This window comes from Callorhinus ursinus, unplaced genomic scaffold, assembly GCF_003265705.2.
Source record: "Callorhinus ursinus isolate GAN/ISIS: 27379988/994484 unplaced genomic scaffold, GSC_fseal_2.0 scaffold44, whole genome shotgun sequence".
Taxonomy (NCBI): Eukaryota; Metazoa; Chordata; class Mammalia; order Carnivora; family Otariidae; genus Callorhinus; species Callorhinus ursinus.
In genome coordinates, this window is record NW_027397106.1 from 12,577,489 (window position 1) to 12,649,577 (window position 72,089).

Genomic DNA, 72,089 nt, shown 5'->3' on the forward strand with positions numbered 1-72,089 from the left:
TGCCATCTCCCGCTGCCCCTGCATGTCAGGCAAAGCTCAGGAGTGGAAAGCGTTTGTCTTCCCTTCCCTCCACAGACCTCAGGGCTCAGCAAAGGGGAAGGTGCATATCTCTCTTGCTCCCCAATGCTGCTTCCAAACTATCTGCATCCTTCTCATTTAAATACATCAAGCCCTTTGAAGTTTATGCCAACAGACTTCATCAATTGCTGCCCATCCTTCTGAGGGTCCTGTGCTGACCTCTGGCTGCTCCGCTCCCCTTCCATTCAGGACTTTAGTAGTTGCTCCCTTTTTTCTTCACCACAGTTACTCTGGGACCGTTCTTGCTGACTCAGTATCTGTTGGTATTCTCTCCCTTACCTTGGCTTCTTAATTCTTTGTCTTCACTTATTTTTTTTCCCCTCTCTCTCCTCATCTTGTTTACCAACACCCATGGTCTTACCTTTGACATTTATAATCATCAAAAACTCAAATGCTGCCACGATTTCTATATCAATCTTCAGACTCTAACTACCACCTCTTACCCATTTAGCTTACTTACTCTAGTTCTCTTACTCCAGTAATTCTTTGCCCTCTTTGAGACCTCTAATTCTTTACTGTTTTCTTTCTATATCAACCATATCCCTCTAATTCTCATTGCTAATGGTTATACAGCTTAGATTTCATAGCCAGTAATTAAAATCACTTTCTTCGGGCGCCTGGGTGGCTCAGTTGGTTAAGCGACTGCCTTCGGCTCAGGTCATGATCCTGGAGTCCCGGGATCGAGTCCCGCATCGGGCTCCCTGCTCAGCGGAGCTGAGCGGAGAAGCTCCCTGCTTCTCCCTCTGACCCTCTTCCCTCTCATGCTCTCTATCTCTCATTCTCTCTCTCTCTCAAGTAAATAAATAAAATCTTAAAATAAAATAAAATAAAATCACTTTCTTAAAACAAAACAAAACAAAAGCACCTCCTCAACAATTATGTATCTCCCTCCTTCCTTCAATTCCCGCTCAGGAGGGCTCCAAGTCTGGTAAATCCCAGCTATTTTCCTATCAATACTTGAGCAAATAAATGTTGCTGGAAAAACCACAACTGTACCAACTGGTCTCACCTTATGCTCATGACCACAAGTCTTAAGCGAGGACTCATCTTGGCCAGGAATCCTACAAACTACCTAGAATGTTTGCTCTCCTGTTCTCTGAAACAGTGATTTTAAACTGCCTCCCTTTCTTGGAGCTCCAACACTCCACCTTCTTTCCTTACTCTGAGCTAATATCCTCAAGGAGAAACTGGGATCAGGCAGGAACTCCCATACTTTCTTATCCCCAAATCTACCACTCTCCTGGCATCTATCCCAGCACCCTGTGCTGATTGTCCTGCTACAATAGATGAGCTGCCCCCACTCAACCCGGAATCACGCTCTCCCTCCTTCCCTCCATGCTCCCATCTCCTAGCCCTGTCTCAGGAACCCAACTCCTACTCTACACTTGCATCTGTCTCCTCTCTCTCTCCGGCTGCATTGGTCTCACTGTCTGTAGAGTTTCATTCTTTCATTCTCCCTGGCACAGGGTCACATTGTAGGAATTTTCTTCCTCAGGTCCCCCAGCCTGTTTCTGGTCTCCTTAACAACAGAATCCTGAAAGAATTGTACCAATATAATTCATTCACCAAATCATTTCTTATTCTTGCTTCAACTTGCCCCAGTAGGGTTTCTGTCTCTATCACCATCCTGGCACTGATACTGACAATGTATCAAAGTCTCCCTCCTCACCAAACCCAGTGGCTTTACCTGTGTCCTCATCTTGCTCAACTTCCTAAACTATGCAACATTGTTACATACTCCCTCCTCCTTGAAACCCTTACTTCTGGTGGCTTCTGAAATGTCACACTCTAGTGTTTTCCTTCTACCATACTGTCACTCAGTTTGTTTGTTTTTTTTCTGACTTTTCTCCTTCTCCTAATTTTTAACTACCCAGAGCTTCTCCTTCTATCTATACTTTTTGTCTAGGTAGTATCTTGCAGCTCAAAATGTAACACTACCCACACCAAAAATTTCTATCTTCACCCAAGATTGCTCTCCTGGACTGCAAACTCAAATATCTAACGGCCCATGTGATATATCCACCTGGATGTCCAATAGGCATCTCAGGTTGAGAACAGTCAAAACAGAAGCTCTGAATTCACCCCACTGAACCCCACACTTGTTTTTCTAACAGTCATACCCATCTCAGAAAACTGCATCTTCATCTACTTAATTACTTACTCCCCAAACCTAGAAATCATTCTTGCTTTCTTTTTTCCCCTCTATCATCTATTTCCAATTTTTAGCAAGTCTTTTCTCTCTCTCCAAATGTCTTATTTCTTACATCAACATCATTACCTGCCTGGCAGTAAAAGTTTTTCTTCTCTTCTTTGAGTTATTTCAGGTTATCAGTGTCCTGGTTTCCTTGCTTCCCTCTTTTCTCACTACAATCTATTTTGCACGTGAAAGTTGTTTTTCAACACGTAAATCAGAGAATATCATTGGCTTACTTAATAATCTTTAGTGGCTTATGATTGAATTTAAAATAAAATCCCAGGGGCGCCTGGGTGGCTCAGTTGTTTAAGCGACTGCCTTCAGCTCGGGTCATGATCCCAGGGTCCTGGGATCGAGCCCCGCATTGGGCTCTCTGTTCAGCGGGGAGGCTGCTTCTCCCTCTCCCTCTGCCTGCTGCTTTCCCTGCTTGGCTCTCTCCCAATCTCTCTGTCAAATAAATAAAATCTTAAAAAATAAAATAAAATAAAATCCCAAATCCTTAACCTGGCAAAAAGGTCCTCCTTGATCTGGCCCCTGCTTCCCTCTCTGTCACCCCTTACTATTCTTGCCTTCTCTCACGGAGCTCCAATCCCCTGACCTTTCTGTGCCTTTGACATGCTAAATGTTATGTTTTCCCTCCTTCAAGTTCAGCTTGAAACTTTCCTCCCCATATCTCCACCAGTTTTTCTTGTAACTAAGATCTTAGCTTAGTTGCTATTTCCTTATAGAGGTCTTCTCTGAACCCCAATCCAAATTAGCCCCCAAGATGTCCTTTACCACATCCCTTTGATTTATTGCACTGTAGTTTAATCACTATTTGATGTCTTGTTTATTTGTGTTGTCTATCCTTTGCATTAGGCTGTTGGCTTCATGAAAATAGCGTTCAGCTCTCCGAACCTTCACAATGCCTTCCGTGGTGTAATCCTGTAATGCATTTTGATATACCAGTGAATGGGTTGGGGTTCCCTCTGTTCAGCCTGTTCCATTGTTCTCTCCTTCCACACAGCAGGTGCACTAGAGAAACTCCCAAGTCCAAATCCAGTGGCTAGAAATTTCTTGTCCTATTCTCTCTTTCTCTTCAAATTCTAAACTGGTGGATGGGATGCTTGTTCATTCAGCTTGGATCAGGTAAGCACTCTGGTCTACTGAGCCATAATCAGGAGTGCAATTATGGACATACTGCATAAATATGGCGTCTGGGCGACCAACTACTATGGATAGAACCGTCAAGGGAAGGAGATGTTGTTAAAGGGTCCACTGTGAACCGGGTAGGCATTTCAAAATTATCTTTGTGACCCAAGCTAAATTCTTTCATGCCTCATGTCTTTACACCTCTTGTTTTATCTGTCTGGCTTGCCTCTGTTTGACACCACTGCTTCCTCTCCAGCTATGTCTCAACAGCCCTTGTCTATCCTTGATGACTGACTTCTAACATTCTCACTGAGTCTTATTTGTGTTAGTTGCTCCTATATCTGGGCCCCCTTTGTAAGCTGTATATACCTATATCATAAGACTAATGGCTTTGCTACAGAATTTTGTCAACATGCCTGTCTTGCCAACTAAACATATTGCTCTTTAAGGCTATAGGTCATGTCATAATTTTTGCACATCCATGGCTGGGCAGGGTACAAGGCCCTAGTTAGTACAATTTCTTCACGTGTGGCAGAGCAAGTAGGCAGGCAGAAAATTAAATTCCAAGTAAGTTTGGTAGCAGTGAATGGAACAGTAGAACCAAGGAGGAAATGTAAAAGAGGGTGAGGGAAAGGAAGTTTTTTGATTTATGCATGAAAAGATTTGGGGAGCATGACATTGGAACAGAAACTTCGTGAGTCAGAGAGAGAAATAATAAGCTGGATTTATTGAGAGAAGAAAGGGGCACGTTGGGGACACAGAAGCCTTTTGTTGCCAAGCAATTCTCTTTCAACATCTCCCCAAAACATCTGAGAAAAATATATCAGAAATGGGATCAATTTATAAAACTACATGAAGTCAGTAATATAAATTGAGAATTATAAATCACTGTTTTATGTGTTCTTTTCAGTGGCAATAGTTCTAAATTATCAAGTTATATACGCAACAATGACCTCATAGCTCACCAGAAAAGAGCTGAAGGTGAGTTTTTGCTACTGACAAGGGACGAACTTCCATTTGAAATTTAATGAAAGGTATATTAGAATAAAAAGAAATAAAGATATGTTAATTAAAATAATCGAATGAATAAAAAATTAAGAAAAAAAACAAAGAAAAAGGAAAAAGAGTATGATCTGCATGGATACCAGCCCCCATGGTCCAGTCTTTTAATGGCTTTGGCATCGTGCTTAAGGGAACCCCAGTCAGACTGTGTGGATCTGAATCTGGCTGTGATGCTTCCTACATGTGAACGGGGATAATTTGCTCAACCTCCCTAAGCCTCTCATTTGTAACATTAGGTTTTTGAGAGGATTAATTGAGAAAAAGTCATCTAAAGGTTGTATTAGTCAAATCTTTTGGGTTGAAAGAAATTCAACAAAAATTAGTCCAATTAAAAAATAAAAGAAAACATACTGACTCATGTAACTGTGAAGACCAAGCAGAGTTAGGAACAGGGACTCACACAGTATTTAACGTAGGTTTTTCTGTGGGCTTAAATCTCAAGCAACCTTTTACTGTGTACACAAAGGGAGGGAGGCCGGGAGCCCCCACCGTGTATTCTTATATCTTATAACCCAAAGGGAGCTGAGATCCTCTCGTACAGTTTCCAGAAAGACTCTGATTACCCCAGCCTAGGTCACGCGCCTGTCCCTACCCTAAGCACTGTCTCCTGAGGAGCGGCGAACTGCAGGGGAAGGCTGGTCTTACATGCATCTCTAGGAATGGGTGGAGCAGAAAAGATGGTTCCCTGAAGAAAGGAATAAGGGTAGACAAAAGCGCAGCATTCACCACTGAGTAAACTGCCTCATCTGTGAGAAAAGGGTTTGTAAAGAAAACGTGTATAGTAAGCAGACAGAAAATGTTACCAGTTTTCTCTCTCCCTTCTCCCCGCTCTCCCCTTTCCTTTCTTCCTTCTATTTACTCTCCAAATTTTCTCTTGATGATTTGAATCAAACTGCATTTTTACTTAGAAACCATTTTAATTCTGCGTCTCTCTCTCTCTGGGGCTGAAACCTTACAGTGATTCTCATTACGAAGTTATGTGGTGTGATAACTTTCTGGGGTGCATTATCATCTTTGTGTTGGGCAAACAGAAATTAAGTTGTAGAAGCCAAAGGAGTCAAGTTTAATAAATATAATTCTTCCTCACAGGAGTCATGGTGTCAACATTTACAAATATTCCTGCTCCGATGCTGTTAGGTGGGTGGCAAAATATTGGAATAATTTGTTTCATCTAAAATATTTAGAGATTATTTTGTCTAAAAGACAAAAATAAGCAAAGTCGAAGCGGGAACTGGTTCTCTTCTCACTGGTCTAACAGCATGCTGTCTGAGTTAAGCTAGGCACCTTCAGTGTGGACCCCAACTGGTAGAGTATTAATTGGGAACTTTTTAAACCAAGCAGTAAATTTCCATTGCACACCCTTCAACCTGTAATTTTAAATCTTTGTAATATGAGCATATATGATAATATTAAAACATTTTGCTCACGGCGTTCCTTTCAAGACAGATTCCCATCATGTTTTATAAACACTAGCTCATTAACTTTCACAAAAGCCCTTTGAGGTATGCTTTCACATTTTTTTTCTTGTTGCTCCAACTTTAAGGAAGTCTACATTTCCCCCCAAACTTGAAGAACATTGTTTTCATTTTTTGTAGGGATTTTCTGAATGAAATATCCCTAAAATCGACCTTTTAATACAATAAGATATTAGATGTAGAATTATTTCCTCTGTTAACTGTAGGCATGTTTTGGGTATTTTGAAAAATCAGCAAGGAGTTTCTTCTGATATTTAAAGAGAAAATACTGGCAGCTAATGAGAAGAAGGAATTCTAATCTTCAATTTATGTGTGTAGCTGGATGAGACTGGAGTTGGTAGGGGTACAAATGTGTTGTATGTGACCAGGTGTACACGTTGATTTCTTTCTCTGAACCTCCTCCTTAAAAAGACAGATACTGGCAGCCACAAGAAAGAGCCTTAAAATGGAAGCTATGCCAGTGAGAAAATGTCATATTATAGATTTTATTTTTATTTGCAAATTCTTCCCCGTTGTCTTGGTTCAGTTGGGGAACCAGAAAAAAAAAAAAAAAAAAACAACAGGATCACCTCACTTTCTTACCTGGGCAATCTTCACAGAACGTCAGTCGGGGTTTGTGCAAATAAAACCTCCCTAGGACAAGGTTATGAGGTGCAATGTTTTAATACAGGAATATTACCACAAAATTACAAAAACGTAGCACAAAGATACATGAAAAATTCTGACATTTTAAAAGCACTGGATATTTAAAAAAAATTAAAGCACATGATATAGACAATGATAAAGAAACAATTTGATTTAATTAGAAATGCATGTGACTGGAAGCTCCGAGCTGGGTAAATCTGACTAGCAGGTCTTTAACTCATAGCTAGTCATGGCAAACACCTGGAGCTGTCTTTTTCTGCAAAGTAACTAGGTAGCTGCCATGATCCAAGGACCTACTCTAGCTCCAACATGGACTGGAAAGTACTAGTGGGCAAATGACTTAGTCTATCCTCTGCTTCCTCATTTGTAAAATGGAAGCCTGACCTGCCTTAAGTTTCTCACCTACTGACTGTACAATGAAATAGAGTTATGCATATGAACGCCCTTCACAAAATAGAAATCCATTCAAATTTATCATTATTATTAAAGATGAGTGAAATAGATAATTACTCACAGGATCACATGCTAGTCTTAGAATGTCTAAGAAATCCACCATTGGGAGTCATCATTTGGAAGTTCATCATATGGAGTATCAGCCACATTCTGTCGTTATTGCTTTATCTCTTTGTTCTTAAATTTATCCTCAGTACCTTCTCTACCTTGTACTCTACTGCCCATTCCTTCACTTTTTATTCAGTTACCTATTAAATATTCATCCATTCATTTTTTTTAAAGCCAATACATCCTGAGCTCTTTCTGTGTGCCGGGTAGTATATCCTTTTGTATATTTTTGCGTTCATATAAAGTTTTAAGTGTGATTACTTAATCCCTGCAAACTGTCATATTCACACATTCAAATTTCCATTCTTCTAATTTTCCATAGCTAATGATTTTGTGCTCAAGCTATTCTCAAGTGAGGCTACCATTTTTCCTTTTTCATGTGCTTTCTCTCCATTTCTTTCTCTACTTTAATTCCTTATGTCTCTTTCTTGTAATCCACTAGACAGATTCAAAAAATATTTACTGAACAACCTACTAAAAGGCTAGGTGTTAACTGCTGGGATGAGAATCCTTGGAGAGCTTACCCTTTACTCCCTTTAAAGAGCTTACTGGGGATGAGTAAGACAATTCTGATCTATAGCAAAACATAATCAGGCTTTGATAAAGGTATACGTTAGGAGTAATAGAAACACAGTGGAGAGTCAACTCAATCAGACCGACAGATGAAGAGAAGAGTCCTGAAGACAGATACATAAGCTAAGGTTTGAAGGATGACTAGCATTTGACGAAACAAATATGATGGTAAAGGCATTCTAGGGAATATCAGGTAAAGGCAAAGAAGGGTATAGGTCCTTTTAAGGATATACGAGTAGATTGATTAATATGGCTGGAGAAAAAATAGGCCCTGTTTAGGGGATATATGGGGTATAAGTTTCTGGGGGCAAAAAACAGCTGGCTTCTTGTGTCCTCACCTAGTCTGTCTCTGGCACGTGCAGACAGAGAGAGAGAGAGAGAGAGAGAGAGAGAGAGAGCTCTGGTGTCTCTTCCCCTTATAAGAATTCCAGTCCAACGAGATTAGGGCTCCATCCCTATGACCCAATTTCACCTCAATTACTCCTTTAAAGACCTTTTTTCCAAATACAAACACTTTGGGGTTTAGGGCTTCCATATGTAAATTACAGATACACAATTCAGTGATTAATGCACAAGATGAAATTAATAGCTCCAAATAAATTAAAATGATGTAGTTATAGTAATTTTTTTATTCATTATAACTGTAGCTGTCCTCTGCTCTGCCACATTCAAAAGGGAAGGAAATTCCAAAGGCAAAGCTTTATATTGGAAAATCTTTTGGATCACATTGGGGTCCTGGTATCAACTGGAGGCCCTTGGCTGAGTGTTAGAAGTCTGATAGCCATTCCCTTGCCATACCTCTACTTCATGAGTTCTTTCCTATCTCAGTAACTTTTTTTGCCACCCCTAAGGGAGATGTTTCCCTGATCATGAAACTCACAAGAGCAGTGATTCTTATTTCGTCTGTTCTGATGAGGGGTAAGCATGACAATCACCAAACTATAAACCACACTAAAACACTAAGACTCTCCAATTGAGACAAACAAGAGGTCTCCACCTCAAACTTCTTCACACACTGGAAGCTCAGGCTCACTCCTTCTCTGGTACTTGCAAAACTCACAAAGTACTTTCACGGACATTACCATTTGAAGCTCATATTATTTTTGTGAGATACATAGAAAAAAATATCCCAAATTTTACAAAAGAATAAAGAGCTTTCCTAATTAGTGGAGGCAGAATCTGAACCCAGTTCTTCTAATTACAAACCCAGTATTTCTTAGAATTCACTGATGAATATTCTACTGATGCCTTTTCATTCAGAAGCTTGTTGCTTTTTCAATTTCTTTTAACTTTCTACCCAACTCTAAAGGAAGAAATATGATCAAAGGAAAAAACAAATGCCAGAGAGTTTTTAATTATAATCATTTTAAAAATAATTATTATTTCTTTTCTAGAAGGAAAGGCAGTTACCAAAATTGAGGTCCAGAATTCAACCAGTCTTCAAGGAGGCTTAATATTCTCTGATATACTTTATAGTAACCTTGATAAAAATTCAGGCTTATAGAAATTCTCCGCTTGAAATATTCCTGTGTTTACCCTATATCTACATCTGGAGTATAATCCATTCTTATTAGAATGCTAAGCAAAATGTGACTTTGTCTACCCCTCCAGCTTTGCCACTTTTGTACTCCAACTTTGATGTTCTTCTTCAAAGCCAACCTGATTTTTTTATATCCCAATACCTATTTATCCTTCAGGAATCAATTCTAACATTACCATCATTTGAGAAATTTATCCTTGGGTACTTCAAAAGAATTGAATTGTGTTTTCCTCCCTACCCATTTAACAATTTTTTCCCTCTCTCACCATGAAGAAGGGCCCAAGAGGCTGGACATTCTGTTCCATGCATTTTTATATTCCAACACCTTACTTTAGATACTGAATAATGTTGTTTAAAACCAGGAATGAATGAACTTAACACAGTGATGCAGGTTGGGTGCACAGAGGCAACATATTGTCAAGATGTAAAAGAACAAGCTTTAGAACCAGATCTAGATTTGAATCCCACTTTTGACACTGATTAGCTAATATTAACCATGGAAAAATGACCTTACCTCTCTCTGTTTCAACATCTGTGTCATAGGGATAAGTTAGGGAGTCTAAAATGCTGAGCACTGTGCTGAACATATTAAGGATCTAACATATGTCAGGCATTGTTTTAATTTTAATAACTGTATTTATTGAGAGAATAGCTAATAGAGTACAGGTGGTTTACAGCAGCTGTAAGCAAGGAGGATGGACCAAAGAGTGCAGAGAAAGAAGTTTCACATGGTGTGCCATACTACAACCCTTTGGGAAACTGCTATCCCAGCAGGCAACCCAGGCTTTGTGATGGATGAGGTGGCAGCAGAAAGACCTGAAGTGAAACCAAGCGGCAAATGAAACTGGATTTGCTTAAAAAAATGCTATTAATCACCTCTAATCCAAATCTAGGGGAGATCTGTATGGGATAGCCTTGTAGCTACTGGTCACCTAATGAGTTTTGTAGTTACAACTGCCCACAAAGCTACTGATTACAGCTAGTTTAATTCTTTTAAACACAAAGTATACAGAATATTTATTAAGTTCTCCCCACCCATTCTTTATCATCACCCTCTTATCCACAAAAACCAGTCATTTAAGCCTTTATGGGGGGGGCTCCGCAGAAGATTGTGCCCTTTATTAAAGAATAAGATTATTTGGAAAGAAAATTAAACACTTCTGAAAGCATATGTAGACATTCCTTTGTGTTTGTCTTTTCTCACTTCTGTTTTACAGAATTAAAATTTTTGCTATCAATGCTAAATAATGTCTTTCGTAGCATTTAAATCTTAGCAATGTAAATACAACAAAACTGCCATACAATTTGTAGCAATTTATCTTATGATTGTAGCTGGACTAGTTTTTAACAAACCTTAGCATTTTACTCTTTAAAGTATTTGCTAGCAAATTAATATTATAAATCAAGTATCAGGCTGGAAATTGGACATATTTAAGAGGAGACTGTTCACTAGAGGAGATTTAAAATATTCACTTATATATGGTATGTAGTCAGGGACAATAAACCCCATCACCATCTTCTCAATATCAGTCTTTGATGACTCTCTGTTCTACTTGAAAATACTATTAGACAAACACATTAAGTTAATATCCAATCTTGGGAAAATAAAATACACAATTGTACACCCAAAACATGTGAAATAATTTTTGTACATTTAGAGATTATCAGAAAAACAAAAGTGAGTATTTTTATTTTTATTTAGCTCTTCATTTTTATTGCTGTCTAGTTGACACACAAGTTTACATTAGTTTCAGGTGTACAAAATGGTGATTCTACAACTCTATACATTGTCGTATGCTCACCAGAAATAATTTTAAATTATTTGTGCATTTGTGCACCAGAGGGCAAATGGTGTGGAAAAAGAGAAAAGAAAAGAAAGAAAAAAATTCACTTTCTTGACCTGCTTTAAATAAACTTCCACCTTACTGACACTGCAAAATGGCTGTTTATTCATGATTAGAGGCAACATCTAAGCTTTTCCTGCCCTCCCTGTCAGGGAAAGGGTTCCTAACTGCACTCTCACATGTAATTATTTTCCAAGGGGGCAGAATCCCTGATCTGAGGGGACTCTCTCTCATTCAGTAGTCCGTGCTGGGGAGTGGCCTGGCTGGGGGCCCTTAGTATCTTGCTTGGGTAACCTAAGGCCCTGGAAATCACTTTGCCCCAAGACCTCCCCTCACCTTGTCCGGAAGTGGCTCCCGGACTGTCTCGCCTGTGTGGGTGCGTGTGTGCGTGTGCGTGCAAGTGCGTGTGCGTGCGTGCAAGTGCGTGTGCGTGCGTGCGTGCGTATAGCTGATCTCCTGTCCTAACTTCTCTGGTGCGCTAAGACCAGAGCCCCTGAAGCTCCAGCATATTCCCTGCAGGACCTCTTACACAGCCAGGCCACATGATACTGGGGCATGGGGGACGGGTGGGGTGGAAGGAAAGAGACGGATGTACAGTACAGTGAGAATCAACCCAGGTTACCGTGTCCGCCTGATTGCTGGTCACATTTTAAAGGTAAGTGAGAAGGCAGCGATGAGTTTTGAGATAAGGCTTTCATAATTGGAATAAATTAGAAATCACTGGTTCTTTAAAAAGGCAAATGACAGTAATAAATCAAGCTTAGAGTGAGAGAAGGGGGAAGAAAGAGAAAATTAATTCTGATTTGAAGCTCATCTGAAGCTTCTCAAAATTGTCAGTTTAAATGCTTCTTTGCTTTTTAAATCTCCTTTAAGGAGAGGTTACTATACAAGAAACTAGCCTTTACCACATTTCTTTCAAAATGCATATCTTCTGCAGAGTCCTCCCTGTGTGTTGGAGGGCTGGTTGTGGGGGCCGGGGGGCTGGGGAAGCTGGACTCCGCAGGACTCCATCTTCCCAGTAGATTTCTGAAGAAAGGATTGCCTGAACAAAATTAAAAAAAAGATGGGTACAAAACTGCTATAGGTGTCAGAGAGATGACCTAGATTCGATTAAAAGGTAAATCCCACTACACATTTAAAAAACCTATGAAGCTAAAGAAAGGACTAAGACAAAATTCATAAAATTCGCAATCCAGGGGCCTTATTAACACTATAAGAGGATCTGTATTTGTGGTACTTGGATAGCATACCATGTCATGGTCAAACATTTTTTAAATAAGCAATTCAGAGCTATCTCTGTAGGTAGAAGATTCAGTATTCGAAGATTTTAGGGGAAAATGGGATTACAAATTATTACTCCTTTTATATATCCAAGTGTATTTTTCTACACTCTATCTTTTCCCACAGTGGTGTCCTTAAAGAGAGGACTTTATTTACAACCTAAAATGTTCACATCTAAGCCATACTCGAATTCCAATTATTATTTGTAATAAGAGTGTTATTAAAAGTATAAGAAAAATGAAGAATAAGAAGAGGAGAAGAAATGCAACTTAGAGAAAAGAACTGTTTACTAAAAAAATCATCTGTGGCATCAGAAGCGGTTCTGTTGGAAGTCTTATTTTCCCACCTAATGTGTGGTAGGACTTCTTTGAAACTCAGTTTCTTCATCTGTGAACTGAGGTTAATGATAACCTTTAACATGAATGCCAGGTACTTTTCTAAGCACATAGTATTTATTTATTCACCTCTCACACAACCCCATGAGCGGGTTGTTATTATTACCTCCAGTATTACTAGAGGCCCTGGCAATTAAGTATTTCATTCAAAGTCACACAGCTAATGAATGGGAAAGCTGGGGTCCGAACCAAGTGTCCTGACTCCAAGACCAAACATTTGACAGCTACTTTCTCTTGTCTCTCTGGGATGCTGAGCCCAGACGTTAGGATGACAGAGTCTTGGCTCTTTACCCTGAAGTCAGTCACTTATCTAATCATTCATTCTACAGATATTTATTTGCATCTGTTGTGTGTCAGCTACTCTCCTAAGCAATGAAGATAGTGCTGGAAAGAAAAAAAAAAAGCAAAATGGTTACTCTCATGATGCTTCTCCTATAGCAGGGGGAACAAAATAATCAAACAAAATCTCTGTAATAGGATTGGTGATAATAAGTGCCAAGAAGAAAAATAACTTAGGAAAAGGGGATTGGGATGATAGAAGCAGTTACTATTTAGACAAGTTTATGTAGATAAAAGGCCTTGACCTAGAAGGCTTACTTGACACAGTGATGTTGGAACAGAAAAAGGACTAAAATGAGTACATTTTCTGGGGCGGTTATGTGGATTGCATGAGACAAACAGGCAAAATCCTTAAGGCAGTGCCAGTCACATAATAAGGACAGGCTAAATCATACTTTTTTCTCCCCCTAGAGTTAAAAGAGATTGAGAGAGGGAAACGGCCCGGTAGGGAAGGCAAAGTGTTGAGGAGGAACTTGTTTATTCAAACATTTTTACCAAAAAAAAAAAAAAAAAGTAAACATGGATCACAGGTTTGCCAAACTTTCTTGAGCATTCAAATTTATATATTGCAAAAGGAGACAAGAAGTATCAACCCTGTGTAGTACGTGTGAGAGAAAGAAGAAAGACACAGAGAAACAGTGTAAAAGGAAGAAAAGTTGATAGGGACATTCGAAGGTTTCAGTCGAAAGTGCTGACAGACTTTTGAGTATTTCAGAGCATGAAGCATCTAATGTGCTAATAGATAATGTTTCTGGCAGGTCGAAATTCAGAACTTCTGTGCAGAGATGGGAAGATGAGTATTTGACTACTCTGGATTCCATCCAGCTCAATTAATGCCATATATATCATATGGCTTACCCAGATCCATAAATCACAGGTACAACTACCATTTTTTTTTTAATGGTGCCATGCTTATCACAATGCCATGCAGAGAAACTGATTCCTTTGGGAATGTTATGTGAACACTAAATTTTATAATGACTAACTGGAGAATAAACATGGAAATAGAATAGCTCTAAGCTTCTTTTGATAATATATAACTATATCATATCAAAGCATCTAACTTACTTGAGTCCACATAGTACTTTCAGGGGGACTTCATTTCACGGTTTTGGTATTCAATTAAAGTGAAATTTATATAAAGGCTCACCTGAAATGTAATACAGAGTCCAGGTGCAGGGATTGTAAAATGGTCTTCATTTTGGAGTTCTTGGCATGGACAGGTGGAGGGGATCAAGTTAGTGTTCCCTTATGTTACATCACTGCTGTTAGTTACACTTTGCAGCCACTTACTGATATTCACACCCATCATATTTAATCTGTAAATATGTAGTCAACAGATACAGTGCAGGGAGGTTTGAGTAATAGAAGTTGATGGATATAAATGTGCTTTTGTTCCTCAAAGGGTAACAAAAGTTCTTTGTAGGAGGCAACAACTAGGAAACTCTAATCCTGTAGACCGCTGGATGGTCCATTTACTTCAGATCTTGATGAAGCTCCCAGCTTCCCCAGCGGAGCTTCTTGCCAGGAAATGCGGAGCTGCAGGGAAACCACAACCTCTGAGGCCCTCCTGTCTCACCTCTGCCGTCTTGTCCTTTCCTTCACACAATACCTTCAGCCTCGCTTTCGCAAACCTTCACGTGTCATGTGCTCCAGCACAAGCTGATGCACGGCTCCAGATTGCTGCTAAGATTATTTTATCTAGGAAAGGAATTCCCCAAGTTTAAAGGCACATGGCCTGTGACATTTCAGTTGCATGCTAAATCATTTTAGTCTGACTTCATGCCACGGTCCTTTAAAATAGATCAGATTAGGGTTGTAACACTGGAAACTGTCAGGAGCGGTGTGACACTCCTTTCAGTGATAAAGCCCCTATTCTTCATCTCCTCTCTAGAATTCTCCATAGAAACCAGGCCTACATTTGTCTTTGAAAGAGGTGGTATCGGGTGCCTGAGTGGCTCAGTTGTTAAGCATCATGATCCCAGGGTCCTGGGATCGAGCCCCGCATTGGGCTCCCTGCTCAGCGGGAAGTCTGCTTCTCCCTCTCCCACTCCCCCTGCTTGTGTCCCCTCTCTCGCTGTCTCTCTCTCTCTCTGTCAAATAAATAAAATCTTAGAAAAAAAAAGAAAGAGGTGGTAAACACAACGTCATACATAGTATTCTGCATATTACAGAATGGGTTCAGTTTTTTGAAGCACAGTGTCATTTCACTTAATAGGTTAGTAGCGAAATAAAATACAAATAATAAACATAGTCCCTCAAATCAAGCTCTTTAGAATGGATAATTTCTCTGAGAATAGATCCAGCCATAACTATCTATTTTCAAAAGACTAGATTACAGGAGACTTGAGAGCAACATGTCTTTCTCATTAACAGAAAAAGCATAGTAGATGTGGCTGCTTTATTTTTAAAGATATTATTTAGCTTCACATGAATTTCATATTTCAGTAACCAAGTAACATAAAAAATATAGTGGCTTAGTCCACCGTGCATGATAAGGGTGATAGTATTGTAACCATAGAAACAACTTTAGATCAAAAATATTGTAGAGATGCAGACCTTTCCACAAGCATTGCATTCTGTGTTCACACCCTTTCTAGGTGTGGTATGACTTTTTTCAGTCCTGAAAAATCTAAATACTAAATATGAATAATGTATACTATGCACATACCACATAGATTACACTGAAACAGATGGATAGTTTGAATTTCAGAAAGCCACACTTCTGGTTTTAGAGCTACACTTAATCTATGGATCACTAATATATTTAAATCATATCTTAACCCTCAAAGGAAACTTATTAAACATCTTATCATAAAACTCAACAGGGACAATTTATTATTCTAAATAATTCTTTCCTTTACAGTAGTGGCTTAAGCCTACCAATTTGATTCAAGTAAAGTTTATCTCCACTGATAATTCACTGTAATTTTGAAGGTACAATCCCAAATCTCATAGGCTTTTGTCAAGGGAGATACTGGGCAGTCTGTGAATTTGAATGTTCCAAAGAAGTGGCTTTGTTGTATTTTCAGACTCTGAATGACTTTCCAGATTCCCTCCCAATCAGTTAATGTATCAATCAGGTTGCATTTTGAGGCATCTATTATGCATGGGAAAAGCAAAACTCCCTATGCCCAATTATAATCTAATCGGGCTATCTTGAAATATAAAATATGCGTGACAAAATATAATCAAGTGTTAAGTGACATGATACAATTGGAAAGTGCTAAATGGATTCACAGGAGTAAACAGGCTGCAAAAGTTGGCAGAGACTTCAAGACATCCTGCCTTTGATGAGTGGGCAAAGAAGAACGGGGGAGGAAGAGAAGAAAGAAATTTCAGGAAAAAGAGACTGAGCTTGGGGGAGAGGAAGAGCTGGTTAAGCATGTTCTCCAGAAACAGAAGATATGGCCCTGACCAGAATTTAATAGAAAGCAAATTTAGATTTGAGCAGGGGTAGATAATAAAGGATATTGAAATGCTCAGCTTCTTACAGTGAATTTTTGTAGAATTTTCAGCAGGTACATGGAAACTGAGAGATTTGGACATGATGGATCAGAATGGAGAGAGAGAGTGAGGCCATGTAGATTATTTCCCCTAATTTTCAGATAATAACTATAGCAAGGTATTAGCTGCCTGTGGATAAATGAGTTGAGAAGCCATCAAAGGAAGAGAATGGTTATTCTGAACTAATAGTTACAGACTAATGGAAACATTAAAAAGATCTATAAAGGGGAGGCTGCGTGGCTCAGTCAGTTAAGTGTCTGCCTTTGGCTTGGGTGGTGATCATGGGGTCCTGAGATTGAGCCCCCCAAGTGGGCTCCCTGCTCCGTGGGGAGTCTGCTTCTCCCTCTCCCTTTGCTGCTCCTCCCCCTGCATGTGCTCTCTTGCTGTCTCGCTCTCTGTACCAAATAAATTAAAAAAAAATCTGTAAAACTTATTGGACCAGCCAGAGAAATGTACCACTTGTCTCCCAGCTGTGGCCTGGCTACTTGCTCCTGCTACACTGAGGAATCCTCGGCCCGACTGAGCATTATTCTGCCTGGAATGTACTTCCTCTTCCCTGCTAACTATAACAACAAGAGCTCCTGATACTGATAGAGCTGTGACTTTGTGAAATGGTTGCTTTGTTGTAAAGATGGGACCAGAATTAAATTTTAAAAAATAAAAATTAAAAAAAATACAGATGGGACCAGAAGAAAGTGATTTGTCCATTACATAATCTAAAATAAGATACATGTCATTTAATACCAATTCTAGCCTTTGAGGTCTCACTGCTACAAAAAGTAGCTCTTGATGAACCAAAAGAAACTACAAGATATGGAGCTCAACCATGAAATGATTCCTAGGACTTGTTGTTGGATGTTGGTAGCTATTCCTAGCTTGACATGACAACCTGTCAAATTAGGGATGAAGCTCAGCTGAATCTTCATCCTTTTGTTCAGTCTTTCCTGAAGCAGATTTATGATTTCTACACCTTACATCTTCCCACCGTGTACTGATGGAAAATTCACCTATTTCCTCTTTGGCTCTATGCTTAGAGACAAACGCAGTTGAATGGCCTCTCAGAGGGTCTAAAATTTGGCTTGAATCTGTGTTGTTTGCACACAGATTCTGTTTTCTAGGCAGAAAGCCCAGTTTCATTTACATTTTTGTTTATTATTTGTTCAGCATTCCACATGCTCTTCAGCCAGTTGCTTTGTGAATATGATCACATTTGGCTTGCTGTTCTCTAAAAGGCACAATGTCATTTTAAGACAGGGAATGGATCTATATCTACAATGAGATAAAATTTGTAATTCTGAGCCTTTTATGCTGTGCCATTCGTTTGCTTACAAGAACATTTCCTGATGGCTGTGGGGTTACCCTGAGGAAAGGGGCCTTTCTAAGGTTCACACATGTTGTCTTGGTGACACCTTGGAATAACAAAAATATGGGAAAAATAAGAAAAAATGAATATGGAACATGAACAAACCATGTATGGAACAAGCAGAACAATAAACCAGTTATTAACCAGGTTTTAGCTCAAGTGATTTTTCAATAATTTGTTGGTAGTGGAATTTCGGGCATGTTTACATTCTGCTAATATGTTTCATGTAATAATGGGTCTAAAGTAATTTGTGTGTGTGTGTGTGTGAGAGAGAGAGAGAGAGAGAGAGCGAGAGAGCGGGGGTTCTTTCCATGGCTGGATATATCTTACTGAAATAAAAAGTATGTATTCAGTCCTAACTGAATAGGGACAATATCATGAAACAGTCCCACTTAGACAAAAGCACCCTCTCCACCATCATGACCCACCAGAAGGAGGCATGTTTCTTTGATGATTTATTTCAATTCAATCTTTTTTTTTTTTTTTTAAGATTTTACTTATTTGACACAGAGACAGCGAGAGAGGGAACACAAGCAGGGGGAGTGGGAGAGGGAGAAGCAGGCTTCCTGCTGAGCAGGGAGCCCGATGCGGAACTCGATCCCAGGACTCTGGGATCATGACCTGAGCCGAAGGCAGACGCTTAACAACTGAGCCACCCAGGCGCCCTTCAATTCAATCTTATCACAATTTTATTTCTTTATTTATGACACTGTGAGAAATACTCCTATGGATTCCAAAATGAGTAGAAGTTTAATCAGGGCAAAAGGAGAAGGGGAGTGACAGTCACAGTGAGCTAGCTCTAAAACCCAATGGACTGTCATTAAAGCTACATGCACTGGGAAATGGGAGTCTCATGCTTCTGCGGAGGAGTGGAGAATGGAAAGAGCAGAGACCGATGAAAGTAGTAAGGGGGGCACAAGCAAGGGAGCATATTGTACGCTATTTAAAGACATCTAGAAGGTACGTACTCTGGTCAGTGCTATGTGAGGGTGTTATCGAATGAACGTGTTCTCCCCACCCCCCCCACCAAATTCATATGTTGAAGTGCTGCCCCTCTTGTGAGGGTATTAGGAGGCGGGGCCTTCGTGCGGTAATTAGGATTAACTGAGACGGTGCAGCCCTCCTGAGTGGGATTAATGCCCTATGGGCCTCTGGAGAGAGCTTGCTCCTTTCTCTGCTCTCGCCACGTGAGGATACAGTAAGAAGCCCGCAGTCTGCAACCCCGAAGAGGGCTCTCACCAGAACAGGAGTGCGCGGGCACCCTGAGCTGGGCCTCCCAGCCTCCAGAACTGGGAGAAATATGTTTCTGTTGTTTGTAAGCCACTCAGTCTGTGGTGCTTTGTTATAGCAGCCTGAACTAAGACACACATTGGCACCAAGAAGTGGGGGTGGCGTTGTAACAAATACCTAAATCCTTGGGGGCAGCTTTGGAACCGGGTAATGGGCAGAGGCTAGAAGAGTTTTGAGGTGCATGCTAGAAAAAGCCGACATTGCCATGAACAGAGCTGTAAGGGAGATTCAGAAAGAAAAGAGGAGAGCTGCAGAGAAAGCCTCCCTCTTCTTAGAGAACCTCTGAGTAATCCAAACAGAATATTGGCAGCAATATGGACGGTGAAGGCCATGCTCAGGAGGTCTCAGACAGACATGAGGAACATGTTACTGGAAACTGGAGGAAAGGAGACCTGGTTATAAGGTGGTGAAAAACTTGGCTGAACTGTGTTCATGTGCCAGTGTTCTGTGGAAGGTAGCACTAGCGAGAGATGAAATTGGATATTTAGATGAAGACCTTTCTAAAAGTGTTGCAGGTACAATTTGGTTTCTGGCTACTTATAGTAAAATGCAAGAAGAGAGAAAGGGCTTATAGACGGGATTGTTAAGCACGAAGAAAGCAGAACTAAAAGGTTTCGGTAATTCTCAGCCTACTTAGCCTGTTGCCCAAAATGGGAAAGTATGTTCAAAAAAGAACACATAAGTATGGCCAAGCATCTATTTGATAAGATTAGTATGCACGGGGACAATGGACTTAATCAGCCACTCCAGCAGGAAACTGCTGGTTTGAACTACAGAGGGGCACAGGAGTGTATGAAGGAAGGCTTTTGGACTTCTTGGATTTCATAGGACAAGTTCGTAGAGCTGTTCCCTCTGAAGTTGCACTATTCTTCAAGACCATGGAAGAATGACCCTAAAGGCAATTCAGAGACCAGCAGGGCTCCCTCCTTGGTTTCAAAATAGGGAAACTATTGCCGCACTGTCAGTAAGCCCTGGGGGCAGGGCTGCCTGACAGAGCCTCGGGGGTGCAGAGCTGCCAGGACAGGACAGCCACCCCAGTGGGCCTGGAAAGCAGAGCATCGAGCCCAAGGCTATGATTTCTAATTGGTCCACTTAGGTCTAATGTAGTTTGCCCTGCTAGGTTTGGGGCTTGCTTGAGACCTATCACCCCTTCCTGCTCTCCTGTTTCTCCTTTTTGGAATGAGAATATCTATCCTGTGCCGGTCCCACCACTGTATTTTGGAAGATTGTAACTTGTTTGGTTTTACAGGTTCACAGCTGGAGAGGAATTTTGCCTCAGGATGAATGTACCCCGAGTCTCACCCTTGTCTGATTTAAATGAGATTTTGAACTTCAGACCTTAGAGTTGATGCTGGAATGACTCAAAACCTTTGGGGGTTGTTAGGATGGAATGAATGTATTTGCATGTGAGAAGGTCATGAATTTGTGGGACCAGGGGTAGAATGTTATGGACCAAATGTCTGTGTCCCCCCCAGATTCAAATGTTGAAACCTTACCCTCCAGTGTGGTGGTATCAGAGGGTGGGACCTTTGGGAAGTAGGAAGTTAGGATTAGATGAGAAAGGTAGAACCTTCATGGGAGGGATTAGTGCCCTGTAAGGGTCTTGCCAGAGCTTGCATCCTCTCTCTGCTCTTACTATGTGGGGGCAATGAGAAGTCAGCAGTCTGCAACCCTGAAGAGGGCTCTCACCAGAACTTGAGCATCATGGCATCCTGGTCGTGCACTTCCAGCCTCCAGAAATAATTTTCAGTTGTTTATAACCCTCCTAGTCTATAGTACTTTGTTATAGGAGCCTGAACTAAGGTGGGGGTAACCATGCCAAACTTCTCATTTAGACCCATACCATGGTGTTTTGGTTTCTGGACCCTCGTCTCTTCCCCATACCCCCCCAACTCTGAAATCATGAGTGGTGGTAGGTAACCCCCCGAATCCTGGCTTTATTGGCAGTCTCACAGTTTGTAAGGCGGGGTTCTAGTGCTTAACCACTTCAATCTGGGCATAGACATAATTGACTTTTTTATGCAACGAGATTTCAAATTTCTGGATTCTCAGTCACTTTAGACTGCAGTCCATACACCAAATCTTTCTTAACAAAGCCGTATTACCTTTTGTCTCTGCTTGCAGGCTAATTTATTCGAACATGAGTTTACTGCAGATATCTTTTTCTTTTTCCCTTTGAGAGAGAGAGAGCATGTGTGCGCACACAAGAATGAGGGGGTGTTGGGGGGAGGGGCAGAGGGGGAGCCCAATTCAGGGCTTGATCTCATGACCCTGAGCTCATGACCTGAGGCGAAATCAAGAGTTGGACACTTGACCGACTGAGTCACTCAGGCGTCCCTACTGCAGAAATTTTTTGATAAAATTGTTTACTGGAAGTATCAAGAAGTAGCCAGCACACAACCACATTCCGATTTCTTTCCCCACTTACTGACCTCTTGGCTGGAGCTTGATCCACCTCCCAAAGTACAGTAAACAACATTTTGACCAAATGGTTTTCCATTTCTTAACAAGAGTTACCAGTTTTCCAAAGTCCAATATCTAGACCCTCTCCACCCCTGCTAAAGCCACCGCTACCTTGCGGCTGAGGGATTTGTTGTATTCTACCCCTAGCCATCGAATTTTACATAAATAGAAGTAAATGTTGTTACACAGTAAACCAATAAATAAATATATGGAAAATTTTCACCTTTGTCAATTTTCAAAGATGTTTTTAATATAATGAAACAACACCTTTCAAATTGGAAAAAAATTTAAATTCAGTAAGAATAAACATAGAGTAAAGCTTGTACTCTCATCACATAGGGGCAAAACCATGCTTTAGTTTAATTGGGCAATATAGATCAAGACTGATATTTAATATATTTTGATATGGTAATAATATGCATGAAAACCATTTTAAGAAATAATAAACAAAATAAAAACGGTGTACATGATTTCTGTTCTATATAGGAAACAAGTTGAATGTTAAAATGAAGAAAAAAGGATGAGAAAATTAGGACCCATCTAGTCAATGGGATATTATGTAACAAAATAATTAGGAAGACTATATTGTAACATGAAGCCCATTATCTAGTATTCACTATAAAATATCAAAATATAAAATTACATGTGTACAATGATTGCAGACAAGTTAAATAAAGATTATTATTAAATTTAAAATTATTAGAACATTTATTATTATGAAAAATTATTAGATGGGATTATATAACAAAATGATTATAGTTGTGCTATTGGGTGGTGAGATCATGCCATTCTCCTACGATTCCCAACTTTTTGTCCAGGGAAAGTACCTAAAGACTTGTGGTCAATGAACTGACATGAGTTACCTTTAAAACATAATAAAGTGAATATGTTATTAAGTAGATTAAAATGGTCATATTACTGCAATTTGGTGGGTGAAGTTCCACATGACATATTATTTTGTGTTGGGCTTTATACTACTTGCAGAACAGCTGCCTTTATCCCTTTATCCTGCAATTGTTTTCTATGGTTTATTTACTTAGACTTTTACACAAACTGCCAATAATTCATTTCCTAAAGAGAGGTCTGTCAAATTAATTCTTAGCAAATCTCCTCTGCAAGTGTTCAGAATACTGTGTAAAATTATGTTTCTTTAAAGGTACACACAGACAATCTACAATATTTCTATAACTTCTTATGAAATGATTTTCCATTTTTTAATTCTTATTCTTTATTTTTCTTCTGCTAGACTACTTCTATTTCCTTAATTCTGCCAAACTACATCTGGAGTATTAGAACATCTTTTTTTAGCATGTTCACAAAATGGTTGTTTAATAGGTAATGGGAGAGAATGTCAATATAAGTTTTATAGGTATGAGATCAAAAGTAGAGTGGATAAAAAAAAAAAAGAGGCATGTTTGAAACCTACATTTTAGTAAATTCTCCTGGTTTGAGATCCTATGACCTGAGTTAGGTCCATGGTCTTATTTTTTTCCCTTGTGGACCCTCTGGTATCCAATACATGAGTCTATTCTTCTCCATCTTCATGCTTTAATAAAAATAATTATAACTTTTTATGGTGAAGCTTGTTTGCCACAAATATTTTTCTTTCTAATCACGTACATCAAGATAATTTATTTTTCCTTTGAATGACTTATATTACCTTTCCTGGAGGAAGGTTGCCTTTGGAAATTTTGCATGGTAGATTTTGGATTATTTTCTTAGTTCTTGTAGCTTCCTCAGGAATAACTATAATACTTGAGTTCATCTGTCTTTTTCTTCTGTCACCTAGAGAGCTTGTTGTCTGTCTTCTAGCCACTGATTTTCATTGTTACTTAGTTTTTTTAATTTGTTTTGTTTATAAATTTTCCTTCACCCCAGTTACATCTATCACCTCTATATTCTCTTATCTGTAACTTCAGCACTTATACCCATTTTTATAATTGTTTCTGTTCCTGGCCAGGGTCCTTTTTCTTAGATTGGGGTGTCAATTTCCTAAAATTTTCATCCGGTTTAAAAACATTGGTATTACTCTGAATCTTTAGGATACTGGTCCTTTTTTCTTTGTGCTGCAATATTGCAAGGTCATTCTATGTCTGTAATTTTTTTAACTCACTTTTGACTTCATAGAGATCATCAAAGAACTTGATATAGGCAAATAACTACAGTTAATGATTTGCTATGCTTATTTGTTTGATGTGGGCTCTTTTACCCCTTAGGCGATGACCACAACTACTCAGATATATTGCTTCTTGATGTGTAAAGCTCCAATCCCCAAAACCAATATCTAATTCAGATCTGAGGACCGATGTGGGAACATCTTATAATTCCTCAGCCTGTTACTTTGTCATGAAACCAAAGAAAAAATATATTTAAAAAAAAACTACCCACTCATTCAAAACATTTCCACATTTTTCTGACATCTACTCTACCTGCATAATTTACTTGTGAGGATTCTATTTCCAAAGTTGCAATGTGACACCGCCAATCTCCTTCCTTCCTACCAGTCTCTCTTCAATGACATCACTTTTCTCCACCAAACCTTCAGCTCAGTCCCCACCACTCCACCCAACCACATGCTTTCTATTAAATACTTTCGGGATTTTAAATCCCTGACTTGATATAGCAGGAAAAGGGAAAATTTAAGTGGTGGGAGAAATATAGCACTCAAGAATTAGCACCCAAGAAAACAAAGGTTGTGGTTTACTTTTCTAGTTTATCACTCCATTTTTTTTCTTTAGTCAACAACTATTTATTAAGCTCCTCTATATGCCATGAGCTAAGGGGCGGAAATACGGTGGTGACAAAGACCAAACAAATAAATAAACAAAAACTACGATCTTTGTGTTCATGAACCTCACAGTCTAGGGAGATAAATGTGAATAATTAACATCAATTTTTCTATTTCTCGGGTTTTCTCTTTTATCTTTAAAGATAAATTGTGGTAAATTTGATGAAGGGAAAGTACGAAGTAACTTTAGAAAATTGGGTGTTTACACGGATAGTAGTTCAGAGAATGATTCTCTGAGGACTGAAGGGTGAAAAGGAGTTAAACATGTGATGAGAATGTATGTGATCGTCAAATGAGAGCAGATTGGTGAACAGGAAGAGGAAACAGCCTGCCAATGTCCTGATAGAAAAGAACCTGGCACAGGTCTCCTGTGTATGAAAGAGAAATCATGCAGTGAAGGAGATATGAAGTGTGGCTTTCCCTGTAAATGAACCTGATACATGTTGGCACCCATCCTTTCTCTTGTTTAAATTTGTGGTTTCTATTTCAACAGGTAGATTGTAGGTTCTTTTTTTAATGTTATCAATGAGTTTTTAATCTGTAACAGCATATTTTTAGGTATTTTTGTTGGCCGCTGACAGAATTTGCAGCAGAGTTTGCTAACTAGCTGACATTTTAAGAATCTATCAAGTGGTCAAACATTCCCAAGACAGCAGCATAGTGGTAACAGGACCACAAGTGTGAGTACTGCAATTGGCAGGTTGTCTTGCCACCTTTCCATAGATTTGACCAGTAAAAAGTCAACAGACTCAAATAGATTCAGTTTACAACTTATGCAAAAGTAAAGTGAGATCAGCATGGTGCTAGATCCTCACATGCCTAGCCCCATGTTATGACACTAAACCAGAAGGGTCAGATGACAGATGACACAGGTGAAGGGTTACTCCTTCCTTGAGGATCAGCTTCTAAACCACAACTGAACAGTTTTATAAACTTACATAGAAGTCTGAAGCTGTACTCCAATGGATGAGGTGAGTTAGAAGGTCCTGTGCTCAACTGAAGCGAGGGAGATGGATGGGAATTGGATTTGTGGTACTCTTCCCCAATCGGAGACTGGGATGAGAAACTGCCTTGTGGACATTGCTTACAAGGCTTACCTCTCCTGGCTCCACAAGGAGCCACCGGACTTTCCAACGAGACTTGGGTTAGACTATGGTCAAGTTTGGCCACAGGGCCTATGGAGGTCACATAACATCACCAAGGCACCAGGGCAGAGCCATTTCCCCACAGAATCCCCATCTATTTTTAATGCTGCTCTGAAATGTGTCCCTGGGTTCTTTAAATCATCAAAAGAAGTCTCTAGAAATGATTTAGAGGAAAATAATGTAAACCACTATTATACCAAGCTAAAATATCAACTCTCTCTTTCCATAAATAAGCATATATAAGAGGCATTTGCCCTAAATGTTGGTTATTTAAGATGATTAATATGGATCTCTGTCCTCTTATTAGGGAGATGGGAATGATGCCTACATAATTTTAAGGCTATAGAGTAATACACAGGCAGTAATTATAGAGGTTTTGTACAATATCTATAGCCTAGAGAAGAGAGTCCTTAGCCCTGCTTGAGGGATTCAGGAAAGGCTTCTAGAAAAACATGACTGAAAAATAGACAAGTAGATCAAAATAGTAGAATATACAACCCAGAAAGAGACCCACATAAATATAGACACTTGATTTATGCAAAAGTTAGCACTTTAGAGAAATGGGAAAAACAATGGTCTTTTTGATAAAAAGTGTTAAGTCAATTGCATAGCTATATGGGGGAAAAAAGGGACTTCTTCATCATGTCTTATTAAAATTTTTTTTTCCAGATAGATTTTTAGCTTTTAGACATAAATGTGAAAGGAAAAACAAGGATAACATAGGAGAATATCTTCATGACTACTGATTAGAAAATAGCTTTTTAAAAATAAAACATAAGAGTTTTTATCATAAATTTGTTAAACTACTTCAAAATTAAGTACTCTTTATCAAAATACAGCATGTAGGAAAGTAAAAAAGCAAGCCATGGAGTGAGAGAAGTATTTATATCATCTATAACACTATAACAGTATTTATAACATCTATAACACTATAACATCTAAAAATAATATAAAAGTCTCCTACCAATTAATAATAAGAAGACAGACTGTCCGACATGGGAAAAAAGCAAGAGACTTGAACAAGCGCTTCACAAAAGAATCTCAAGGATCAATCAACATGTGAAAGGCTATTGGTACCAGCAAGTCTCTGCATAGGAAAACAGAAGACACATTATGTATTTTAGGTATGAAGGGCTTTAGTACAGAGAATTTGAAACTTCCACAAACATGTAAACATTGGCAGGGGAGTAAACCTCGGAGACACTCCCACCATCTCTCAGGCTGCACCAGCAAAGCAAGTGGTGCTCAAGAACCAACCAAGAAACTGCTGACAATACATACCTGTCTGTCAGTCTGGCTACAACCTCTTCTAGAGAATATGACCTTTCCTTCCCTTCTTAGAACTGCCTCTCAATGTCAGACTCGAACCCAGAATCAAGCAAACAGGAAGTTTTTGGAAATGTAATCTGGCTTCTCTGTGATGCAGAAAATATCTTGGTAGTAATGCCAGGTTGACAACAGATAGTTTAGAATAATGTCCAACATCATTCCCTCCAAATAAGGAAAATAAAACAAATCTGCACATGAGTTTACTACACACCCACCAGATGGCTAGAAATAGAAAGAGTGGCAATTCTAAGTATCGACAAGTGTGTGGAGTGATAGCAATTTTCAAACATTGTAGGTGTAAGTGTAGGTTGGTAAAACCATATTGGAAAACCATTTGACATTGTTTATGAAATTGAGCATATGCATATCATGTGACTCATCCTACTCCTAAGTGGAATGGGTTTTCACACATAAAACCAGTAAAAAATGCTTAAATGCAGAACTTCATGCTTACCATCACTGCATCCTAGCAGAGACAGAGAAATACCACCTGGGCTCAGTATTCTAGAGAATCATCCTGAATTTGAGGAAAAGAAGAGAAAACAGAAAGGAAAAATCCAATTAATGACCTAAGGAAAAGCGTGAAGATCTTGAAAACAAAAGTAGACAAATATGCTTCTGAAGGATGATTTTTTTTTTAAAGTAGAGAACCTCTAAAATAAAATATAGTTGAAGATATAAAAAATTCTTTGGTATAGGACCTGAATTCATTTCTTAAAAGTTTATATAAAAGATGGAAATATTGAGATGTGTTTAAGTTTGAACCTCAAAGATAAATAATTTTTCTGGCTTGCAAGGAGGGACCAAGCTGCTTTCCAGTGGTAGCCAGTATTGGGAGATAACAGGTCATCAGACTTTACCAACAGTAAAGTCAACAGACTTTACCAAGTCTGGACAGAAAGAATATCACATCCAGCCATTTTTTTTCCATTCAATGAGGAAGTGTTTTTCAAACATGTTTAAAACCTCCAGGAATATGGGGCATTCAGGATCCATTCCTTCTTGAAAGAAAACCCAATGACTGAAAGATTAAATCCAGTGAATCAGAAGACGATTGGGAAATGGGCAGGAGAAAGAGCAGTGTACTACCTAGAGGGGAGATATTTATAGCTTTCTGGTAAAAAATATTGTAAATCAATAATTGTTTACCCAGCTCTAAGACAAGTTTCTCAAGCTTGCAGCAGTTCCGGGATACAGCTCTTCCAAACCCTTCTTGTGAGAAGGAAAGAATCTTACTTATTATTGAAACCTGTGGTAAGTAGAATTCTAAGATGGCTCCTGGAATTCCCAGCCTCTGCTAGGCACACACCTGCTCCCAGTTATTCAAGTAAACACAGTCTAGGTACTACCTCGAAGAGCTTTTGCAGACATAAGTAAGTTTTCAAGTCAGTTGTTCTTAAAAGGGGGAAACATTCAGATAGGCCAGACCTAATCACATGAACCTTTAAGAACAGAGCATTTTCAAACTGATTGCAGAATTTAAAAAGTCAGATATGTGTAGCATGAAAAGAATTTAGTGCAACATTGCTGGTTTGCAGATGGAGGGGGCCACGTGGCAAGGAAGGCAAGCAGCCTCCAGCTGATATTCAGCAAGTAAACAGGGACCTAAGTCCTACAACTGTATGTATATGAATCCAGCCAACACTTAGAATGGCTTGGAGGAAGGTTCAGAGCCTCCGGATGAGACCTCAACCTGTCTGACACCTTTATTTCAGCCCTGTGCTACCCTGGGCACAGAACCCAGTTACTCTGTGCCTGTCTTCTGATCTGTGGAACTCTGACTCAAGAATGAGTGTTGTGTTTAGCAATGAAGTTTGTGGTAATTCGTTATACGGTAATAGAAAACAAATGCAGAATCTAACCAGACAAAAAAAAGCAATTCACAATAAAGAGCTTAAGAAAGTAGAAGCAATAGTGTTAGGATTGATTGGTGAATTTACATATACAGAAATTATATAAATAACCATTGACAAAAATACAAATAAATTAATAGCAATTATTTACTTGTTTTTCTTTATTTCTTTTAAAGATTTTATTTATTTATTTGACAGAAAGAGAGAGAGCACAAGCAGGGGGAGCAGCAGAGGGAGAGGAGAAGCAGATTCCCCACTGAGTAGGGAGAACCATGCAGGGCTCGATCCCAGGACCCTGCAGAAGGCAGATGCTTAACCGACTGAGCCACCCAGACGCTCCAGTATTTGTTTTTCTTTAAACAGATATCAAGCACCTAAGGCGACAGCTACTGTTCTAGGTACTGAAGGTAAAAACAGTGAACAAAACAGGCAAATTTCCCTGTCTTTATGGAGTTTACATTCTAATGGGAAAGGGAAAAGAAATAAATAAGTAAAATGTGTAATATGTTATTGGTGATAAATGCTATGGAGAAACATAAATCAGAAGAGATGGAGAGAACGTTTGGAGGGAGGGCTGAAATTTAAATAGGGTGGGAGGAAAGACCACCTTGAGAAGGTGGCATCCCAGGAAAGCCTGCTTAATGAGAGGGAGTGAGCCACTCAGAGATCTTGAAGCAAGGTGACTGTAGGCAGAAGAAACATCAAGTAGGGGAGCCATGAGGTAGGTGCCCGGTCTATGTGAGGAGGTCACTTTAGTAAGAGATGAGGGGAAGTAACAGGGTGAGATTGTGCAGGGCCTTGAAGGCTGTGGTTAAAACTTTTAAGAGTTTCCCTCAAAGAGTTGACAGAACTAGGTATGTGGGTTTTTTAAAAAATATTTATTTATTTATTTATTTATTTATTTATTTATTTATTTATTTATTTATTTTAGAAAGAGAGAAAGAACACAAGTGGGAGGGGCAGAGAGAGGGGAGAAAGAATCTCAAGCAGACTGTGCACTGAGCACCGAGCCCCATAGTGGCTTGATCTCACAACCCTAAGATCAGGACCTGAGCAGAAACCAAGAGTTGGATGCTTAACAGACTGGGCCACCCAGGCACCCCAGAACTGCGTTGTTTTTATAAAAGGATCATTCCCACTGCTGTATTGAGAAGTGACTGAGGGGCGCAAGGGCCAAATCGGGAGATGGTTAAGGAGGCTATTGCAAAGGTCCAGGTGAGGCTGATGATGACTTGCACCAGAATGATAGTGGTGAAGGTGGGCAGGTTCTGGACATGTTTAGAAGGTGGAGCCCGCAAGATTTGTTTATAGTCTGGATGTGCACTGAGGGAGAAAGAGAGGGCTCAGCAAGACTCCACGTTTCATGGGCTGAGCAACTGGAATTATAGAGTTGCCCATAACCAAGATGGACAAGACTGTGGGAGGAGCAGGTTTTTAGTTCCTGGAGAGCTGGTTGTTGGGTTTATGGAGTTTGAGAGGTTTATTAGGAATTGAAAGAGTTACAGAATAGAGTATAAATGATATAATTCTTCATAATGTAATAAAAACAAAAACAAAAACCACAAGCATATAACATGTTCAGCTATACGGAAGAACAGGAGGCTGGTGGTGGGAGCAATAATTTGAATGTTCATTTCTTCAGCTTTATATAAGCACTCAGTTACTATTGCCTACAACTGAACTATTTAGATTTTTTAAAGATTTATTTATTTATTTTAAAAAAGAGCAGGGATGGGCAGAGGCAGAGGGAGAGAGAAACCTTAGCGGACTTGGTGCTGAGCATGGAGGCCAATTCAGAGCTCTATCTCAAGACCCTGAGATCAGGACCTGAGTGAGCCAAAACCCAGAGTCAGCCGCTTAACTGACTGCACCACCCAGGGCCCCCCTGAGCTATTTAGTTTTTAAAATGATATAACACCTGTAAGTTTTCATGACCATTTAAAAATTTAGTTTAGAAAGACATTTTAGGTCATGATATCTTTTTTGATGAAGTAACAATTACCAAACTTTCAACAATCCATTTTGTTTCTTTCTTTTCAAATTAAAATAAAACCGCATGTAATAATTTTGAAAATAAAAGAAATAAGTACAGGGTGCCTGGGTGGCTCGGTTAAACGACTGCCTTCGGCTCAGGTCATGATCCTGGAGTCCCGGGATCGAGTCCCGCATCGGGCTCCCTGCTCAGCGGGGAGTCTGCTTCTCCCTCTGACCCTCCCCCGTCTCATGCTATCTCATTCTCTCTCTCAAATAAATAAATAAAATCCTTAAAAAAAAGAAATAAGTACAGTTCCATTTTAATATTATTATTTTGGTCTCAATCAAGATATCTGTACTGCCATGTATCTGTATGAATGCAGAAATGCCTGGAATGCAGGTCACTGAAAATTTAATGATTATTTCTAGGTGATAAAATAGTTAGGAGTTTCTTTAAACTTTATTTTTTATGCTGAATGGCCTGGATGTTTTTTAAACATGCAAGTTTTAAAATCAAATAAATATATGTGAGTTACTATATTTAAGGGTAATAAAATACAAATTATGAAAGTGCTTTCTATTTCTTTTATGTTAACAAAAAAATTGCATAATAGCAAGGAAATGTCTGAAAGTACTTCTGGGAAACTCATCTCCAAACCAGACACATGACCAGGCATGCCTATATGTACCATGTTGATGGTGGTAACCTTATAAATAAACACCTCCGTCTAAGATAATTAACATATTATTTTGTTTGAAAAAGTAAGAAGTGAATATAATCACTTTTATGGACAGTAGTTTATCACCTTTAATAATGAGACTGGATTATTCATTAGCAGAACGTTTGACATCAAAAACATCCACAGGTAAGACATAAAATGACCAATTAGTTGTCCATTTTGGGATCACTTAATGCGGTATCTTTACTCATTCTGACCCAGAGGAGCTGAGTTGCTTCAGTTAATTTCATTGTTTCTCCTTTTTTATATTTACCAAATAATCAGTGGCTCTTTGGCTATTTGAATAGGTAGTCTACAGCTTTGAGCTATGATGTCCAACACAGTAGCTGCTAGTCACATGAGACTACTTAAATGTATTAAAATCAAATAAAACAAAATTCAGTTTCTCCTTGGACTGGTTGCATTTCAAGTGCTCAATGGCTAGCAGGTACCCTTTCGTACAGTGCAGAAATAGAACATTTCCATTGTCTCAGAGTGTTCTGAAGGACAGCGCTAGTCTAAAGCTAATTTGTTCCATGAGGAAGGTGTTTTTGAGATGTTTCTCTAACTTTTGTGTTACTATCTTTGTGTCTCTAGATCAGTTTTTAAAGTCACCTTTTCAAAAAAAGCAAGACAAATTATGCATTATCCAGTGATTTAACTAATGTTAGAATGTAGAACAAAATATAAAAAAAAATAACTTTTTTTGAGCAGGAGTGAAAGTCAACTTTCAAATGATGATGTCATTGTAGACAGAGCGCTGGTCTCAGGGCTATCAAGGATCTGGACTAATCTTCAAATCTTAGTCTTTGAATGAACGAGTATTGGCCATAGATTTAATTTATAGAGTTAGTTTAATAACAAAGAATTATTTAAGCTCCAATTCAGCATGAATGCAAAACCTTTTTTATTACTTAGATCTGTTTATGAGGCATTTTACAGAGCTTCCAAAAATATTTATTGGACATGTTGGGATTTCATTATCAGATATATTGGCTTAATTTTTCTGTTTCTGGGAATTTAAATGGTACCCACATCAACTACATTTACTGTCCCAGGGAGGATGAAGTTTTCTTAGGACCAACTTTTCCCTTCAGCAACCCAGGATCTGAGCTAATAATGGCATTGAGCCAACCAATCTCATGGATTAGTTTAAAATATCTCTTGCTTACTAAGCAAAATGTCAAGGCCCAAGATATTAGAGTTTACTTAATTTAATTTCCTCTGCCTAAGAATAATCAACACACTTTCCCAAAACTGGGGAAAAGCATTTATATTAATGAGTTACTCTGTTGATACCCATGTAATACCACTGACTTATATTAATTGCTTTTCAAAAATAATAGTATTTGGGGTTTCCAGTACCACACACAAATCTTATTCAACAGTACTTAAAATGGATTATTGTGTGAACTTGGAATTGTTTTCTGCAAACATTCCATGGCCTTGTGATGAGATTGATACTGCAAATGGCTATGCATTATAGATTTGGTTCAGAGTGATTCCCTCTCTTCTGCATCTTTTCAAGTCTTTGGTTCCATAACTTTACCAAGTTTTATAATACGTGCTTGCAAACAGACCCTCTTCTTGAACCGTAGAGGATAAAGAGAAATATCTATGTTGTATGAATGGAAATAAACCCTTCTACATCATATTTCTGAAGTTAAGAATTTTCTTAATGTTGTTTATAGATTAAACAAACCAACTATAAAATACAAAAATAAATTCAGGGTGTATTAAAAATTAATATTTTCAATTACCGGGTCAAAATATTTGGTTGAACGAATACTGGTCTTATTTTCTGCATTACAAAGTTTTATGTACACAGTTTCCATCTCTGTTAGTATTTTTGAATATTTAATAAATAGTACTTGGCATAAATATTACATTTATATAATTACCACTTTACTGCTGAGGTAGAAATTTAGCACAAAAAGAAAAAAAAATCGAGATTTCTTAAAGGCCAGTGTTCTGCATATTTATGATACTCTTTTCCCAAAGATGTCACAGAAATCATGGAGTAAAGTCAGTATGAGATAAGGGTGTCTGCCAGTGCACATGGATTGTTTAATTTTGATGGGATTCACATGTTCTTAAAATTTTGGGGTCCCCAAGGATCAATAATGACCCAGTGGGCAATGTCTTCTGTGAACTGTTATCTCCAGCAAAGCCTAAGGGAGGACGGAGCTGAAGATTGAGAGTCTTGGAGGGGACTATCTCCTCTGATGAAGTCTTAGGTGAAATCTCTGACTCTTAGCACAGTGAATTAACTCCTCAGCATATTGGAGTATCTGCCTCCATTCTCTAGCTGCCCTAAACCTAACTATACTGGCTGCTTTCAGAAGAACCCATTCTGCTGAGCTTAACTGCCTTTCCTTTACAGGTTGGAGGATCTATATGCTTGACAATACACAATTGCAATTATCTGTATGAAAAAGCACCATGTAAGCAAAGTTAAAAATAAAATAATGGACTAAAAATATATATGTGACAACATAGAAGAGAAAATAAGTAAACAGAATATTCCATCATGTCTATAAGGAAGTGACAAAAAACACAATAGCAAAATAGGCAAAATTTTTAACATCTGCAAAAGAGAAAATGCAAATAACCAAAAACATGTAAAGGATGCTTACCTTAACTCTGAAGCAGTGGAATGCAAATGAAAACAACTGTGAAATATCTTTTTGATTTCATCATATTGAGAAAAGTTTGGTCATATCCAGCATTGATGAAGAGTTTGAGAAAAGAATAATCTCGGAACTCTTGGTTAATTTAAATTGTTTCAGTTCTTTTAAACATCCTGTCAGTATTGTAGTTACAAACATTAATAATGCATATTATTAAATATAAATAACAAATATAAATAAAATATAAAATTCTGATATTCCTTTGGGAATCTACCCCATTTTCATTGGATTAAATCTTGTTGAAACTACCAAAGTGCCCATCCTTTCCAAGGGCAAAGAATTAGCATGTGACTTAAATAAGGCAGGCTAGTGCCCTTCTTGGAACTTGAATCTCGATTAAAAGTACATCAGGACCTAAAATCACTGGAGTGCTAAGAAAATTGTCCATTTCTAGATTTCTTCAGTCTAAGATGCCAGCCACACAAGATACACCATTACTGCACGCATCACTTTTAAACAGGCACCGAATTCACAGCTAATGCTTTCTTTCCACTTAGAATTTTCTAGATTTAGTAAATGAGCTCCTTTACATGTACTTACAAATATATTTTTGTCACATATCATTCTTGCACTTACAAAGAAAAATTTAAGTAAAACAAATTGGCTAAGGTATACTTAAATCATTTTCATTTTATGAACCACTTTTGACTCAGAACCCTCTTGTAAATCACTTTTTGGCTCAGAGTTCTCAGTGTTCTTGAGTCTCTGGGCTATAAAGAGGGTAATTGATGGAGACTTTTTCAGTCTCAGATATTTTCTTTCCAGCTACTGATATCCATTCAGCACATGTGGAACTTACAGTGGTTTCTTCAACAATGAATACTAACTTCACTAATACAAAATTTATGCAGTGCTGCTGCTTTCCTGTCTTTTTTGCATACACAGTAAATTTTAAATAAATAACAATTCATAGTATAATCAAGAGAATTTTAAATGTTATTAAACCAAACATGTGTGGTGCCAACCATGCTCATTACTTAACTGTAGTGAGGACAATGTTAACATCACAGCCAAGTTCTCACACGCTCAGACAAGGTCATCTACTTTAAAAAATACCTCTGTCCAACCACGATTGTAAGACTCCATTTTAGAGGTGTTAAATTATGAAAAAATGCACAGCTTGGAAACAAATATGATTATTCCACCATAGATACCTAGCGATGTCATAGTTTCTATAATTTCTGAGGCTTGATCATTCAGTTCTTCCTTTATTTAGCATTTACTGTATGTTCAGACACTCTCCTAAGTGCCTTACTTGGATTATCTAATTGGATTTAATGACACAACTCATGAGGTAACTACTGTGTGTGTGTGTTATATAATAGTACATAGAAAAAATAAAAAGAATAAGTACATACTATATAAAAGCATGCGCAAGATTATACGTAATAACAATTTAGGGACAATCTAAATATGTTTTAGTAAAAGTTAAGATGAAGCAAATTTGGGCATATTAAAAAACTAAATTATAACCAGCTTCAGCGTTCAAAGTTGCTTATAGTAAGTCAAGATCTTTATGGAGTGGCTCTCCTCAGTGTAAGGTAATGGGCAGCCTGGGGGAGGTGTGTACAGCAGGGGAAGTATCAACAAATCCCTGCAGGTCAGGAAACTGGTGAGAGTTAAGAATATGGGTTGATAGCAACCTTACTACCTGCACAGTGCTGATGTCCTTTAGAAAAGGAGGCTGTTTTCAGCTTCAGCTGATTATTTCCATGTAGCTTATGACCAACTGTTTCCAGATCTGTCACATTTTCAAAAAAAAGCCTTACACCCAATATTTTACGTGAAATTAATTGACAATTGGTTGAAAAGTAAACAATGAAGGCCAAAGAAGCATTGGATACAGGCCAACTTTGGGCTTGGGTAAGGCAGTAAAAGGTAAAATAGAACAGTAAAGCCTTGCCTTCATTTCAGGGTACATGGCCCTCTAAGGAAAAAAGACATTTAATAGCTTCTCTAGGAAGAAGATGAATTTTTGTCATCTGGTAGATTTTAGGAAGCTTCCTTAAAAACATCTGGGGCGTGCCTGGGTGGCTCAATCAGTTAAGCCTCTGACTCTTGATTTCAGCTCAAGTCATGATCTCAGGGTCATGAGATTGAGCCCTGCTCCCTCCCGCACTGGGCATGGCGCCTGCTTAGGATTCTCCCTCTCCCTTTGCCCCTTTGGCCCTTTCCCCCTTAATGTGCATGCTCTAACTCTTAAACAAACAGACAAACAAGCAAAAAAGCCCTGGAACATGCCCTTGTCCTCTTCTTTTATGCTCCTTTATCCGTTCTGCCTGGAACGCTCTGAGACCCAGAAATGAAGGGCCACACCTTAGGGATAGCGGACTGATGAACTGGAAGGGGCCAAAATTCTTGAAGACTTTGTGAAAGAAAAGTTACCAAACCAGCCCTCCTCTGTGAACCTCCAGACTTTTCAGGAGAAGGAATATATTCTATACTGTTTAAACCAATGGTATCTGTGGCTAAAGCTATTCTTATTTTGAGAAACTAAACTGGAAAATCCTAAGTTAGAAAACAGAAACTTGTGAGGCTTTAGCAAAGCAGCTCATTAAACTGCCGCCTGTAGCATCTTATATAAAGTGGCTGCTAAGCTTTATGTTACCGAGTAGGAAAATGTCAGAATGAAGCAAAGTGTTGGCCACTTCTTGGGCCAACACCCCCCCTCCCCCACTTCAGGGAATATATACAAGAAAGAGACGAACCTTATTCTGATCATATTCTTCCATAGACTTGAACATACCAATACTTTATGACTTTATAGGTGAAAACAGAAAGGAAAGAGCATATGTCCTTGTTTAGACATTCTTTCAGCCTGTGGTCAGAAACTCAAAAGAGATGAAGGTCAGATAATCCTGTTACTCATTTTTGTGAATTGCAAGAACAAAATTATTTGACTCGTGAAGATTTCAGTAAGCAAAAGCAAAGAGATGAGAACAGTGGTGGTAAGCCCTAAAAATAGAAATTAGGAGGAACTGTAGAAACATGTATTGTATACAGGAAATGCACTTTAAATATAAAGATGCAAATTGGTAAAAATAAATAAAATGATTCGAGAAGGTAAACTAGGCAACAAACACTAATCAAGAAAACTGAGGTGGCTATATTAAGAATGAAACAACATAAACTTTAAACAAGAAATATTTCCAGAGATATTGAAGGATATTTTATAAAATTAAAAGGATCAAGTTTGTCAAGAATATATAACAATCCTAATTGTATGCACCCAATAACCGAGCTTCAAAATATACAAAAACTGTTCAAATTGAAAGAAATATCTAAATTCATAATTATAACAAAATATTTCAACATTTCTCTCTCAGTAAATCATAGAGCAAGAAAGAACATTGGCAAGAAGGTAGAAAACCAGAACAAGTCTATCAACCAACTTGTTCTGTGACATATATAGAGCATGCTATACCGAAACAGCAGAATACACATTTATGTCAAGTGCACGTGGAATATTCACCAAATGGACCATATGTTAGATTGTCAAATAAGTCTCAATAAATTTAAGAGTACTGAAATCAACAGAGACCACTGCAATAATAAATTAACATCAATTTTAAAAAGATACTTAAAAACCCTTTACAAACTTGGAAATTGAACAAAACATTTTTAAATAACTCATGGGTTCAAAAAAAATCACAACACAAGTTAGAAATATTTAGTCTAAATGACAATGAAAGTATTTTCTTTTTTTATATTTCTTGAAATGTGGCTATTGTCTAACTTTGTATGTTGTTTTGGGGAAGCCTGATGCTAGTCTAATTCTCTTCTCTTTGTAGGTTAATTCCTCAAGAGGAAGTGCTGAGGATTGTTTTCTTCACCTATAAAGTTTAATATTTTTTACCAGATTATGTCTTGGAGTTGGTCATTCCTAGTCCATTTTCTGTACACACTGTGTGTTTTCACTGCAAAGATTGAGATTTTCTTTTATTTCTGAAAACTTTATGTTATAGCTTTCCATATTAATTCTATTATGTTGTTTTAATTTTCTACAGAGACACCAGTTGTATATATGTTGAATATTCTTTGTTTTCCATTTTAACCACTTCTCTGACACTGCTTTTCTTCTGATGCCTTTTATTTTTTTCTTCATCTCATTTGCATGCTCTCAGTTATTTTTCTGCTTTCCTTCAATTACCTTTACTTATTTATAATTTTTAGTAGACTCTGTTCTACCTTCACCCCATACTGTAATTTATTCTTCACCATCTGTGATATGACTTTTGTCATTTTCTTCTATTTCTTTGCTAAGTTCAATTAATTCTCACTTCATTTCTTCCTTTTTTTTTCATATCTCCTCTTAATGTTTGCATTCTGATTCGAGGTACTTTTTTATATCCTACAATAGCTGTCTGAAGATAGAGAACTAAGTTTAGAGTGTTCTCTTACCATTTTCTCCAGTTCCATGATTTTTTTGTGGGGTCGGGGTAAAGTTTCTACAGCAGGAGTATTTTGATGTATATTTTCTAATTATTTAAAGTAGTTTTATGTGTATGTGACTCATTTTTTCCTATTCTCATTTATTTTGTGGATAATGTTCTTAGTTTGAGAGCACCTTTGGCTGTCATCCGTGCTCACTTACCAGTTGTGGGGTTTTTGTTGTTTTTTTGTTTAAGATTTTATTTATTTATTTAGAGAGAACATGTGCACACACGCACACATGCGTAGTGCGTGTTGGAGAAGGGGAGAGGGAGAGGAAGAGAAAGAACTTCAAGCTGACTTTGCGCCAAGTGTGGAGCCCCAGGTGGGGCTTGATCTCAGGACACTTAGATTGTGACCTGACCCGAAATCAAGAGTCGAATACTCAACTGACTGAGCCACCCAGGTGCCCTGACAGTTGTGGTTTTTTTAAGGGGAGGGCATGGTGTCTTTTTCTCCTTCATTTCTGTAAGATCCTTAATTTTTCTCTCATGTCATAGCTTCATCTGTCAGGACTACTAGATTTTTCTATATACCTGATTCTACCCCAGAATAGAAATTATGCTGCCATTCTAGTCACACACACATTCTAGCCTCTCTCCTATAGCCAGTCCTGTGAACCACCAACTTCTGACCTTTCTTGATTATTTTGACATTTAATGTTGGCCTTTCTACTAGGGACGTAACTTTGTCTTTGCTTCATCTAAGTCCTTTACTCCTTTCTACCCTTTCTAATGGAGTCTCTAAGCCACCCCTTCTCCATTCTCCTTATTGCAGAATAGTAACAGAAAGAGGATCACAAATCTTACATACCAGTTCCAACAAGAGATAAATTATCAGTGCTAGCAGGTGATAGGAATGCATTTTCAGACTGATGGTATCTAGGAAAATCCCAGATTTATAATCCACCTACTTAATGTTTAATGTAGATCATAATGGAATTGTTCCATTAAGTAGATACTTAATGAAGGATAAACTTTTGAATTTTATTTCTCCTATGTTCAGGAAAGAAAGTGTGAATAAAATATTCCTTGAGGGTGATTACCTCGGGAAATTTAGGTTGCAAATATACTGATTCAGGGGTGAAATAAATGTGAATAAACAATTTTGCAAAACCAGGTCTGTAGGAAACATCTTTTCAAAATGCTTTAAAAGCTTACCAAATAATTTATAGTATGTTATAACCTTTTAAAGCTTTTGTTATTCCGATATTAAGACAAAGTGTTAACTGTATTAGACCCAAATTGCGTCTGGTGATTTATTTATTGGAGTCATCACTCCAAGAAGAGAAGCATAAATTGAAGCACAGATGGTTTTTGTAGTAGGCAGAATAATGGCCCCCAAAGATATCAGATCCTAACCTCTGTAATCCAAATTTACATTTGTAAATATTAATTTATATGGCAAGGACTTTACACATGTGATTAAGGATTTTGAGATGGGGAAAGTATCCTAGATTGTCAGAGTGGGCCCTCAGTACACTCACATGTATCCTTATAAGACGGAGATAGAAGATTTGTCTACACACAGGAGAGGAAAAGGTGATATAACCATTGGAGGCAGAGACTGGAATGATATGGACAAAGCCAAGGAATACGATCAGCTACCAAATTGGAAAGGCAAGGAACAGTTCTTAGAGCCACCAGAGAGAGGATAGCCCTGGCAGTTCTGTGATTTCAGTTCACTGATAATTGATTTAGGACTTCTGGCCTCCAGAACTTGAGAGAATAAATTTCTATTTTTTTTAAGCCACCAACCTTGGGTAATTTGTTATAGAAACCCACAGGAAACTAATATAGTTATCAAAGGGAATTACATTATTTTCTAAAGCAATATCAGTTTTACCATCTAAGAGATTATGCATTGGAAATTATCAAATGAGCTATTATGTTATATGTGGTCTACAATTTTTCATTTCCTGGATACCACTGGTTATGGGAGAAGATAAACAGCAATTCACTATGAAAACTCAAGTAAGTCTCTATGTATCTTCATATCTGTTCTAAACCTTTTGAATCAACTTCTCAAAGATTAGGACTAGGAATCCAACCAAATCAAACCAAATCTGGTAGCTTCTTTAAATAATTAATGAGAAAATATATATTTTAATGGCTTTAAAAGGGTTTGCATTCCAAAATTCAAGTGTGGCACTAGATGTCCATCAGCTCATGAGAAGGGTATGGTTTCCATTACTTACCTCTCTTCTGATTTTATGGGTCTGCTTCTTCATAAGTCAGAAGAGTCTAATCTCCCATCTTTTAAAATTTCCTTTATAAATAGCAATTGCAGGATTTTCTGTGGTTTAGGTTTTCTTTTTTTAAGTAGATGTATATTTAAATCACACATTTGCAATTATAGAAACCCCATAGGAACTTTTCAGAACACTAAATTCTTTAGAAGTATTATCAGGACTCAGGTAAATGAAAGCAATCCTAGGAATGATTGACAAGATGACATCTTCCATAGCAGATTCTAAGAATGAGCAAAAAGGGATTAGCTACTCAGGAACCCAACCTGAGGGAGAGCCTGATGTAGAAACAGATGGACCAGGCTGGAGATCAGAGAGCTTCCTTTTGCTATTTTGGGGACAGAAGTGTGAAGCAACTCTGATTTTGGGTTTGTCCAACCCACGTGACATTTTAAGCCTCTCTAACATTGCCACCCAAACCGAGCTTTTCCGAGTGCCTGGCAACAGACCCTGTCCTGGGAAGAAAAGGAGATCTAACCAAGTTGGTTCTGCTTGTCTTGAAGAGTCATCCCTGGTACAAACATTGTTAGATTAATTGGAAGTTTTTTTTAAAAAAAAGGAGTAAGGGAAGAGAAAGGAAAAAAAAAAGCAAAACAAGAAACCCAAACAGATTCTTAGTAAGAAACTATTTTAGGGCCTTGGAAATGTCGCATTCTTTTTTTTTTTTTTTTGATCATTAATGAACTGAGATTTTTGTACAGTCCTGCAGTAGCCTTGAGGTATAATTTCTCTGGCTGAGGAGTGCTTGATTGTGCTAAATAAACAGAAAAAATACATTCATTGTAAAGTCCTGGGGATAGGTTCTTTCCTTGGGGGTGGCAATAAGAGAGACCAGAATGATGTTTTTTTCAAAGACTGGGATAATAAAAACTATTATAAAAATAGGGTGTGTTTTTCTTCCATTCTGCAATTGAAGCCCAGAAGTAGCTTGTTTGTCAATTAGGACTTAGCACACAGACTGTTAGGATCAAGCACGTATTTAAGGTGAGATGGAAATACTCTTTATATGATACATGTGAGATCCAACTGAATAATTAAAGGGAGAAATAATGTATTTCTCTTTTTGTTTAATATTAATATTATAGACGTTTAGGATGCAGATTGGAGGAAATTTCTTCATCTGCATTATTTAATGACACAGAGAGGTTGAGCTAGTGATTATTTGTGCCAACTCCTTATTACAATGAATAAAACTTAAACCCATAGGACTCATGTAGCCAACAGTAGATCTGACACTCAAATTTATGGTTGAAGACTCCTAGTGAATTATTTTTTTTCACAGAGCTACTGTATTTCCCAAGATTTTTCAAATGGTAAAATTCTTCCCAAACTGAATTGCTGGGAATATTCCATTTGATACCAGATTAGCCATTTCTAAAATATACGTTCCATAATAGAATTATTTAAAGAAAAAAGGCATTTCTACTCAAATCAGAGAAAGTCATGAATACGCAGAATCAATAGTGTCTTGTATGCCAAAAATACCAATCAGTAAATCTTTTTTGAGAGCTAGTTTGCTTCAGTTAGCAGGGTAAACAATCTCCCTGGAGACCGAAACTGTTTATTTTAGAAATCTGCCTCTTTACACTCCTGAGTACTTTTAATTCCACAGAAGCATAGTTGAATTGAATAGAATAGAACTACATCTATAATATTTATGAATGCCATAAACAAAATGTTTAAGTATTCAAATTTTGCTTTATACTCTTCATCAGACTCCTTTTAATCATTTAATTCTTTCTCCTGTATGATGGCCACTTTGGACTGTTACCTAGTGCCTTCTAATACTTTCAAAGGCTTCCTATCATGACTACAAATGCTTTATGTATGAGCATTTCCTAACCCATTAACTCCAGCCAAAGAGGATTGTCTTTCCATTTCTTCAAAGCTGTAAGCTTCTCAGGTTATTTCAAGTTAGGGTGTAATAAATTTGGTGTGCTATTCTTTACACGTAATATTTGCATTTAACTCTTGCCTTTCGAGTCTTAATCTGCTGTTTCTCAACCTGAGCCTGTTCAAAGAAACTGCTTCTCACAAATTCTGAGAATTCTCAAGGACAATTTAAAACTTTTGATGATTATCTTTGGATGATATATCTTAAAAAATAATGTAAGCATGTTCTGATCTGAATGACCACTGAAGAGCTTAATATTTCCTGTCATTTTAGTCCTGGAGTTCGTATTTACAGTATTGGTGCCAAGTAGCACTATTTTATTGTCTCTGGCTAATAAGAAATAAGCAGACATGCACTCAATGGTAAATGATGAGTGTGCACTAAGTGACACCCAAATGTCAGCACCACTTTCCAAAAAATTTCACAGTAATTAGGATTGAGATATGATAGGAGAATTCAGTCATCTGGTACAGGGCTGCGAGAGGCAAATTAATTTTGGCAAAACAATATCCATGATCATATTAAATCAATTATTAATTTCAATATTGCTAGCCTTGCAACCTTGTCTAATTTTTAAGCTTGCTTTGATATGAGTTAAAAGGACAAGAAATTTATAACTAATTTTATGTTGTATATATTTAGGTAACATTTTTAATAATAATTATAGTCACCCTGGATCACTTGTGATTGGTTGATTTGTTTGGTTTCAGCTGTGCTTTCCTTGAGTTTCAGTGACACAAGGCCAAAAGAGATAATATAAAAATCTAAAATCTGTCAGACAGATGGCCCTTTTGGCAATTCTCAAATCACATGGTACCAGCATGTTGTCTTCCCAATATTTGACTCTGGGAATGGCAAATATGTAAGCAGTTAATCAATTGGTCAATGTTTTTGAGCACAGCAGATTGAGGTGGGGAATGTTAATTTATCCCATTAAAAATATCGATATGACCATGTTCTCAAAAGGGGTCTGAAGTCTCATTATTTAAAAACCACAAAACATTAGAGAAATTTTGACCAATCTGGTTTATTTCTGCTTCCTTAAGCAAGTCATTTTAGCCTCTCAAGCTCGTGAGAAAGCCCAGTTCATACAAGCAAAGCCACATACCTGACCCACTGCTGCCCCAGATGTGTGAGCAATTAATATTTATTGCTATATGCCACTGAAGTGTTGTGGTTGTATTTCTGCACCATTATAGTGGCGATAAATAACACAGTTCACTTAAAATGGTATGTGTGTCTTTAGTACTTTATAATGGCATGCTCCTTCCCATTGATGAATTAGAATGATTGCCTATGTGGATGAACTTTTCCAATGAAGTTCTGAGATCCTTTGGAAGTGTGTACCCAGATATACACATCATTCTTAGAAATAATGGAAAAAAAGTGTGGGTGAGACCGCTTGGCATTGGTGACCTTTCACCCTCATCATTGGGAATGGTATACATTTAAAATGTAATAAAAGGAAGATTTCTGTGCTGATAGGCTTTTTCTCCTATTCTTTTGCACCCTGATATGGCACTCAGTTCAGCTAAATCAGCACCACCTGATCAGGGAGGAACTAACTTTGAGCTGACTGTGCTCGTGAAACTCTGTGCTCGCTATAAACAGACAGCCATGCAGTCCCCCGCACCAGGAGTTTTAGAAGCCCTCTTGCTGAACTGTGTGTATCTTTTGAAAACTAATGGTGGGAGGGGAGACTTAAGATTTGTTGGGGGTTTATTACATGTCAGGCATTTTAACTCTCATCTTTTTTAATTTGTATAAATTGTATAGATCTTTAAGAGGAGGAAGAGGCATGGAGAATGTTTTTACCAGTCCAACACTCTCCTGGTAGTAGCACCTGATGGCCTTTCTTCACTGCATGTGGTCCTGGTCCCCCACTTGTGTCACAGTGTATTTGCCACCTTCTAGTGATTCAGAAGGGTAGACAGGTGGCCCACGATGGCTAAATGAAATACACCAAACTCCCAGGGGTAGTCTGAGTCTTTAATGAGATTTAGAAATGTCAGAAAGAGTCTCTATTCCTTTTGGACCACTGACGTGGAGGGTGTATAAGGTCAGCACCCAGGATTCCTGCCCCGAGATTAGCCTGCCTGAGAACCAAGCGTATGCAGAGAGACGCGGAATCAACCGATGGAGAGTGTTCCCTGGGAACATTATTTAAGGCCTTACAGCAAGTCCATCTTGTAGGTCCCATTGTTTGAGCCAATAAATTCCTTGTTTTCCCCTTCCATTTATTTGAGTTGAGTGTCTATCATTTGTATTTGAAAGAATTATGAATGACTGAGGAGTGTTATCCTCATTTTATGGAAGAGGAAACTGCCTCCAAATGCCACATTACATGTCCAAGTTCTCACAAGTAATAACAGAGTTAGAATACGATCACAAGTCTATCCAATACCCATGATCCTTTCATAACTGCATTTTTAAAAGTTTTTTAAAAAGATTTTATTTATTTATTTGAGAGAGAGAGAGAGGGCACAGGCAGGGAGAATGGCAGGCAGAGGGAGAAGCTTAGCGGGGAACTTAGCAGGGAACCTGACATGGGACTTGATCCCAGGACCCTGGGATCATGATCCGAGCTGAAGGCAGATGCTTAACCAACTGAGCAATCCAGGCACCTTAAAGTTTTAAAAAATGTCCATATGGTAAAACTTATTCGGTAGAGTTTTATGAGTTTTGACAAATGCATAGATTTGGGTCCCTCCCACTAGGAGTTCCCTCATGCTGTTCCTATGTCGTCAGACTTTCTCCTTACTCTTGATACCTGGCAGCTACTGACCTGTTCTCTGTCTCTAGAGTTTCACTTTGCCCAGAATGTCATAAGATCGATCATACAGCCTTTTGAATCTGGCTTCTTTTCACTTAATACAATGCACTTGAGATTAACTTACTTTGTTGTATGTTATCAACATAAACGTTTTCTAAAAGCATGCTTACAGAAGCGTTTCAATCATATCCTCATTTTTAAAAAGTGGGAAGGAGAAGAATACAGGGTTGAATGACATGCTCCTAAGATTTATATCCACCTGGAATCCGTGGCTGTGATCGTATTTGGAAATAGGACTTTGCAGATGTCATCGAGTTCAGGTAAGGCCACACTGGATTAGGGTGGGGCCCTAATCCAATGGCTGGTGTCCTTATAAGAAGGAAGAAATCTGGACACAAAGACACACAAGGAGGACGCCAGTTGACAATGGAAGCAGAGATGGTGAGATGCAGCTCTAAGTCAAGGAATGCCAAGGACTGCCTGCAACTGTGAGAAACTAGGAGAGAGGCATGGGACAGATTCTCCCTCAGAGCCAACCGTACTGGTACCTTGATTTCAGACTTCCAGCTTTCAGAATTGTGAGAGAATAGATTTCTGTTGTCTGAAGCCACTGAATTGTGGTCATTTGTTATGACAGCCCGAGGAAACTATTATAACTAAGCTAATGAGTTATTCAGCGCTACTTTCAAGGCAACTTCTACCAAAGCAAAGCGGCCTGACTGACTGAGGAGATAGGATAAGCGCAGACCAGGTGTCTTCACCTCACAATTTTGCCTTAGGATGGGCTTGACTCAATTCTACAACCAGATTAGTAATAGCATCATAGGCACTGTTATATATTACCTCACATATCAAATTTGTTACTAGTAACTAAAAAGCGAAACCAGTTTTTAAGATATTATAAAAATGTAGAAACCTAATTTTGGCCTCCCATAAACTAATTTTAAAGTCAATTCATCCAAAACCACTGTGTTTCTATTCTGAAAAAAAAAAAAAGTCCAAGTTGGGGGAGGAGACACCTTTCATCAATCTTTTTATTAACAACCTTCAGAAGATTATAGACTCAGGAAATTAAGTATTAAAATTTAATTAAGTCACCAAATGACATAAAAAAAAGAGTAAAGACAATCCACATTCCTTTAGAGAAGAAATCTTCTAAAGTACATTTCAGTCTGCTGCTTGAATTTTAGATATAAATAAATAGGGATAGTTTTATTAGACTAAAAGTGTAGAGCATTTTGATACTTAAGATATGTAACTAAAAGATAAGAAATTCAGTCATCAGTAAATTAGCATTTTAGAGAAGCCAATAAAATGTATTTTTTTCCTTAAGAGATCCTTAAAGTATGTATACATCATGTTGATCTTGTTGACTCATTTAAAAATATCAGTTAATGTCGCTTGTAGTAATCATAAAAATCTCTGATTCTCAAATCTGGCTCCCTACCAGATACTCCTGGACAACCTAAAAAGATACAGATTCCTGTTCCTCACTTTCCAAATTCTGATTTGGTAAGTCTGGACTGGGACCCAGAGACTCTTATTTTACTTTTTCAAATTCTCCAAGTGATCCTGATGGGCAACCAGGTTTGAGAACCACTAATATGGAAAACACTCTCACAGAAAGAAGCTTTGATCTCTCAAAGCCTGGGGAATTAGAGCTAGGGTCAATCCAAGGTCAAATACAAAAAAAAATTAGAATGGAAGTAATCTAATACTTAGGGTCAAGAAACAGAGTCAGGGTTCAAAATGGAAACCAGGATCCAGTTTGGAAGCAAGTTTCATGAAACAGGAAGGGAGGTCAGAATGCCAATGAGAAATAATAATAGGACACAGAAGATCATAAGGCAGAACACAGGGAGCCCTGGGATTCAGAAGTTTGGGCTTAGTCCAAATCAGGATTCAGAGAAGGCTTTACCTGTACCAGACCTGTCTGTAGAGTAATGCTTTTATGTGAATCCTTCTATTAGAATACCAGCTCATTCAGGGTTGAACTAGCTGCTGCTGCTTCTCCTTCTCCTTCTCCGTCTCCTCCTTCTTCTTCTTGAGCATTTAGCAGCTTGCTTTAGTGTCTAGCATTAGATTGAGTGATATTTACTGAAATCTCCAGAATTGAAGTTATCTACCAGGTAATCTTATTTCAATGAACTAACGCTTGTTTGTGTGCACATACACGCACATGCAAGCTCGTGTGTGTGTCTCTTTATGTCTGTGTGTATATTTTTTGTAGAACCTTTCAAACAATTAACTGTTGCTTAAGAAGTAATATTTATTCTGTGTTATTGAACTTATAAAGAAAACCTTCTAAAAATGAATTTTCAACTTTAGGTAAATTGAAAGGACAGTTGTTATTTCTTGGGTAACAGTAAGACATTTATTTCTTTATAATTTGTTTTCATTCATAAAAAGGACAAAGCACAGTCCTATACTACTCCATTGAAAAAATGATAAAAAATAACTAAAAAAATCAATTCGATATTTGTCAGTATCAAATAAAACTACTATCACCTTTCCTGAAATACAAAGAAACAACAAATATGTCTATATCTATATAAAGTTTAATCAAGAATCTTGCATCTTAAGCAGATGATACATTAGTTAGTTTGACAACAGTTGAAAACTGATGGTCCCAGTCAAATTTGTACAATTGTATGAGGAGATGAAAAAGCTTGCATTATCAGTGTATGAGAGATTTTAATCTACCTTATCTCTGTCACAAATTTAAAATTAAACAACCAACCCCCAAAATCTGTTTTCTTCTTACCTTTCCAAACCGTTTCATGCAAAATCTAGCCAGTTTTGCTCTTTATTGCACTACATTAGAAAATAAAAGGCAAGCATGCATTTGGCAAAAGATTTAGTTGTTCTCGATTATATAAAAATGCCCAACAAGGGTCACATTGCAAAAGGAAAACCCCAAAGTGTAACAATGAAAACACAAACATTTGTACAGAAGGCTTACAGAGTATTTGTTTCCCTAAAGTATGAAGAGATTTTGTTTCCTTTTCAAATAATTAAGTATTTTATGAAATCTGGTCATGATTTTAAGACTGTTGACATACTTCCACTGGGAAATCATCCATTTCACTTATTTTTAAAAAGTTTCATTTTATAACAAAGAGTTGAATGTAAACTAATGAAATATTTATTGATATTTTCATAATGAAAGCTCTAAACATTTACACATAGATATATAGTACAAAAATTATACAAATTAAAGAAAGGGGGGTAAAGTGTAATAGATCTATTTTGCTTCCTGTAAATATTTTTTTTATGAACCTATAAGGTATCCTTTCTAAAAAGATAAACTCTATCTCTAATTAGCTAGCAAGGTTGTGCTAATAAAATAGGATTATACCTCCTGAATCATCAGACATTGCACTATTTTGTGAGCCAGCTAATCCTTTTTTACTCCATTTCTTTCACATCCACACTCAGACACATTTCCTTGCACACCATGGAGAATGAAGAAATGTGCATCTTCCTTTTTACAACTTATAAAAACCTAAAGCACCAACGCTTGGGAGACACCATTGGACAGACACATTACTTGTCTCCTCCTGGCCTTCCAGTATGCATACTTTCAAAAGTACCATTAGCAATATATTGATTTGGTATTTTTAGCCAGTTTTCAGTATTGCATTGAAGTGGGAAATGAGCTTAAAACTAAATTAAAAAAAATAAGGTATACTGTAATTTTTCCAACCAACAGGTGATTTCTTGATACCTTCATTTTACTTAGAAATGCAGCACAAAAACAAAGATACTAGAATATTATTAGATCACACTGATATTCACTTAACTGTCATTTATTCCTAGCTGTGTAAAGACTGTCACATCTCAATTAAAAAATGGAAGCACTCTACTTTTCAAAATTCATCATCCCACATATGAATAAATACAGCAATAGGATGATACTCTAGATAAGAGCTGTGATTTTTGAGGTTTGAAATTGATGACAAGAAAAGCATAAAATAACTTCAGAATATAATATAAAAGTAAAGAAAAATCTTCATATGGTCTGTTAACTTTACCACTAAACAACTAACTTAAAAGTATTACTGATTTTGAAAGCCAAATATTTAGAATTTACTTTCTTCCAAAATAAGAATACTGATAACAGGTTCTAGAATTGGTTTTCAATATTCAGAATCTTTTAACTCATTCAGTAAAATGATTTGGTCATGGAATTTATGTCAGAATGTTTCAGTTATACTCTATCTTTTGTCAAGACAACTCAAAATGTCATGAATGATAGGGGCCATTCAAAAATATGCAGGACCCGAAACAGAGAATAGTATAAGAGACTGTATTACTCTTACATTTACCACATACGATCAACATTTCAACCTCTATTATATTTCACAACTTGTTATAAGTTTAAAGCACCTGTGTATGGTGATTTTTACTTTCACTCTACAGCCTATAGTATTGAATTGAACACTGTAACTTGTCTCATTGGATTAAATCATGCAACTGTCACAGAATCAGGTTAAGTGGTTTATAAGGCATATTGGAACGAGTTAAAAATTATTTTATATCCATTTAAAAGTTTATTCTTTTGGATGAAAGGGTTCCTGAATGCCTCAGTCATAACGTGTATTGTAAATCAGTTGGATAGTTTGTTAAAGTGTAATTTATTTGGCTTCGGGCGGAGCCACAGGAATTGGAAGGAATTGTAGTCATCATAGGGATGAAGGTGTCCTCTGAGCTGGGCTGGGAACAGCAACTGTCACACCACATTCAGATTGCTAAGTAGACAATGATGCCAAGGGCAGGCAGCAGTAAGCCGAGAAGACTTGGTGATAGGGTGGACACACCTGCAGAGTAAACCAAAAACGTGCATATTATTTCATTGAGAATGGCACTATTTCTCATTTACCCTGCTTTGGGGAAGGCCAGAGTATGCAGGCCTAAAAAACAAAAGGTTCCTTTAAAAAAATAATTCTGTGTACTTCAGTGATTTAAAGAAAACAAAAACATTTGATCAAGAATTTCGTGTGTGAGAGCAAGTGGCTGTTTCTATAACACGTTCCTATAAATCATTTATGATAAAATCACAAATGTTTATGTTTTCCTCCCAGAAGGCGTTAAGTCAAGAAACATATGTAAATAAGCAAACAAACAAATGGAAAAAAAACACATATATAAGCTGTTAAAAAATAAGATAAAAAGATGTAATAATGTTACCTGGTATAAAAATATCATGGGTACACTGGATAGATTTTGCATAATTTAATATCCCAATGGTTTTAAGACATTTAGGTACTTACAAACAATGATTTGAGGAATATATTGTCGATAATAGTAAATAATCTATTCAAATTTTTATCTAAGGAAAAAATGCCCTGAGATATTATGTTATGAATTAAAAATAAATACGATGTAATGTACTATGGACTTATTTACATCTTGGGCTACTAATTATATCTAGAAGGGCTCCTCCTCTGGTCAAGTTTATGGGTGCAGGTCCTGCCCACACTGGAATTCTTGAGAAAAGGCTAAAAAATGGGATCAAGAAGGCACACTCTTCCTTTCCACTCCTCACATCTATTGGGCTACCTTTAATGAACACACTGTTGGAATGAATGCTGAGCTAAAAAATACAACCAACAGCTCGTAAATATAATAGATTTGTGTCAAGTTGTAGAATTTAATTTGAAACCTTAAAACCTTATTATCTGCCATGTTAACAGTGGCTCCCAATAGCCCTTTGGAATACTCCTCTTTTTTTTTTTTTGTGCAATCTGTATATTTTGGAATACTCTTATATTAGGAAGAGTCAGGGCATTTCTCTGGAATCTCTAGTCATTAAAAGCACATTCATGTTCCCCATCGGGGGGAAGATGATCCTATCTACCCTCACACCAGTATCTCACGAGTGCCCTAGTGCAGCGTTGAGTGCTGCATGGAAAACATAAGAGAAGTATTATCAGAACCAGATAAAGAAAGAAGCAGCACAGTGAGGGTGGAAAAGTCAAGTCGCTGCTGGGAGAGCATTAATGCTGCTGCTGCCTAATCATATCATGAATAGCAATGATAACACTAACAGCGACTACGGAAGCTACTACTTACTGTCCTATAGTCATGAGACAGACACTCTGCTGGCCTTTTATATATTATGACACCAACACAACAACCTATGATGGTAGGTCTTACTATCCTGATTTTATAGATTAGGTAACTCAGATCCAGTTAAAAATGACTTGCTCAAAAACCAATGGCCTTTTATATATATTATGACACCAACACAACAACCTATGATGGTAGGTCTTACTCTCCTGATTTTATAGATTAGGTAACTCAGATCACGGTAAAAATGACTTGCTCAAAGCCAATGGCCAGTAAAGCACAGAGCCAGGATTCCATCACAGATCTGCCAGGCTCCAAAGGCCATACTCTATCTTTTTGCCACTTTGTGTAGACAGCTTTGGAAAAGGACTAGTTCTAGAAATGTATAAAGACACTCCACTCCACACTTATAAAGGCACAGAAAGAGAATTGATGACATACGAGAAAGCAAGGCACCTAAGTTGTTTCAAAGAGAGTCTTTGCATTCACATAGTGTTTTTCATTCTATTTTTCTACATAGATATTTTTAAAATATGCCACAGCCCACCCGTTATTTTATTCTGATAAGGTGACCAATAAGAAACCTCAATCACACAGAAAAACATTAGTTTTCAATGTTTGACCTAAGTTAAATGATCTGTCCTGAAGACTTTTGTCTGAGAATGACTGCAGGGTCTGTGCATTGCTCTGTCCTCTGACCACAAATTACATCAGGGATGGATATACGTTCGTGTACTTGCCTGAATATGTGGGTTGGCTCATACAAATGGTGGCTGCAGAAAGAAGTTTTAGTCAATTGTGGATGCCATTTTGAAGTTTTGGTATTAGTATGAAAACCAAACACAATTTCATAATTTGTGGCTTCAACATCAGGATATTTGATTTATTTTAAATAAACTCTTCATGTTTATGTGTGTTATATTTAATTTCTCTAATGGCTCAAGCTTATGTAATTGTGGTCTTCATCTTCAGTTCTCTTTCACATTCCAAGCACAAATTAGAGACCTGACTGAATTACTATTTAAAGTCATTTTAAATGTGGGATCCCTATATTCTTGAAGCATTTTCAATATATATTGGTTTTATACCTAACAAAATGTGTATCATAATACTGCTATCAAGTATGTCAGTAATTATATGGTATGCAGTAAACATATATTTTGCTCTCACATATTTACTGCATGTCAAACATGAACAAGTCATCAATCTTGTGAAGCATTTTTCCTGATCAGAACAAAGGTAATGCCAATTTAGAGTACTATATCTTTTTCATTGCATTTTCTTGATTTTTTTTAACTAAACTGCCCTGATTTATTACTTCTTTCAGGAAGGATTCCTGCTGGAGAGAGTTATATATTGAGAAGGGAAATTCCAATTAAAAGTTAAATAGTACTTAACAATCTTTGCAAGTTTTACGATAAGTAGAGAACCATTCTAGTCAGTTTTTAATACAAATCTCTTTTCTGATGCCTAAATTTGGACACCATGGTCCAATCCAAATTGCTACTGCTGATGATGCTATAAGAGAAGTTTCTTCTTGTGATGTCACTTTTTGTGTTCACAACTATTAATATCTCTAGATTCTGAACAACTTCAGGACAAGGAATATATCCAAATTGTATTTTCAGCTGTGTTGACTAAGACCCAGTGCAGTATATAGTGAGTACTTGACTCATAATATTATAATAATTCTTCCAGCTATAAGCCCTGAGCCTTTTCTGATTAAGAGCAGAAGATGGGAGAGATAGCAAAAGGGTAGAACAAGGGGTTTTAAGGAAGAAAGCAAAGGAAACCACTTGACTTGTAGTGGAACCCTTTGTTATTTCTTTACATTTTAGATTCTGTCACATAATCTCTCTAACTTTTAGGGACCTGGGGAAAGGAAGGGGATTACCCATTCCCATTAATGCTTTTCCTCAGGAAATCATTTTTTTCCCTCCATCAGAGAGATGATATTAAAAACATGCATCAGTGCCTGGGTGGCTCAGTCAGTTAAGTGTCTGCCTTCAGTTCAAGTCATGATCTTCGGGTCCTGGGATAGAGCCCCGTATCAGGCTTCCTGCTCAGCAGGGAGTATGCTTCTCTCTCTCTCAAATAAATAAATAAATAAAATCTTAAAAAAACCCGCATATCAAAAAGGCATTTATTGGGGTTCCTGTCTGGCTCAGTCAGTAGAGCACATGACTCTTGATCTCAGGGTTGTGGATTCAAGCCCCACATTAGGTGTAGAGATGAGTTAAAAATAAAATCTTTTTTTAAAAAAAAGGCATTTATTTTACTGCTCTGTCCAGAGATCCTCCAATTTGTCTTTCAGTCTTATCATTTATTCTGGCTTAGGGAAGATAAGATGGTTGATTCCGAACTGCCTAGAGGCATGCTTAATATACATTCAGTGTAGATGTTTGCTGTTGAAATTTGTTGAGTTCAACTGAACTCTTGCTGGGATAGCAGTAAATTTAGAGAAGTGAAAGAGTATAAGTCTGTCTGGGACTGAGTGAAAAATTAGCTCAGATGGAAAAAGAACAAAGCCACATGTCTTTATTTAGGTTAGTGTGACACACACAGATAATGCTAACTGCAAGCTTAACCTCGAGATACTTCCAAGGTCAAGCCACAGCTATAAAATGCCATAACAACCCCTTCATTGAGTGGCTAGTGCTGTGTTACCCGTGATGCCCAGGACTGCTTTACTTCCCATCTATTACTGGGAATACTCAATCGCTCAACCACCCTCCTTTCACGATGGCCCCCAACCCTAGTTAATCCCTGCTTCTCCTATCTCAACCTCAGAAATGGCAGATCTAGAACAGATTGCTACCTCCCTTAGAACCCCCTTCTGAATTCTTCAGCAGGAACTCAAACCTTACGTAAAAAGCTTCTCTTTCCCACTTGACTGGTGTTCCACGACTGCTCTGCCTTGTTTCTTGCTGCATCCAGCCAATTACAGGTAGTCTGACTACCTATCAGACTTTTGTCTGGTTTGTGCTTGGTCTTCAGCTGTTTAGGTTTTCCCAGAATGAAGAGGCAAACATGAGGCAGTAAGCAGGTCACTGTCCTAGTAGGAGCCATATGGGCGTACTGGGAACAGTAGTGTGTGGCAGATAAGAGTCAGGCCTCTGGGGCTGAGAAAAGAAAGCAAAGCCCAAATCCTACCTCTGCCTTTTATTGGCTTGCTAATCTTGAGCATGGTATTTAAACTTTTTAAGCCTTAGTTCCTTCAACTATAAAATGAGGATAATAATATGTCTCACGGCTTTATTGTGAGAATTGAGAAGATGCCTATCAATGGTTCTTATGTATTTTTTAGCAGCATAACCTTTCTTTAGAAGCAATCATATGTGGAAGTTCATTACTGAAGTAGGAAGGAAAGGGATGAGTTATTCAAAGATCTGGAATTTCAGCAGCTGTGGTAATTACATAAAGAATGGGCTAAGAAATTTAATAAACAACTGTGGCTGGGTCTATTTAAGATTAGCATTTCTGACCTTATTTATTTGTACAGTCTGGAGCAGGAGACTACCGGCCTTTACCTCCACCATGTTCATGCTGGTACCGGTACTCCCCCAAGCCCGTCACTCCATACAACATGTGGGGGTCTGCTTATCACAGTTTGAAAACAGCTGCTTTATGTAAAGCACTTCAGAAAATAGAAAACTTCTATAAATTGGGGTAATTCATACTCCATTTGATGCTGTTTATTTCTTGCTATAGATATCTTGCATTGTATTTTTTGAAAATAGATGAGTGGAAAGCAAAGCAAAACAATATGAAAAGCAGGTGTCCCCTGCATATAACTTAAATTTGAGACACATGTCTACTTACTATTCTCCAATCATACACATTTCCTTTTAAGCACAAATATTCCTAGAATGTCCTTCCACCTATCAAGACTGGGCATATTGAACTTCCCTGCAGTGGTCTAGCTCAAGTGTTACCTCCTCTGTGGCACTGTAGCTGGGATCTTTGGTTTCAAGTAACAGGAACCCAACTAAAGAGCCAATGTCATACTGCTTTGGAACAGCTACAACCAGGGACGCGAACCCCTGTGTCTTCCATGTTTCTGACTTTCATCTCTTCTTCCTTTGCATATTGTCTCAAACTCTCAGACAGACTTCCCTTCAAGATAGGCAAGAGGTCTCAAGAGCAAAAACAGACGGCATCTTTTCACACAAACTCTAGTGAGAAAACTCTCAAGGAAAGATTCTGATTTGCAGAGTCTGGGTCACACACCCTCCCCCAGACCAATTACTATGGCTGAATTAGTGGATTTCTGTGACAGAACTAGCTTGAACTGGTTCTCATCCCTTAACCAAGCACTGTGGCCAGGGAGGTAAGGGGACTTCAGAAAAACATCAATGTTCATTCTGATCTCAGGAGGATTTGTACTTTCCCCAGTGAAAGAGCTATGGGGATCAAGAAGTAAAGCAGGAGTTCTGAGAAAAACTGAGAATACAGTTCAACTAAAAAGTGCAAATGAAGGGGCTCCTGGGTGGGTCGGTCAGTTAAGGGGCTGCCTTCGGCTCAGGTCATGATCCTGGGGTCTTGGGATCGAGCCCCACGTCCAGCTCCCAGCTCGGCGGAGAGCCTTCTTCTCCCTCTCCCTCTGCCTGCCACTCTGCCTACTTGTGTTCTCTCTCTATCTCTCTGTCAAATAAATAAATAAAATCTTTAAAAAAAAAGTAAAAATGCACACTGAGTCACCAAGAGCAAAGGAGAATAATTCTTATCTCCTAAATTTGTTGACTATGTAAGCTTTTTGTAAAGAAACATGTCACAAGAATAACATTCTGTCCTTAACTTTGTAAAATGTGTTTTGTGGTAATTGGAAAGGTATATTTCAGGTAATTGCTCACCTCTCTAACTTGCCTTCCTCAACTTTTACACATTTTTCTAGTTGAGGCCAATCAAGATAAGAAAAGCAAATGATCTATTTAGCTACTGAAGACTTAAGGACCATTTATTTCTGAAAACTAGTCACAGTAATGGAGCCATTCTTATGAGTGATAATTGAAAGCCACTCAGGATAGGTATAGCATTAGACGCTTTAAGCCTGGAAGCTACTTTTTTGGGGGGGTTGGGTGGGGTGGGGTGGAGTACATAAATATGTATGGTTATATCTACTCTAAGATCTGGAATTTCAGCAGCAGTGATAATTACATGAAGAATGAGCAAGAAATTTAATAAATCACTCTGGCTGGGTCTATGTAAGATCACCATTTCTGACCTTAATTTATTTGTACAGGAAGACCAAGAATGAGTTTGTCCTTTTACAAATTCAAACAGTCATAAGGATCTAGTCTGGTTAAGTAGTGGTGAAGAGTTTTGTTTTTGGTTAGCCTAAGCAATTGGGAATTCTCCATCTATCTTTTACTAACTATATACCCTTTAGTAAACTATTTAATTGTATCTGTTTCTCCACTGGATTATTGTATTATGTTGGAAAATGATGTTTATTTTTTAAATCATGTGGCAGAAATGGGTGAAAACAAAGGTTAAAGGAGGAAGAGCTGTTTCTGACTTTGAGATAAGGAAATGTAACTTAAAGTCTGGATGAATTTTCTTACAAAGATAATTAAAATTTAAGCAATCCAATTTTCTTGCAGGACTGAACACCTGAGCAACATGAAGCCATTGAGGCAAAAGCAAATTATTTTAAAATTTGTCTTGAACATTGGGATTTTATGAAAATTTTGGTTTTGGTTGATTCATTTCTGGAAATTCCACCCTATCTTTTCTTCTTCCTCTTTTATGATTCCCTTACCCCACCACCCTCAGACTCCCACCCTGTTCTTCACCTTGTCTAAACACTATCAATAATGAGAATCTAGAATAGAGCTGAGGTATAAAACTGAAAAACTTATAAAGCAGGACCGTTTTACTTGCCTGAAAACTGGCATAAAATTTGTAATAAAATGCCTACAATTCAGTGAGGTTAATGTTAAAATTTCCTTTAGGCCATATAACAAAATTATTTTTATAAATTGTCTAGTGCTTATTAAAATTAGAGGAGGTGGCTTTTTAGAAATGTAGTTAGTTGGGTTTGCTCCAGTCTCTGGAGGAAAATGTTGAGGCATGTTTCAATTTTAAATCAATTATTATAAGCATTAACACCTGCCTTTGACAAAATGAAGTAATGGATATTTAACCCAGTTGGTTTTAAGAGTTTCTGGAAAAAAAAAAAAACAAAAGAGAAATCAGAAAATAAAAAGAAACAGACTTTTTCCACATATTTTTCCTCATTTTCTTTCCTTTAGATATCTATTTTGTATGGTGTCCATGTATATCAGCTTACTTATTTTGCTTTTGATAATTTTATTTCTTTATGTCCCTTTGGATTGGAAAATACTAAGCTATGTGGAGAAGGAGAAAGACAGCCTAAGGCCTACTTCCAATTCTGTCAATGGTTAGTTGTATAGCTTTAGGCAAAATAACACTTGGACTCAAGATGTGGCTCTGAGGCTGGTGTGATCTTTGGCTATTTTACTTGTCAAGGATGTGGATTTTCCTTCTGGAAAATGATAGGGTTCAATATTATAAGTCCTAAGTTTCCTACTATGGTCATGAGTCTATGATTCTAAGCAAACCATAATATATTTAAGAATAGCAAGCACTGAGCCATAAAATTTGCAAACATATTTGACATATTTCCCCTCATTTATAATAATCAAAGTTGATATTAGTTTATAAAGACACATTAAAAGTTTGATCATGTAAGTGATAGTGGCTTTGATGGTTTTTTTCAAACTCATGCAACCCACTAATCTTGCTGCTCCTACTTGTTTGGCAATTTTAAACCCATACGCCAAGCAAAATAAGATTTTTTTTTTTTTTTTTGTCAGGGGGACATGGTTTGCTGGCAGCTTATCCTGCCAGTTGTGTTCTTTCCTTACTGTTGACTCTGGCCCTTTCCAGGTCAGAATACTAGAATGCCAGGATGCATTTTCTCTTGAGAAAGAAACACACATTTCCAATACAGTGATGACCAATTCTTTGCTGGGAAATATAAGAGTAACTTCTAACTGCCTATCGATCAACAAAGATATGTGCAAATAACCTAATTTTGATATGATTTTGGGACAAGATGAGACTATAACTATGAGGATCTTTTAAATTAGCTTACCTACTTTTTTAGAAATGCAAGGTGATGTTTTCACCAGAGCATGAGACTACACATTAGAAAGAATTCTATTTGAGTATATTTGCCCTCAGTGCCCTATTTGAATATATTTGAATTTATTTGCCCTCACAAGGTCCTTAAGCACTCAGAGCCTCCATTTCCTTATCTGCAAAATAAGAAGTGTAATACAGAGCAGGGTATTTGTGCTAATTAAGTGAAAAAAAACCCAATAAAAATGCATAGTAAAAGTTGTCTGATAATTGTAAATTTGAAATATGAAATATAATTTTTTCATTAAAACAATTCTTATTTCATGAATTTTTAAATTAATTAATTTATTTAGAGAGTAGGGGGAGGGGCAGAAGGAGAGGGAGAAAGAGAATGTCAAGCAGACTCGCTGAGCATGGAGCCTGATGTGGGTTAGATCTCATGACCCTGAGATCATGACCTGAGCCAAAACCAAGAGTCTGTCACTTAACCGACTGAGCCACCCAGGTGCCCCTCATGAATTTTGCATAAGAATATACTGAGCCTGGGGTGAGACAGAGGACACAGAGGAGACATGGGTCCCATTCTACCAAATGTGCAACATGTGTATAATGGATTTCATGGGTTTATTGTTTTCCAACTTGTATAAAACCTTTAACAAATAGCATTCAAATTCTTTATTTGTGATTAATTCACAACCAGAGTCAGCTTGTTAGATCATCTTTACATTTGGCCTTGGAAATAGCTATTAGAACATTCTTATACGGGTAGTCCTGGCTTTGTGGAATGCGTTAAACTACCACAAGAATTAGTGTTTCTCAAACTTGATTAAAGTTAGACTGGGGATTTTATTTTTTTTTAAAGATTTATTTATTTATTTGGGAGAGAGAGTATGAGCAGGGGGATGGCAGAAGGAGATGGAGAATAGAGAATCTCAGGCAGACTCCCCACTGAGCACAGAGCCCAATGCTGGGTGATCCCATGACCTTGAGGTCATGACCTGAGCCAAAATTAAAAGTTGGTGGCTTAACCGACTAAGCCACCCAGGCGCCCCAAGACTGGGGACTTTGAATGCCTATTTTATTTTGCCAGACTCATCAAAACAAATATTAAATTATCTCCTCCTCTGCCCTGACCTTCCCTTTCCTTAATCAGTTTTTGAGATAAAAGGACAGCAAGTAGAGCCAGAAAGTTTAAGAATTTGTATGTTCCCCTTGCCAAGGCTAATGGGTTCCTCTTTAGTGCTAAGCTTGAGGAACCCCTTGAGTACAACTGTGGCTAAAATTTTCTAGACATTTTCAGGAGGTAGGGATACATGACTTATTGGGTTTACTTACAGAGGAAGGAAGATTCCACAGACACACTTGCTTATTCTATAACTTTGCCTCTTTATGCTTTTGGAAGACCAGCTAGCATTTTGGCTTATTGACAATAAAGAGTAAGAGTAAAACCTACTGGTCCATGACAGTCAATTTTCCTTAAACTTATAATTGTTTCCAATAAAAAGAAATCCAAACTAAGGGAAGCAGGCAGATATGTCTTCCCATAAAGCCAGCTGAATCTCCTCAGTTCCTCTTTTACACAAATTTGAGTAAATGATCTTCTGCTGATTTTAATACTCATGTTCAAGGTCAGAGTGGGGCACAGTGTTTGTTTTTATGTGAGACAATGGAACCCAAAAGTCTTACTCTTATCATGTGGTGGGATGTCATGACTCTTCATGCACAGAGTGTCACTTTGTAAAGGCATTCCTAAAATTGTAGGAAGTATGACATATTTCTAGGAGACACACATTTGCATGTCTATTTCAGTATCAATATTTGTGGGACAAATCATTCCCCAGTCTTTTAAATTTGCTTAGAATAGCAGGCCCTTCAAAAAGATGAGCACTATGAGGATAACATAAAACATACTCTGTCAATTGGTTCTATGAACCCCAAAATGAGAGCTGTGTCCAGTTTCATGTAACTCCTTTGTGGGACCCTAATTAGTAACAGTCACTCAAGTGGCTGGCCTGCCTGGAGTAATTTCCATTTCACCTGGCTAGTCTTATTAAAGTATAGATGCAGATTAATTTCTATTTAAATTTTAGCTCTGCTTTTCTTTTTAAATAAAGTCTTCATCTAAAAATGAGGAGAATTCCAAAATTTAAATATACAGATAGTAATGATATGAGAATAAAAAGGACATTTATTTAAAACTATTTCATTGATTTCTAAGTTTTCTGGATAATCTGGCCCATCATACATCATCAAGAAATATCCATTCAATGGATTGTTTTTATTTTTTATAATTTATTATGTGCCAACTCGGTTTGGGGAAGTTTGTAACATGTTATTTTGCTTAGTTCATATAATACACAGTTGAAGTATGCATCATCATCCTCATCTACAGATGAGGGAGCTAAGGCTCAGATTTGCCCACCTAGCGAAAGTAAAATTGGGTATTGAACTGAAACCTGATTCTAACTCCAGTGTTGTTTTCCTTATCCCTCGGATGCTTCATGAATATCTCTTAACTTACTATGGCTAGAGAGTACAGAGATCCAACCTCCCTAATGTAATGAGCTGAGAGTTGGAAATTCCTACCAATATCTAAACAGCCCCAGAGCAAAAACAGTCAAGGATCCTGGTTCTCCATTGGTTTCACATGGTGATTCAGAGACACAACTACCCTGGAAGTTTTCACAGGGTCAAACTGTGAACAAAGTCCCATTTGATCTTTCTTGATTCATCTTTGCTTTGGGGCTATGACAAATAAGTGACTCACCTCTTAGAGGTAGTACTTTGGTATTTAAGATTTTCTGTCCTAATACGAACCTGAACTCATTTGTCCAACCTTGGGGCCTCACTGCAGGATTCAGTGTCATCCATCTACCAGCAAGGACTAATTGGTGCCTCTCTGTTTTCCACATGCACATAAAGCTTTTATAAGAAACTGTCCAAATTCATTGACTTTCTTCAACTCTTATAAGGATTACAACCAGCCAAATCTTGCACTTCCAGAGGAGAAACAATTTCTCAGCTGTTTTAACAACAGTCTGAAACATATAAGGAATTACTGGCTGAAACTCACCACTGATTACGCTAAAAGATTTCTAAGTTTGTGCTTGTTTAGCTTCTCATCCAGAAGATATAAAATAATCCACTTTGGATGGTATCTACATGGAATTTTCATTTGTTTATACATTTTTCAGAATTCTTTCTCTTTCCAGAAAGCTCACTCTCAGTCTTATTTTCACATGCTAAACTTTGAAAATTTTAAGTTCTTTTCAAATTCTTTAAATTCAAAAAAGTGGAAAAAAGATTGGTTTTCATCACTTCCGCAAGGAGTTTATTTTAAAAATCAGCAGAGTAGCTACTCCTTGCTAACCCCCAGGAATTCTGGGAAATTCTTTAAGAAACCATTTTGTTTATACTGAACAAGCCAAATTCCCACACAGTGAGTGGAAATTGAAATTCTTTCAACATCTGTCTGTATTCCCACCAATAGTGCCAGTTTTCTTCTAGTCATTTCATTATAAAATTTTTGGAGTTATCACTGTCTTTCTTCCCTTAATACTTGTGCCTTGTGTCTTTATGCCTCCTGACAGTGTATTTTATACAGAGGGATTTTTAGACATTGATTGATGATATACTAATATGTTTGAAATAACTCATAATTAATTTTCTAGGTATTGAAACAATATTATAAAACCTAGAAGTAAGTTTGAGACTTATGATTTGTTTTGAGATAGTATTTCTTACCTGGACCACCATACCTCTTATTTACCTGACCTGGTTTTTCCATGTTAGAGTTCTTCAGAGTTTGTCACAGAACCATTTCTCTCTCCCTGTATTTTCTCTGTTCTATCACTGTCATTATTCTTATAAAATGTACCTATCCTTCTAAGTTTCTGAATTACTCAGCTCAGTCAATGATGTTGCCGTGCATTTAATACTCATAAAAGAAAACATAGAGTCATTTGCAAAACCCTTTTACCCTCAATTTTAATATATCAACTTCATCACCAAGTAGAATTGATTCTATCTCCAGTACAACTCTAGAATCTCTCTGCTCCACTCTACTGCCTCTGCCTTAGTAATTCAGGACCTCATCACCTCTTATTTAAACACAAGAAAAAGTAAAACATGAAGAAAAAAACACAAAACCCACAAATTCAATCTGTCCCTTTTTCGCAGTCTGAATATAACCTATACTCCAACTATTTTTACTTTACCATCCTTTTTGAATGTCACATCCCAAAATGCACTGAAGAGGATGCCATTTTTATGTGTTCTCTCAGAGTCAATGTTTGTTTCCTTGGACTGGAACCCTCTTTTATGCCTGGAAAATTCTCACTGATATTATAAGATTCATCAAGAACACATTTTGCTAGGCTATATTTCAAACATAGTTGTTCAAATATCAGAGAAGTTATTAACTCAGGAAAATAGCCACAACAGAAACATTTGCTACATGAAATAACGCCTAATCTTTAGTTTTAAACATGCAATGTTGCATGTATTTAATAAAAATGGCTGAGGACAAGCTATTAAAGACATACTGTTCCCTGACTATACAGCGTATCAGTATAGAAAATATAATCAACAATAGAGACCAAGTATTTTTTATTAAAAAATAAATGGGAATAATTTATTTATCAAATTTGCAAATGGGAATTTATCAAATTTGCAAAACGTGTTCCACGATTTGACACTCTCTAAATTGTATAAATACACTTAAGTATACGTAGAAACTAAAAATGAGTTCTTTAAATATAACATGGTAATTGATAATAATATGAAGACATTATGCTGTGTGAAGCACATTATTTATGTCCTAGCTTATAGTATTCATTATTAGCTGCTGCTGATTAAATAAAATAATTGAGTAACTGCTATGTGCTATTGTGAGTACTATTGCATATATATCAGTAGGTTAGTTATAAAGACAGGTAGTTTGTTCAAATAAAGTAAGGAGAGAATAACCATTTCTTTCCTTGCCAAAGCAGAGACTGTCTCTGATCATATTCTCACTGTGATTTTCCATCTTTTGTTTAGCTAACTTTGTCTCATATATCCTATGTTCTAAAAAATATATATAATCTAAAATACTAGACATTAACAGCAATTCTTTATTTATAGAAAAATGCTTGTAATCAAATATACCTTAGGAAATACTTATAATTCTGAGTTTAATACTGTCTGTAATATATGTATGTTTTACTTTTCTTTTAATATCAATGCTGTAACTCCTGGCATTTATTACTTATTTTATCAGTTATAACTTATAACTCACTTTCTTAATCTTCAATTTTTGTAAAATAAATCTTCTTCCAGGAAGAACAATAACAAGATTTTAAAATAGTAAATAATTTCAAATAATCACACTCTAATAAAAAAGCATCCTCATTTTGCATTTTATTTTCTTTGAGAACACAATGTAATTTTTCCCCACTCTGAGGAAAGGGAATTAACATAAAGTTCAAATATAGACTTATTTCCTTTTTTATTTATTTTATTTGATAACAATATATTGATTTAAAAATTTTCTGAATATATTTAATGGTTGGTACAGAAAACATTCTTTAAAGAATTAGAGATTAATAAGACAATAGAGTTATTGGGGCTCTTACCTTAATGATAAATTATATTCATTTGAAAATTGTGTAAACATTGATAAAAATCAGAATAGGAAAATCTAAGTTGAATTATTGTTTTATTTCTTTACCTGAACCCAAAGTTCTACAAAAGTGATAATTCAACAGGTAAGAGATAGTATCTTTTTTGTAATGATTTTTAAATATACCTTAGTTGGTTTAAATATATTAGAGATTAGTTAAAATTTGTTTGGTAAAGACAGTTTTTCAATCCTAGGAAAGACACAAAAAATAGTATATGGCAAAAAAGATGTGTTCAACCATTAAAATCATCCTCACAAAAGGCAAAGTAATTAACAAAATCACAAAATAACCAGTGTTCCCAGAAATGAGCAATCTTCTAAAAGACCACCTCTGCATTACTGGCAGAAAAATATATTCAGTGAAAACAAAAGAGACAGAAGCTAAATAAATTTTATCTGTGTAGGACTTTATTCTCTATATCAAATCCATGTTGGGTATCAGGTACCCATGACAGTATATTTATATGTTTGGGGGTTTAGGCAGCCAGTTATAATGACTATATAAAAAGAAAGAATGTCCTTTCATTTATAAAAAGCAAAGCTCTCTCTTAAACCTCAAAATATATAATGTTACTACATTACTTGAGGTCTTTGGAAGAATATATATAAGAATTATGATGGCTATATATTTCATATATGGTGGTACCATTTTTCCTATTTCCAATCTTTCTCTATTAAATTGGTTTGCCTTATGTTTTAGGTTTCTCCTTGGATTACAATTTCTTTGTAATCTTAGAATCATATGTGTCAATTCTCCAATTGTCATGAAAATTATCATACTAAATATGCAAGCACTTTTTAATTTTATCAATTTTTCTTCATTTTTAACATTTTCTCTAGATTTTATTGGCTATCACATTTTAGAATACTGTCTTTATTACTTTCTATACTTAAAGAATTCTTTTTATCTTATATTTTAATCATAATGCATATGTTAGAAATTTGATACATGTGTTTTACAGTTCTTGAAGGTCAATACATGCTCTTAAGTCATTTATGATCTGAGTTTTTGAGACATTTTGACATAGCAATATTTATTTAGATAACTTTTTTTGCTAGTTTAGCTGAGAAAATAAATACTGAGTCAAAATGCTTTGTCAGGTTTTTTGGAGAATAAAATAAAAATATTTACTTATAAGTTATAAGCTACCTCATTCTAAAAATGTTTTAAGATTGTAATAAAGAGGGGCGCCTGGGTGGCTCAGTTGGTTGGGCAACTGCCTTCGGCTCAGGTCATGATCCCGAAGTCCTGGGATCGAGTCCCACGTTGGGCTCCCTGCTCGGCGGGGAGTCTGCCTCTCCCTCTGACTCTACCCCCCCTTGGGCTCTCTCTCTTTAAAATAAATAAATAAAATCTTAAAAAAAAGATTGTAATAAAGATACATAAATTATGATAAAGGAAAAAAATAAGGAAATTGAGAAGAAGGAAAATAAGTTTAGGAAAATTTAGACTAAGCTGAGATAATGATATCAAAATAGCAACAACAACATGCACTAATGCTACTACTAATATTATGAATATTTATAAGGAGCTATTTAAAAAGCACTTAATTATAAGATATATTAAGATAAGATATATTCACATATCTTTAACTAAAATATACAATGGTCTATATACTTTGCTAGAGGTATGTCAGAAATATGGCTCTAAGCTTTGACCAGGCAACAGAGAAATAGATCAGCCATTAAGTTCATTATCCAAAAGATTAAGAAACAGGGAATGTGCCCAAGAAAAGCTCTCCTACTTCTGGTCCTCAGACCAGAGAATGGACACAGGTTAAAGGACAGTCCAGCTGGGCAGGTACCTGGGATAACAAACCATCATGGATGCTAACATAGTACTGGAAATGCAACAAATTAGGATATTAGGAAATTATATTTACCAGAGGGGTTGTTTTTCTTTTCCCCTCCCCCACCCCAAATCCTTTTCATGGAGGGTGTGTTGAAGGAAGATATAGATATTTAGCATATGTATGGATAGAACATAAGATTTCTAATAAATATGCTCTAATAAGTAATATCTAAGTTGCCTCCAGAAGAGAAAGGATTATTTAATAGTATGTATTTTTCCTTTTTGAGAGTGTATTGTGTATGTCAGAGAGGGGGAGTGATGTTGAGGAGATGAATTTTTCTAGAATTTAGACAACAGTAGTCCTCTTTCACATCCTTCCTCTAATTAGATCTCATCCTTGCCATTAAATACTGTACAAAATTTTCAAGATTACTAATTTAATGTTAAATATTAAATTACCTTATTTAAACATGTATTTATTAGCCTGGCCCAGGCACCCACTTCTCTAGGTTCAGCCCTACCTGAGGAAATTTTTAATCATGGTTCCTTAAAAGGAGGATGCTGTTTAGCACAGCAAACATATCCTCTACAATCATGGAATATGGTAGTAGATTTTGTGTAATTGTTTTTTGTCTGTTCTTTTTTCTATAATGTTCCTCAGTATAAGCCAATCGCAAAATATCAAAGTACAATTCAATAAAAAGTAATCCTATGAGGGTGCAAAACAATGTCTCCAAAAACACAGTTTACCAAAATTTTGGATTGATGAATTCATAAAATAACTCCATCTCTTGGGAATGGATGGAAGGAGGCGTCTCCATAGAGCATGCGTTCTCCACAGGGACAATATGGCCCCTGTGAAGATGAAAATAATCTTGTGGAGTGAAAAGACCTGAGATATTACAATGGTTTTTGTATCTCCAAAGGACTACTCTACATAAACAGGTATGCCGTATAGCTGTGGTATTAAAATATCGTGGGTGGCAAAAGTTTCAAAAACGTGTAAAAGGGCTTATTAGAGAGACAGTAATGAAAAAAGGTTGAAAAACACTGATATGGAGGATTGTCTCTCCACCCATGCTTTTGTTTGGAATTGGGTGGCAAAAGTTTAAAGCAGAAGAAAACAGATTTTGCTGTATTTGTTTGTCACTCACAGCAATAGTAAGAACCTATTTATCATTTTCTATCCACAGTAATGGGAGGTAACTATTTATTCATTACTTATTAGTTACATAAAAGGTAGACATTGAATCCCATTCTACATATGAAGAATAGACTACACCTTTGCTAAATAATCAATGCATATAAGTAATACAAATATATTGGAATATTATTGGCATCTTGATTAGAGGAGTCAAATTTTACAAGGTATTGGCAAACCAATTAAGAACCTCACAGACATAGATTTATATTTCATGAGCTAGGGAGTTAATGGTAATGCCCAAGGTTGACACAGATCAGACAAAATCCAAATGTGAATATGACCTAGTCTCATTCTAAGATGGAAAGTCACTGTAAGTTTTTGCACAGCTGGCATATGTGAAACCAATCACTGGGGTCATCTTATTGAGAATAAATTATAGAGTGCTAGCTAAGCACAAAGCAGAGATGTCTGGCACAATAATCCTGGGGAGAAAGCATGATCACTGAACCATGATGGTGGTAGCAGACCTGGAGGTTTCTAAATATATTTTAGTGGTAAAACCAATAGGATTTCTGAATGAAATGAATGTTGTTTGTAAGAGAAAAAAAAGTCAAAGATGACTTCAAGGACTATTGGAGATGTTTTGTAGAGATGGGTAAAAATGTAGGAAAAGAAATATGGTGGGGCAGAGGGAAGTTTTACTTTAGCTGTCTAAGTGGAAATAGTGGTTAGTGATTAGGTAGTCGAGTAAATTAGAGACTTATATTTGAGAGCTTTCAGCATTTAAAGCCTTGAAACTATATAAGATTACTTAGGGATGAAGAGAGATAAAGCTACTGAAGTACTGAGTCCTGGGGCATTTTAAGTTCAAAAAGTTGAAAAGATGATCAGGAACCAGTAAGGAAACTGGATAGCAGCTTGTGAGGGAGGAGGAAAATCAAAAGAAACTTGTGCCCAGAAAGCCAAGGAGGAGAGAGTGATCGACTGTTAATTAATGCTGCTAAGAGATTGAATAAGGACTGACTCCTGGAATAAAAACATGAAAGTCACTGGTGACCTTGACAAGAGCTTTTTGATAAGAGTGTTGGGATGAAAACCTGACTGAAGCAAATTCAAGACAGAATTTGAAATGGTGAAGATAAACAAATTATCTATTGCATTTTGCTCTAAAGAAAATCATAGAACCACACAATAGCTACAAGGAGAGATTTTCCTTTTTTTTTTCTTTGTTTTCCCTTAAAGATGGGCACTATTGCTGAATACTTGTATACTGAGGCAAAAAAAATCAAATAGGAAAAAGTAAAATGATGACGCAGCAAAGAAAGAATGGTTGAGGCGACACTCTTGAGTTAACAAGAGGTGTTGGACTCTGGCTCCCATGTGGAGAGTGGCTCTTAGATAAGAACATAGAGTACATTCAGGTTATTAGGAGGGACAGCAAGGTACATATTTAGATGTTGGCTGCTTCTGATTTCTTTCATTTTCTCAGAAAAATAGAAGCATGTTATTGACTAAAGAGGGAAGATAGGAAATATATGTTGGAAATTTAAGGAAGGAGAAGAGCAAAACAGCTGTCAAGAAGAGAAGAATGAAAGGTATTAGGAAAACCTAGTGGAATGGCCCAGCAGCACTGCAGTCCTCCTTGAAGTGAGTGGTCATGAATTCAAGGTGTTGTAACCAGTCTTAAAGTTGGGTATTTTTCTCTAGCCACCTTTAGCTTTGGGACTGTAGGCATAGGTGTAAGTGGACAGTTGGACTTAAACCATGATATATCCAAGTGAGTGTAATGAAGTAAGAGAAGCAAAGAAAATGGGGGTTCTACACACAGGAGTGATTATAATATGTGGCTGTGGGATTTAAGCTACATATGAAGAAATCGAGAGAGAAACATAGAAAAAGTAGTAAGATCAGTGGTTTATGGTTTATGGTGGGTCAAAAAAATTTTAGGAGTCAGAGTACTAAAACAATGAGAAAAGATAGGTGGTGGTCAGAGACTAGAGTCTTTGATATCATAAAAAATAGCAATAATAAGGTTAGAGTAGAATCATAGGAAGGACAACAAAAATGAGGAGAGTTTTTGAAGGAGCTGAGAGGACAGGGCAATGTGAGGATCATCTACATGTGTACTGAAATCAACAAAAGGTATGACAGAAGTAGTTCTGGAGACAGTCATCTGGGCTCTTAACTCCTCAAGAAAAATGATCCAGGGGATTGGTAGAAAACTTTAAAAAGGGACAATGAATGAGAGAAGCAGATGATATGGGATTCTAAGCAGGGCTTTTTGGGCAAGAAAGAAGTAGAATACTATGGAGGCATCAAGAAGCAAGAAGGACAACTACCCTGCCACCAGGCCCAGTGCCCAGAGGGGGTCTGAACAAACTCTAGGAGAAGCAATTAGAGCAAGGTTTCAAATGAATTAAGAAGGGGAAGAAGGGGTACCTGGGTGGCTCAGCCAGTTAAGTGTTTGCCTTTGGCTCAGGTCATGATCTCAGGGTCCTGGGATCGAGCCCCACGATCAGCGGGGAGTATGCCTCTCCCTCTGCCCCTCCTCCCTGCTCGTGCTCTCTCTCTCTCTCAAATAAATAAATAAAATCTTAAAAAAAGAAAGAAGGGGAAGGAAACATTCAATGAAGAGATGAACACTATAGGAGACTTTGCTGATGACTGGCAATGAATTCCAGAGGGCAGAGTGGGAAGGTTTTTGAGTTAAGTATCAATAGAAATGGAGTCAGAAAATGGAGCACCCAGAACTGTATTAATCAAGGATTCCTGGACTTCTTTTGGTTAGTGCCATAAATGTGATCTATGGGCATGATTAGACCTGAGGGTCTCCAGGCAAATAGTGTTGGGGAAATAGTAAATGTTGGGGATGGGGATGCACAGAGAGATCTTGGCAAGAGCACATAGAGTTCTGCTTGTATTCATGCACATAGTACAACAGAAATCTGTATATAATCCGAGTTTGGATTTGGCCATGTGAGGAGCATAAAGGGAGAATGAGGCTAAGTATAGATAAGGAAGTGGTTTTAATTAGGAATCTGAGCTCTTTAAGGAGGGAACTTAAGACATGAGTGGAATGAGGGATAAACAAGCAATAGGTTGAATGGGAGGTCCCGGTGGGAGATGGTGAAAGAAATGGTGGAGCTGGGAGGAGATCTGAAGGAATAAACTAGAAAAATAAGAGTTAGTGGTCAGAAAATAAATGCTTAAAATTAAATTTTTGTATTTTTTTGCAGTTATTAGTCATATCAAGGACTGTAAGGATTCTAGGCCCCTTTGTGTGTCATAAACACCTTGGCAGACTGTAAATCTCTGAGAATGCTGCAAATAATGCTTTCACATACATAAAATATAATACGTAGAATTAAAGGAAAACCACGTATATTGAAATACATTCATAAAAATATCAAGGAAGCAAATATATGTTTATTATATTTATTAACAGCACATTAATTTTTTATTATTTATTTATTTATTTAAGAGAGAGAGGCAGAGGGAAAAGCAGACTCCCTGCTGAGCGGAGAGCCTGACGTGGGGCTCAATCCCAGGACCCTGAGATGACCTGAGCTGAAGGCAGACGCTTAATAGACTGAGCCACCCAGGTGCCCCTTATAAGCACACTGAAAACAAGAACTAAGATCAAGTCTAATATATTTTTGAAGAAGAGATAGTGTAACAGCTGAAATATTATATGAGAATATCTGTGGATGTTACTGGTGATAGTGATTTATTGCTTCAATTCATATTTGAAGGGATAATGAATTTGATTTAAAAATTAGTGAAAATTACCATGTTATTTTTTCTCATTCAAGTTTCAGGGAGCACTCAGGTTCTAATTCACACTCAAGTCTGTGAACTCCTCTCTGGGCTGTGATCATGAACAGGTGACAAGATCATCAAGAAAGAAGAATTAAGAGGCCAGGACATTGGAAGGATCATCTATCTACACAGATGTTGATATCCAAAGAATTCACAACTTTCGGGCACATCTGGACTTTGAAGCATCGCCTGTGGGCTAAGGGTCTCCAAGCTAGTCCTCTGTAACACTCTTCCTGCTTCTTATGGCCTGGTGACTAAGGCTGGTGATTTGCTTTAGAGCTGAGAGTCAGTTATGTAGGCCTGGACTGGTAGGTTATCGAAGAAAGACAACTAGCTGGAGAAATTCATACTTTTGGAACATGTTCTAAATGATTTATTTCCTCTTGGTCTGGCTCATTTTGCAGAAGGTGACTGTAAAAAGTGCCTCTGGAATGTCTTTTGTTTCACTGCCTTGCTCTCATACTGTGAATAATCTGAGGGGCCTGCTCCTAGCCTTACCTAACTTGGGGAAGTACTTTGAGATGTAAACAGTCCTTTCATAAATCACTAAGGCTGGTCCCTAAGGTAGTATCAAATGGACCATTTTAATATGTTGATATATCACTTTCCAGTTTAAGTGTTTTATATTCCTTCTTATTACAGCATTAAAGGTTTCCAGTTCTATTTGTGAGAGATTTCCAGGGATTTAGTTTTAACAACGACAAAGTCACTTTCTTTTCTAAATAGTTTTAAAATTTGTGTTACTGTGGGCAAATATCAAGCCTCCCGAGCAAAAACTTAAAATTCAACTCTCTTTCTCAGCACAAACAATTATCTTTATATTTTCCTGAGAGGGTTACAAATTTCAACATAGCCTATAATGGTCCAGAGGAAAATTAATTTTGAAATGGTGTTTTGATGGCTGATGT

General features: G+C 37.3%; 1 long non-coding RNA gene across 1 annotated transcript; it reads left to right on the top strand.

The window, feature by feature from the left end:
- The first annotated feature begins 11,576 nt into the window (after positions 1-11,576).
- On the top strand, positions 11,577-44,614 carry LOC141370752 (uncharacterized). Its single transcript, XR_012375060.1, has 3 exons — positions 11,577-11,758; positions 13,877-13,995; positions 44,589-44,614. It is a non-coding gene; the product is annotated as an uncharacterized lncRNA (long non-coding RNA).
- Positions 44,615-72,089: the final 27,475 nt, after the last annotated feature.